Genomic DNA, 69,003 nt, shown 5'->3' with positions numbered 1-69,003 from the left:
GGCTGTTGTTCCCAACAGCCAAGTGTCTGCTATGTCTCCTCTTTGGGGAGCAAGACGACCAGCCCCCACAGAGATGCAGAAGGTACAAGAGGCAGCTGTGTTTAAGAACTGCAAAACGCCAACGCTGTATTGCCCCAAGCAGCGCCTGCTCTCTCTCTGCTTGACACCAGCACTCTTGTCCCTGTCCCATCCCCTCAGCTGATTCTGCTCAAGGTGTGAGCCTTACCAACAATGTCTGACTTTGTGGTCTCTTGTTCCTCTGTCCAAGTGAGGTTGCTACTGTTGCTCGCAGCTCAGTTGTCTGTAAAGTCTGCAGTTGCACTGTCTTCTTCTCCTGTGCATGTGCTCATTTTGCTTTCGTCTGGTTGTGGGGTGTTTTCTCCTTGTTTAATTGTCTGAGATGTACTAGTGTTGACTTGTTTGTTGTTCCCTTGCCTCTGAGCCAGTTTTCACACACAAAAACAAACAAACAAAGCAACCCCACAGATTGAAACAACAGCAACAAAACCAAAACCCAGCAACAACCCCCAAACAAAAGGGTTCGGCTGGCAGAAAGTGACTTTGGCATCAGGGAGATGACACAACACGATCAGGGCTGGGCAAGATACTGGACAGAACCTGTGGAAGAGAAAAGGTGGGGTTGCAAAGCCCACAGCTGGCAGCTGTGCCTGTAACGGCAGCGCTGTGGGGACAAGGGAGTGGGAAGTGTGCACCATGCCTTAGCACTCATCCGCCAGATGCTCTGAGGGAGGCTTCTGCGGAATTAGATAGTGGGGGGAATTTTGTGCCGCCTCAGGAGGGGCTATTTTTAGAGCAGACACAGAGCTTAAAACTGTATGTGCCAATTCTGCATTCTCTGGAAACGTTCTCCGGTGTTCTTGGTGTCATTTTGCGTGCCTGCACACCGAATGGGTGCGTGCTGGTGGCTGGGATCTGTTGGAAAGGAGATGTGTGGAAAGACAGGTGGAGAAAAGCAGAGGCTTGTGAAATCCATTGCATCAACCAGTAGCTCCTTTTTAAATTTAAGCAGCCACTTACCAGCACTGCTGGATAAATGCCTGCCCCTCAGTGAGATCCCTGAAGGTAGCGTACAGCTAAACCCATTCCATACCAGCCTTCTTTCCGTTCTTACCACCATCTTCCTTCTCAAGAGAGCAGCACGTCAAAGAGCTGGTTGTCTCCTCCAGTTTGCTTCCTATCTGGCATCTGTCATTCCACCACATTCAGTGGTCCACAATGGGACGGGTGTGGGGAAGGAAGAAGTGACAGGAGGCCAAATTCACCGTAGGTATAAGAAGAGCTGTGCCAGGGAAATGTTAGCAGAGCTATACGCTGCTTCAGGAACAAGAGGAAAAGGAGAACCCAAAGCCACCACAGATGGGATTTCAGGTGTAGCCCAGAGCAGACCCATTGCCTTCTTTGGCCTGCTGCTCTAACACAACGTGAAGGACCCTTCCCCTTTGAGGAACAGTTTGGGAAGGCAGCTCCTGTGATACCATCCATCCATCCACCATGCCCTCTCACTGCTCAGCTAGCCCTTGAGTCAGCCAGGGACACGCCAACTGGCCCATCCTGGCTGAAGTATCTGGCAGCACCTATCAATAAACAGTAAAAGACCAGAAGAGAGCCCAGAATGCACGTCCCAGGCATTCACAGCATGGTGGGGCGGTTTTACTCTCTACCTCATTTTCCAGTCTCACTCAGCTGGGAGAAGAGACTCCCTGATAAAAAGGGATACTAAAAGGAACCACTAAGATGATTAAGGGCCTGGAGCATCTCTCCTATGAGGAAAGGCTGAGAGAGCTTGGACTATTCAGCCTAGAGAAGAGAAAGCTCAGCATACATATATGCAAACATACATATTTATGTATATAAATACTTGAAGGAATGGTGCAAAGAAGATGGAGCTAGCTTTTCAGTGGTGTCCAGTGACAGGACCAGAGGCAATGGGCACAAACTGAAACACAGGAGGCTATCTGAAGTTATGGAGTCTCCATCCTCAGAGACAGTCAAAAGCCAACGGGAAATGGTCTTGGGCAGCCTGCTCTAGGTGGCCCTGCTTGAGCAAGAGACCTCCAGAGACCCCTTCCAATCTCAACCATTCTGTGGAGGAAAAAAAAAAACAAAACAAAAACCAAAACAAAACAAACACCCCACCATGCAAATGGTGTCAGGTGAGCTGAAGCCCACTGACTTTGCAAGAGACCAAGAGTTGATACTTCAAGACTACAGCAGGCAGTGCAAACACAGACATCAATAGCCTCTGCTTACCTTGGATAAAGTCTAGGTGAGCCTAGGCAGGAGAAAGCCCTGGGCAAGGCAGCCAGGGAAGTCCTGATCCAAGGTCATTCCCCAGCTTGAGAGAAAGCACATTGTGAAGGAAATATTTCACATGCACTGGCTCCCCTGGAAAAGGGAGGGCAACATTCACCCTTCACCTTCCCTTGTATGAAGGCTAGAGGCTTGCAGGCCATAAACAACACAGGGAGCCTCAGTCTCCCCTCAAATTTCACTTCCAGACAGCTTCACAGCAGCAGTTTAACATTCAGCGTGGCATTGATGGAGAGTGTGTGCGTAAATGAAGGTCTCCTCTGCATTCAGGGGGCTTTGAAGGTAGAAATAGCCAACAGAAGCTCCCAGAGAACCTCTGGATGTGAAATAATAGAACTTCTATTACTAGGGCATACAGTACAACTAGACAGACATTTAGATCAAATGCTTTGCAACCTGGATACACTGGTGAAACAGGTGTGTGTTCCAGTGGCAGGCAAGGGGATGCAGAGTAGGGGACAGACGGGGCATTAGCTGTTAGGCAGAGACACAGGACTGCTGGTTCTACCTTAGGATGGAGCGAAGATGAACTGTCCTCTTAGACCAGCCTGGCTCACTGAAGTGCCCAGAAGACCATGAAGAAGCAAGTGAACTTAGTGAAAAAAAAAAAGGGAAAAAAAAAATATGCCGGGCCTGCAACCTCCATGCATGTAGGCTGTTGGAGCAAAAGAGAAGGAAGCAGAGGAGTAGGAAAATGGGGACAGCTGTAAAGAGGAGCTCTACAGCGAGTCTGGCTGCCAGTTTGCTGCATCCTGATGAAGCTCTCAGGATACTGTTCTGGTTTTGTGTGTGTGTCAGTGCACGTCTGTGTGTTTATGTGTGTGTATCATCCTGCGTTCACTGCATGAAGCCTGTTCCTCTTCTCTAGTAGCTCCCATTCATTTGCACTGGTTTATTTTCCAATGGGGTTGCTAGTTCTAGTCCCCTCTTCAAGCTGAGCCCTGGGATTTCCACAGGAGGGTGACACCAGGAGGATGGCTCAATCCTGTGAGGTGCTAAGCACCCTCAGCTCACAATGACTAAAGCAGTGGAAAAAGCACTATTTTTTCAATAGCGCTCTGCAGTGAGAACACAAGAACAAAATTTGGGAGTGCTGTTTTCCTTGATTGTTAATCCTTCTTTTCTTTTTTCTGCACTCAAACCAATTTTGCATGCATCAGACAGGAAGAGGTACAACACACATTGATACTACCAGGGAGAGAGATTATACTCTGCTCTGAGTCTAATCAGAATAATCTCTACTGTGGTTGAAAAGCAATAATGGCTAATTTTTTTATTAAATACACTTGCACAGGCAAACGTAACCGAGTTTGTGTTCTCCAGCAGCCATGCTGGGAGTGGTGACAATGCTGTGCTGAAGCTAAGGGGAGCAGCTGAAGGCCACGGAGAGCTTAGGGGTGGGGGAGGCAATAGAAAAAGCACACTGTGATTTTATTTGGGTCAATGAGTGAGTGTATTTCGGCCATTCCTTCCCTTTCAATAAGATGTTTGTATAATAGATAACCAGTTCAGCTCCTGAAACTAAGCCCGTCCTTTGCTGTTTGTCAGTAAAATAGTTTTTTGCATGTTTTGCATCCGAGTGGTTTTTTCCAACCTTTGAACCAAACGCTACTCCTGGGGTCGGCGCCTGCTAGGGGCACTGCAGACCAGCAGGTCACCAGTTTAAGGGCAGAGGTTTAAGACAAGAGGTGGTACAAACCTGGCTTGAATGGTGTGGGGAAAAGCTGTGCCCAGCCTCAAGCTATGAAGAAGGGCTGTGCAATTTCCCCCAGATTATGTGACATCATAGGATACTGTCCCAGATTTTAGCCTGCTTGTCTCCCACTCACTTGGAACACAGGGAAGCTCTAAGGTCCAAAACTGATTTAAAGATAAATATTTCACTGTTAAAACCAAATACTGAGTGCAAGCTACCTCCAGAGAGGAGTGTGGGCCTTTCTTGCCTATTGCCTGCAAGAGCAAGCAAGAAAGGCAGGCTGCTGGAAACCTAGGGCTTTAGCATGGACAAGAGGAGCTGTGCTCGTTTCCCATTCTAGCAGAACCGTAATCTGCCACCATGAACCAGTCCTTTTATATTCTTTATTCTGCTCTTTTCTCTCCTGGAACAGGACCACACATATACAAACAGAGCAATTCTGACACTGAGTGAGACTGCAGTACTTATGTGCAAAGATGCTCATGCATAAGGTGTTCTACTCAGTTTGGGCGAATCTGTGCACATCTCAGGCTTGGTGGAGACACTACATGAAAGCAGAGCAGCAATTAGAAGTCCAACATCCATGCAAAGAAACCCCCACAACAAGAATAAAACAGCCCACAGCAGCAGGAGAGAGAGGAAAAAAACACCCAGGCAGCAAGGCAGGGAGCTGTTGTCATGGAACTGACTGGTAGTTGCAGGCACTGGCATCTCAAATTACGTCTTGGGGTAAAAAACGGCCAGAAAGAGACAAATGATCTGACTTCTCTCGAGCTGAGAACAATTAGAGATAGGGCAAGAGCTGGACAACTGCCTGGGGATGTCTCAGAGCTACCCATGCGGTGCTCCCCTTTTCACATCTTATAAAATAAAATAATAATGTCATGTAGCTTGATAATGCTGCTAGAGCTTCATTCCAGGAGATGCCATATATCAGAAGATATTACCAAGATTTGGTAAGGCTGTGCTACCTCAAGGGATCAGAGGAAAGAGAAGGAAAGCCAGCCAGCAAGGATACACTGTCCCAGGTCATTCAAAGCAAGATTTGACCCATACCTGTCCTTCACCAGGCACCCATTCTCTGCTGTCAGTGCTTGGTAGGAAGAGATGATGAGTAACACAGCCTGGTGACACTTACTGAGTATCCAGTTGACTGAAGTCCTTTGGTTCCTCTTGTACTGCAGCTCAGATGGGTAAACTCTGCCTTAACCCAGTGCCTGAGTGGTTGATGCCTGTGGGAGAGGTGCTGGCTGAATCACAAGGTCCAGCAGAGCACCAGGAGCCTATGGAAGCAAACTCAGCGATGCACTTCATGAATGGCCTGGAGGTTGCAAGAGAAGCAGCGTGGAGAGGTAACCATTGGAGAAAGGCTTTTTCTATTGTAATTTTCGGCTTATGAAATTCTTGCAGGACAACTGACCTACAATTAACCCTCAAACTTGATCCTAGCTTCTTGCTCCCCAAGTCCTACAGCATGGGACACAGACTGGTGAGAAAGTGAGTGGCGTTTGCATCCTTGTACTTGCACAATGGAACTTTCCTCCCAGTGTATCACACTTGAAACTAAATGCTTCAATGGATGGCAACTGAGAATAGATAGATGACCATGTCATAAATCTGTCTCCCAGCTGCAACGCTGAAGCACAGAGAAGGCGTTTCAGCTGGCAGTGGCAAAGATGGGGAGTGATGGATCGCTTGCTAATCCATCTGCTCTTAGATTTGCTCTCCAATAGAAAATACTATTTTAATAAAGTGCTATTAGCTCATAACTCAGCGTTGTGGAGAGGAGAGAACCTCAGCCTGAGGTTGCCATCCTATACCCTGCACTGAGTGTTAACAAATAGCTAGCTGGGTGCCACCTCCACAGGGACATCATTCATCCTGCGAGTTGACAGCAAACCAAACTCAGTGATGAGGCTGGCAGAGGTGACAAACGCCCTGCATTTAAATCTTTGATGAGGCAGTAGTTGAACAACAGGTGGCCTTTTTTTCCTCCTTTCCTGTTGCATTCCACATGAACAGCAGCAGTGACATTAACTGGCACAGCTATTCAGCAGGCAGAAGGGCATGAAATCACCTAGCTGGTGGCTAGGAGCAACGTGCATAGCAAGAGGGACAAGGAATCTCTCTTCAAAAGTAGGATTTCGAGAGCTGGTACCAAAAGTGCCTCGGACACATATCAAGAGAGCTGGCTTCATCAGTCCAACACCCCATGGCACGTGATGTGAAGGAAGGAAGAGCAGTGTGCAACCATGAGAGAATGGATGAAGAACTTTATTTCCACAGGAAATAAAAAATGAAGTGTCAACACTGAGAAAAGCAGCACTTTCAAGCCTGACAGCTACAGTTGTCCCAGGCTGCACTAAAGAGTGACCAGGTGCAGAACTGCAGAGTGTATCAGCTACCCATGTTCCCAGCATTTCCCATGCCACTAACCAGAACACAAGGATGTTGAGCACAAACAATGGGATTAAAGAGTGGTCTTTAAAAGCCCTTAAAAACTCACTGAGAAAGTACTTCTGTACTCGGGCAAACCTAAGAACCCGTAGGTCAGCCTATGCTTCCTGCTGTCTTCCCTGCTACAGCAAGAGGTTACTTTAGCTAATTGTTCTCCTGAACCTGCAGTTAATCACTGCTGCACAGCGCAGAAGCAGGGATCATAGCTGCATCACAAGCACTGTGCTCCCTCTGCTTCCATGTAGGGATTTGATGCAATCTGAAGGAGGAATTGCGTGAAATAGCTGAGACAGCAACTGCTGTGCCTCTCACACAGCTTTACAGCAGGATTCTCTTCCTGGCTATTGGTATCAGCAAAAGCACAGTCAGACAGCATAAGGACAAGACAGGGTACCTTTCCCCTCCTCCTCCAGCTCCTTTTGTGCTTCATGGAGATGATTATGGAAGTGAGAGCTGAAGTACTGAAGGTGTATGTCACAATCAGATTTTAATCACACAACATTAGACTGCTCGCTCGCATAATTCATTAGCAAGGGCTTTTTAGCAGTGGCTCTGCTTAGTTTTATTCCATCTCTTAGGGCTTAACAGAAATAGAATTCTAGTAAAATCTTAATACGAAGGGGAAAGCCTAGACTAGCTAATCCTCTAGTAAATCAATGGACTAAAAGGACAACTACACCTAGGCTGAAGGGGAGAGGCAAAAACAGCATTCAAGTTTATTGCAGTCAGTCAGAACATAAAGTATGCAGTTTCAGTTTATGCAGTGATTCATCCCTTTCCTCTACAGCATGCTTCCACAGCAATGTACCTTGCAACCAGAAACGTTAGCGGGGCATGCAAGTCTGGGCACACACTACTGCTGTAGGACACCTGTCCTTAACAAAGGAGCAGCTTCTAAAATGCATCTTCAAATTCTGCCTTGGCATCCAGGGCAGATGGTGTCTGCCCTGTAGATAGCATCTAGAGAACTAGTATCAGAGAACTATTTTGAGATAAGATGGCAGCCCAAAACAGTGAAGGTTTGCAGCCTCGAGAACTATTTCTTTCCTGGTGTCCCACAAGGCTTCTATTTTGAGGACCCTGGTGACCAGCCCTGTTCCACTGCCACGCTCACAAGCTCTTGTCAGGGTGCATCTCTCAAAGCTCAGCAACAACCGCCAGAGAAATGGACAAAGCAGGGATTGCTGTCAGTTCCTGTTGGAGAAGAACATCTCAGCAAGGTACTCAAGGGCACAGATTTAGGTCAGGCAAATTTGCTTGCACAGTGTTGTTACAGAAGGGGATTCAGAGCAAAGCAGAGAGTTCAAATTCAGTTCAAAGTCAGAAAAAAGCGTAACAAAACCAAAAAAAACATGAGATTCCCTGACCTGTCTCTTATATGCACGCAGACGGAACAAATATCATCTGATCGAGACAGGCTCGTGTTCATGACCTGACAATAGCACCTTTCTCCGTTGTTCCTGAAGCGCAGCAAAAGACTCAAGTAGCAAGAGCAGCTCGGTGGCAGCCACCAGTAGCAAACAAGCCCCACTCATCTCTCTCTTCAGACCATGCTGGACACCTGTGTGCCACACAGTCTTACTGAGCCTTGCCCACTTATCTCCTTAGGGAGAAAGCTGATAAGCTTCAGGCAAAAATGTATCTAGGGCTGCTCTCAGACTAGCTGTAGAAGCAAGTACCCAGCTGGAGAAAGCAACCAAAGCATTGTGGGCTATCTTGTCAGGACAGACACATCAGAACCTGAGAAGCAGCAGTTCCTGCTGTAGCTCAGCAGTGTCTGAAGGGCTACCTAGCATCCTGAACAGTGCTTTCAAGACTGCACTATGGGAACTGCCAGTTGCTCCACTGAGTTCAAATAACCTTTTGTGCTCCAGAGAGTGTGTGCTGTTATCCTACAATGCTACACTGGCAGAGCATAAAAGCTCTCAGGCTTGGACCACTTACCACTTCAGCACCAAGGAGTCATGCTCCAGAGCTTTTAGTCCCTTGCAGTGTGGCACTGCAGGCTGGCTCTGCAGCCATCCTCCCAGAGACTCATGCACAGAGAAGACAAAAGGCAGCAGCCAAGCATCAGCAAGTGTAGCCACACCACAAGGAGTCCCAATGCTTCTCAGCCAGCCCACTGAACAGCTGTAGTTTCTCCTAAGAGTTGACTCCAAGATAACCAGGTGCAGCTGTGAACCACACCAGATACACCTCTAACACAAAGTCTACCCTGAGTCTGTGAAAGGGTGACAACAAGAGAGTAAGAAGTGATGCCATACAGAGGTGTGAGCAAGGAAGTATGTCATGGGCAGGATTTGTGGAAAAAAGATAAGAAATACCTCTGCTGGAGCATAAACCCTACAAAGTTAAACATATGAGAATAGCAGGCTTGGACAGGGCCTGGGTTCCCACAGGCCCATGTCACTGGGAGACCCCAAAATACTGTCAAATGGCTGCAAAGGACTTGGAGTTTGAGCTTCTCTAGCAGGACGGGCCATACAGACTAACACAGTCAATGGTGTTTCAGCAAGAGGGTCCTTTAATACAGTTGCTTCTGCCTTATTTAAACCATGTTGTTCTCTGGTGCACTTTAAAAACACAAAATCAAAGGCAGACTGAGGCAGTACCCCCTCCCCTGCACCAACGGACACATTTCTCTCGACACATGACTCCATCAAACATTTGCCCAAAAGACCCTCCCAGCATTTTCCCATGCCCACTTCTGCACACATGGTGGTCTGAAGCCTGCAGACTTCTCACACTGGTGTTCCTTTGGGGAAAGGCAGGAGTGGATTTCCACCAGTCCCTTTGCTTGCTTCAGCACCCTCTGTTTTCAGCCACTCCATCTTCTGTTTGTGTTGCTGCACAGCATCAGCTACTCTGGCATCGATCATGGCCTCTGTAAGAACACCGTCCTCTGATGCATAAGCTGCAGCCTGGAGAGGCAAAGGCAGAACAGACATGAGTCAGTGATGGCAATTCCTAGGATCAGTGAAGATCTGAGACTGGTCCCTCTCTTTTGTTTTCTTCTCCATGTATGTTTGCCCCACACTACCTAGCACAACATCCAGTCTTGTTCTAAGTCAACGGTGGTACCCAGAGCAATCTGGCACATCGCCATTGGAAAGGATTTCCTTGATGCAGCTGTACCAGGGACTGAACTACATGGACTGCCCAAGCACAGAGAAATATTCATAGCTACACTAAAGACTTTGTCTGTGAGCTAGTTACAAGCACCTTTGCCTACGTGCCTCTGGAATTCCTAGGAGACAAGTTCTTTGCATTGGAAGAGGCAAGGCCACAGGTCCACAATGCTGAACACAGCCAGTATGGTTAGGCTGCAGTCATGCTTGGCTTGTTTAAAGCTTCCTCTCCTGCTTTAAAAGCACTGCACATAGGAAGCCAATAAGGTAAAGCATAATGGGTGCATATGGTGACTGAATGACTCCATCCAAGACAACAGAAAATGTTTTAAACATTTACATAGGAAAACTAACATCAGTGGTAGGGTGAATATGGGGAACGTGGCACCTCTAAAATGATGTCTGATGTGCACTAATCTTGCTTTCCTCACGTATTCTGCTAGGAATCTCTCCTGCATCACTTCGGTGTTGTGTCAGCTCCCACCCCATACTCATCTGCCTGCGGGACCCTTCCTTTGCCCCCCCTCCATTCACACCCCAACTCCTGTCTCTCCAAGTCTGCCTGGTAAATTAACACTTGGTTTTGTTGCTGCTTCGATAAGCAGTACAAATTTGATCCCAGCTCCTTGCAGAAAAGGCTGAAAACTACTGATGTCCTTGCCAAACAGCCCACAATATTTCCAGTGGCAGCTTCGGGAGAACAGGACTGCGTGCCATTTCCCTTCAGCTGCAGCAAAAGGATTGTCACTTTTGTCCAAAATGCAGGACAGCTAGGACTCCACTGACGGACATTTTGCAGGTAACACCACAAGCAGCCATACCTTCCAAGGAAGGCAAAGATGCTGATGCTATTAGCTGTACCCATCTCCAAGGTAACAAAGCAACTCCAAGCTACAGATTTCTAAATCTGGTTGCTGCCTGTGCAAGTGCTCCTGCAAGCAACTCAGTACTGTGGCTCCTTGTAGCGCTACGCTAGAGAGGGAGCGTGACACTAACCAGGGTGGGACCCCCTCCAGCTTCTCACATCCATGCTTCCTGCCCCAAACTTCTGTCCACATCTCTCCTTCCACAGAGCTACCACATCATGGATTGTCACGTGCTGATGCTCCTGTCTGCAGGACGTTCCCCACGATCCCAGTCAGGGATATAAACTTTGGCTTTCATGACAGGCTGAAGTGTGTTTCTGAGGTATTACGTACAGGCTCCATAAATCATTACCGGTGCAAAACATCAACTGTACCAAGCAATGAGGTTTACTGCAAAAGCACCACAGAAAGAAAGTACAGAGTGACCGTTTTATGCACCCACTGTCTGATGCTGTAGATGGGAGAAGAGACAAACCCCAGAGTCAGCTGTTGCACTGGTCAGTATCATCACAGAACCGACTAGCCCAGCACAGTATATTATACCTGCCTGTTCGATTACTGCTACCTCACTGCAGGAGGTATGATTATTTCAAGAAATAAGCAAAAGGTTACCCAAGTTGGTTTTCACCCTCCTCTAGCCTACTTGCCAGCACGCACTTGGTAGCCCTTTTTGGAGGACTAGCTCACAAGAGGTCTCACTGCACAAACCACATGTAACCACAGAGCTGGCAGGCACTGGTTTTTACTGCAAGAAGCATCAAAACAGATCCTTCCCTGTGCAAAACCTTTGCAATCCTTCCTCAAGGCAGAAGTGACAAGTTAGGCTAATGCTCACACTTCAAGTTAGGAGTAAACACGGGCCGCAAGCAAGGAGAGCGGAGAAATCGAAGGTCTGCAAACAGAGGATTCACTTTGCATAAAGGCACTTGTCTGTATTCCATGACAGAGCAGGAGGCATCCTGAACACAGGGCAGTTACTTTCCACAAACCCCAGAAAAGCACTGGTTCCATAACCTGCCTGCTGCCACAAAGATTTATACAACACGTATCCCAACATGACCGGTCCCCTCTCACCACTGTGGAAGGCGCATGGTGAAAAGGTTCTGGTTAGTAGAAACATCCTCTCGCTCACCCCGTAACACCCTCACCACCCCTTTCTTTTTTTAATTTTTTTTTTACAGGACATGACTGTGGACTTAAAGCTAAAAAGAGCCAGCATCCTTTTGTCAATGCAGTCCTCCAGCCAGGAGGATTTGGTGTTTTAACATGGAGTAAGTGCTTTCCTGGGATGTGCGTTATGAGCCTCCATGGAATAGAGAGGATGTCTCCCCTTCCCCCCCGCCGCTGCACAGCCCATAAATTCAACTGTGGAAACTCCTGCAAAGCTGTGCAGTTCACGCTCTGTTGATTTTCTCAATGACTTGCTATTTTTAGAAAGCCTCAGGCCCTAGCTGTCAAGAAAGCAAATGGGAGAAGCAGCTGTCCCTTCTGGGAGTAGCTTGCACACACACGAAAATGCTACTGAGCTTCATTTATATTCATATCTCTGCCTTCTGCATGGACAATTTTTAACCCTTTTTCTCCATTGCAACTATTCATGGTTCATAACTCAAATCTAATTATGAAATAATCTGAAAACAAGGTATTTGGAGGGGAGCAGAGGGATGGAGCACAGATGACAAGTCCAGTCTAAATGACCTAATGTTCCATTTTGGCCAAGAACCGTGGTTTATTTCAACTTGGCCAAACTAATCTGTATCCTTTGAATCACATTTATAATGAAAACAGCCTGCTCAAAAAAAACCCCAACAAACAACAAAACAAAACCCAAGCACTCCCTCACCCCCCTCTGCTTACTTATAATGTCCTTCAGCTCAGACCACTAGAGAAACATTAAATTCTTCCCATAACTTGGTCAAGCAGACAATTTTTTAATTTATTTTTTAAATACAAACAAGGTTCAGGGAGCAAAAAGGCTTATGTCAGTGGCCCAAAAGGCAAAGAAATGACAGCAAGCTCACCTCTATCATGAACACTGGGACATAAACCTGGGAATTCTCTTGAAGTGTTGCCAAAACAATTTTCCAGAGGTTACAGCTTGGAATAGTGAAAGGTTGCCTTTTTGACATTTTATCTAAAGCATACCAATGGGTTCAAGCTCAGGGTGTAGAACTAGAAAGTCTGCACATTATTATAAACAGATCCAAAGGGAATTTTTAAGTGTGTAAATGCATCTAATCCATGCTATATTCATAAAGGATTAGATATGGGGAACGGAAAAGCACAAGGACAAAAGGGAATGCTCAGTCTTCCGCAGAAGAGATTAAAATGGATTTCTAGCATCCAGACTATTAGCTGTGCCAGACAGTAATATTTTTCCCAGCGCTAGAGGTTACATCCTCTGCTTTTCTGCATCTTATTTTCTTCTGTTTGGTAAATTCAGGACAAACTGAGTGAGACTGAAACAACAGTGAACTAGAACTTCATGTAAATGACAGCCAATCAACATCGAGCCCATCTTGCAGTGGAATTAAGCCTACGAAAGCTGCAGCTATTGCTCAAGCTTCTAGTTTAACTGTTTTTGTTAAAAGCCATATTGGCAGAGCACTGCAAAAACATCTTCATGGGAAACAACTGTGAGGCCACGGGACAGCAGCGTGGTTGTACATTGCCGTTCTAGGTTACTCTCAGTAAGGGCCAACAGCTGTGACGGTTTCTACTCCTCCTGCTTCAGAACTTTTCCCCAAACCCTCTTTCAGGTTCAGTTCTGGCCATAAAAGATGACTCCAGGCAAGCTAAGTAGAGCTGATGAGGATCCGAGCATCTCAAAACTCCATCAAGTCCATGATAAATACCCTCCTGTGCTCCCTGTCCACTTCCTCCAGCACTTCTGCAGATTCAGGAATTTGGCTTATGTTTCTTCACGCAGAGGCTAGGACTAGAATTGCAAGCAAGAAGGCTTCAGTCAGCTTGAAGGAGCAGGACAGACCCTGTGGAACAAAGCAATGCTTCACCATAGATTAAGCCTGCCATTCTGCTCCCTCTGCTTTTGTCTCTATTGTCCAGACACTGGTTGAAGTTTTGTTCCAAGACATGTCTTCAGAGGTATAATGCACACAGACAGCAACACTGCAAATGATTGCTGGAGGAATAAACTAATTAAGAAAATATATATACAAAGCTGAGGTGAATTAAGTGACAAGCATGTTGCAATTAAGCCTACACTTCGAGGATTAGCTCCAAGTCACATCAGGGCACCATGCAAAATAGATGAAAACAAAAGGCAAACAAAACACTCCCATCCAGCTCCCTGCTCCAGCATTCACAACCAGCAGTTTTCACTAGGGCTTTTTGCTGCCATCTTCCCCAGAATGGGTCAACTGAATTTATTTATTAAACAGAGACCTCAGGCATATTGCATTTCAGCAGCTGTTGTGACGAGCCTATCTAGGGAGTGTTGGAAGTTTAAATGTCTTGAGACATAGTTGTTTCAAGTCTGCTTTGAGGACTTCTAATGAGCACTAGGCTCACGACATCTGCTGTTTACCAGCTCTGTAAGGTGTTACTAAGATCAGAAACAGAACTGTTAAGAGAGATGCCTTCTTTTTCCCTTTTCTTGGCTCTTCCTGCTCCTCATCTTCTCAACTCGTATATAATCTCAAACTCTTTCTGCTTGTGTTGTTAACTTGACATAATGCTTTGGGTGGAGAGAGGGGAAAAAAAAAGCAACTGCAAGCAGGGAACTGAGTAGGAAGTCCAGACATTCACCTCAACTTATGGCCACAGAAAAGGCTCCCTAAATCCTCGAATTAAGCTGTTTTCTAGCTTCCTTATAGCTTCCAAGGCAGACAAAATTGTAGCTTGCAAACTGATTAAAATGAAAGTGTGTGTTCATAGAGGTGCTGCTCACATCAGGTAACTTCCCACATCAGCCATCTTCGGCATGCAGCATCTTGAATCAAAAGTTCAGTCATTCAAGAGTTTAAAAGACCAAGAGTTCAAGAGTTAACAGGTCTATCTGTAGTATATAACTACCCTACAGCTGCTGCATCCAGTTGAGAAAAGTCCGATAAGCATCTTCTTGAGCCAGTTATAAGACCCTACCTACCCTGATCCTATCACTACATCCCTTCAGATGTGCCAGGACAATAGTGTAGCTATGCAGTTAACTTGTCCTGCCAAGCTATTTTTAATTCTGATCAGCTCCCTGACCCAGTTCATCACACAGCCATACAAAGAGGCACACCAGCACAATGGAAAAGATAGCAGAAAGGCAGGAATATGAGGCAGGACTAATGCTGACAGAAGTGCTTGTCAAACTGCAGCCTTAATCCTTCCCTGACAGGAGAGAGCATGGCATCGGCTACAAAGCTACCTACAACAAGCTATCTGTCAGCACGGACCCAGGCCCCAAAATACTGATACCATTCAAGAGATCACCTCGGGTTAAGAGTACATAAACCACCTGCTTAGAGAGAGGCTTTTAGCCACAGCTACTGAGGTGCCATACCCTTCATACTCTACACAGCCAAGAACAAAGGCAGGCATTAACGAGGCTTGCCACAGTCCGAAGTCAGTGGGCCAAACCTGGCATAAATGCAGCCTTCTGTAAAGCTCTAGTCAAGCTCCAGTCAGTTACAGCTCCAAATTCCTTGACCCAAGGAAAGAGAACCCTACGGTAGCACTTAGGATCAAGAGTTCTAGCAGGCAGCTCCCAGGGCAGTGTTCAATGCAGAAATCTGATCCCTTTTCGGATGCTCTCACAAACCCATCAGTAGACTCTATCCACCCAGTCATCTCCTGAGGAAAGAGGTCCACGTGTCTAGCCACTAGATGCAAAAAGCCTGTGCTATTTTAACACTGACCTATGACACATCACACTTCTTTTCTCGATCAATAAGGCATGATATGAAGTCCCTTGTTCCAGAACACCAACAACTTTGATTTTGACACAAATGAAGCTTCTTGCAGCTTCTACATCAAAACAATTAATATCTTTTTTGCTCACCCTCTCCTACTTTTTTTTTTGTAAGCCCTTTGACTGTTTTATGACAGCAGAGAGGAACATAACCTCCTGCTGCAATTTTACATAGAACCTTGTTAATAGTGCTGGCACTACGAGGTACATTTTAAAAAGTGATCAGGGCAACAGCACTAAGGAATTAGTGACCCCACCTTCCCCTTCCTTCAAGATCACTTAAAGGACAAATGATAAAAGCTGAGGTCATACCCAGGGAGTAACGACAAGCTAGGAGATAAGGGGTGATAAGAAGAAAACCTGATAAAAAGCAGAGAATCATTTATCACTATTTTTATTACAGGAAATAGCTGGCAGCAAAGCCTTTCACATACATGGGTAAGGAGGTTTTCTTCTAAACAAAGAGAAATAAATTCTACAACAACTAGTGGTTTGCTTTCTCTCCCACATCACCATTGCTTCAGTTTAAGACAAACATCCTAGGTCTGTATCCTGGGTTTCAAAATCAAAAGCCCTCAAAAAGCATAGCTTCACTTGGAGAAAGCAAAGCCATGATCTGTGGGTTCCGTGAAAGGCAGAATGGCCCAAAATTCTGGTCTTTCCATCAACCTGTCAGCTCTCTAGAACTGTGCCTGAACACATGCTAATTGGCCACCATGGCAGTCCATCTAACACCCATCAATATGCACCACCTCTCTCTGGATCTCAAATACTTGTCCAGCATCTTGCTAAGCTTCTTGACTGAACTGGTAACAATGCTAATCTGCTATGTTTTCAGGCAGTTAGAGAGCAGAAATAAATTAAAAATAAATAAAGCTTTATATACGTTTTCAGATGACAGCACACATTTTGAAATATGTTTCGATAATACACAATTCACATAGTAAAATTAACCAGCTGTGTGTTAACATACACAGAATAAAATAAAGGCTAACAGCACTCAAATGGCTGCTTTGGACCTCAGCTCATGACTGCAGCAGTTAAATGGACTAGAAAGGATAAATACTTCCTGTACCTTAAAAGATGGGAAAACAGTAGGAGGAGGAATGAAATGCACAAACTTTGTAAACTGCTAAACTAAATTAAAACAACTTTGTTTTTACAACACCTGAAAGGAAGCTGACATTAGTAAGTTACATGACATACAATTTGGAGTGTATTTCTTAAATCAATATTACTAGGTTAGTTTATAAAAATACACAATCCAGTAAGAAACTGGCAGCTGTGACAAAAGAATGTGAAAGTCTGATTAAAAAAAAGTGCTTAAGGTTGTTGAGCATGTGAACAATTGCACTCAAAGTGATTGTATTTCTTACTTCTATATGGATACCATGCATGTAGAAGCACCTAGTCTTTTCAGCTCCATTTTCCACTTAGTTTCATTCCTTCAATTACTCAAGTTGCACTAAAAATGTGTTTAGAACAAAGTAGGCCAGAAGGATGTTTCAGTGTCCTAATACTATCACACCAACAGGCAACAGCATTAGGCACTTCTGCTATTGAGCTGGAACACCAGTAACAGCCAGCATGATTTGCCCAAACTCATTCCTAACTCACTTGCTTTACTTAAATTCAGTAATTTCCCATTAGTCATTATTAAAACTGTTCCTATTTACAAAATGAGGAATTATGTTGATAGAACCCAGCATTCTAGTACTACTGTATGGACACAATGACACTTCCCAAGTGAGACAGTATCTGAGACTCCAACATCAAACACTCAAACCTTTCAGGAAGGGAAAACAAACCAAGAAGCTCAGTGATAAAAGCCCTACTTACCTGCCATGCCACAGCAAGCTGAGAGATCTCTCGGCCAGACATGCCCTCTGTCAACCTGGCAATCTCTGAGCACTTTTTCCCATAGTCAAACTGGGCCAGCTTCAAACGCCTAAAAAGCAGAAGAACAAGGATTAGTTTACGTGTAGCCACAGGACAGGACAGGAAGGTGAGGGAATCAGAGGGAGGCTTTGTGAAGAGCAACACTTACAACGAAATCAAAGATCAGATTGGATCAATCTCTACAGAAAGATCCAGCCTGAGTACAGAAGTAGTTCTCCCGGGCCTAGAAAGCCCAATTTTGTGGTACTAAGAAAGGTGCATACCTGGATTAAGACCAAAGAAGTGCAAGACTGCACAGCACACAAGGAAACGAGTCACTTGGTCTGATTTTTCTCTGTTAAGCCAAGCAAAGACACGTGCTTGGATATGAGGAGTTCCAACAGTGTTCCTACTTGGATTATGGCCTCAATGCAGTAACTGGTCTCCTAACTTTTGAGGGCACAACAAACCACGGCACGGAATTCTAGGATGGCATTTCATCCTGTAACAGGATAGCAAGATGCATCTCTCCGACTCTTATCTGTACTACTTGTTTAAAGTGAGTTTATAGACAGTGGGACAGAATATACAGAAAAGGAGATGAAGAAAAACAGTAAAAGAAAGAGAACCCTATGGGGTGGGAGAGTTCTGCAGGGATACTCACTGTTTACCCTCTGTGGCTGGCTTCAAGACATGCCTATCAAAATACATCCTCACAAGCCGCTCCCGTTCTTCTAGCTGGGGCAGATCGAAGTTCACCATTTCGTCTATTCGGTCATTGATAGCCCAATCGAATTGCTCAGGCTGGTTACTTGCTAAAACAAGCATAAACCTGCAAGTACGAAACAAGAGAGGAAAGCCTGAAAAACCCATAAAAATAAAAATCAATGAACCGTTCTGAACACTGGGGCCTGCCATGGTCAGCATCAAAGACATTTCCTCACCCAACATGTCTGAAGATTCCTCAGAAACAGCTTTGTAACAGCATCTCGAGCGACATACTAAAAGGCAGTGCAGTTTAAGCTATTTAGAGCCAAAATACGTTTAGCTTAGTATTTAGCCTCCCAATATCAGCCTTCCCCAGTTTGTCCTTGCCATAGAAGCCCCATTTATCACTTTACCCACAATCTCCCTCAAGCTAGGAATATCACAAACATTTAGCAAGAGTACAACCTCCCAGAGACCTCTAAGTCTGAAACCTTGGAAGAAGGCTGGACAACATGGAGAGATATTCTATGGCACATATACATCTCCAGTTTAAATCCCAGTTTGGGGAACTGACTTCAAGCTGCTAACTGCACAGCACACTAGAATCGTGAGGGGCTTAGTCCTGCTCTGGAGGTATGAATGGCTGCCAAACTGAAAGTCAACAGCATTACTGAAACCTCTGACAGCTCAAGGAGCTGCAGAGCATTTAATGGACTCATCCTGGCATAAGAATAAGGGGAGCGTACCACTGCTGGGTCTGTGTGTGGGAAGGTCATTCTTCAGCAGCTGGTAAAAGTGGACTTGTTTCCTTCAAGCAAGCCTGACAACACATTCCTGCTACCAAGTCTAATGTGTGCAAAAAGACAAGCATTCACAATGGGTACCCATCAAACAAAGGTGGCTTGTTTTACCAAGCTTTGCTTCATGGTACAGACATGCCAGCTTCCAGGTCCTGCTCTCTCCTGCTGCATTTTGAAGCCAGAAGCCCTTTCTTTTGCTTTGCAATGACATTTCTTCCTCATGTCAATTCTACTTTAATGCTTTAATTGATGTTACCAGCTTAATAGTGCATTATAATTTGAAACGGGCTTTTGACCACAGATATTGGAATATTGACTTTCTTGCAGTCTGTTTAAATCCTAACCTGCAGGGGGTTGTGTTCTTTGCTGTCATTTCTGAAGATATCTTCACCAACCCAAGAGCTACGCAGGCATGAAACTGTTCCTTTTCTACTAACAAGGACTTGCCCCAAACCCCTGCAGAAATACTGCTTGGATAAAGGACTGACATGCAACTTGATATTCAGGCCTTGCTCACTTCTATCATCAAAATGATACAAACAAGCAAGAGCAAGAGACACAGGCAGAGTCAGCTATCCAGCAAGAAGATGCTGAAAGTTCTTTGGGAAGTTTAAGCCAGCAATTCACAGTACTTAGTTATGCTGGTGACAATTCACTGGTAAAGTAAGAGCAGTCCTCAGCGTCTCAGCAAAACAGCTAGATTTACATGCACTATTAGACTTATTCAAGTCAACTCCCATTCATGGATACAGGACTCCTTATTGCCCAAAGCAGCAAGAAGGCTGTTCAGAAGTAAAAAGCAGTGCATGAATCACAAGGACATGTCCAGCCTTCTAGAATGGCTCACAGTTTAAATTCAACATCTGATAAAACGACATCCCAACTGTTTTGAGTGGAGGCACGGCACCCAGCAGCACCAAAACAAGCATGCCCAGAGCTCTGCTAAGGCAATTTAACATCAGGGGAAAGAATCATCCCTTACCACCTCCTGCTAGTCACTGGCCTGCAGTGCAATTACAAATCTGGTCAAACAGACAACTTTGCTAGATTCACAGCAATTAGACATTACAAGTCTGAAAAGGCCTATTTCACAGAAAAAGGGGGGAATTAGCTAAAACAGACATTCTGTTATTCTTAAAAGTTCTGCAGTTCCATCTAAACATCTTTACCATCTTTGCAGGTACAGAGCATAAGACATTATTAGAGATCACCTAAGAGCTAAGGATATCTACAGTTTTCACCTTGGAAAACTGTATTTCTATCTTAAGCACCATTTGCTCTGGGTCCTACAGAACATATGTATTTTGCCAATATATATTTATTATATTTATTCTGCAAACAGCAGGTACAGCATCATTTAATAACAATTATACTCAACTCAGCACTTACAGAGCAATTCTATACATCATTTCAGAAGAGGCTTGCTATCCTCCCAAAGAGAAAACCAAGGACCTTACAAGGTTCTTGCAGGTTCAACGTCTTGCTTTCTAGCAATCTACTAATTTTGGAAAGGCACACCGTCCGAGGCATCTCACTGTGACAGAGAAGCTACATACAAGCACTTATCAGTTAGAACTGATTTGTTTTTAACAAGTTCAAGAGAGAACTCAAGGACAGAAAATGCCTTGCTGTTGTCCCGAAACAATGACCTTCTAGAATATTTATTTCAATGTAATGAGGTTACTATAACATGTTCCACTACAACCTAAGGGAGCGGTTCATCACTGAGAAACTCAACTTCCCACATACAGACAGACAGCTTTTGTTGGTGGCTCAATTTCTTTGTAAAAAGAGAAGTTTAATAACTAAGTAAAAGTTCACACACACATATCAAATCAAAGATGATTTGAAAAAGGTTGAGGAAAGATCGTCTGTCTTTATTATGGTAGCCAGGAAATGGCTCTAACTAGTGCTCTGGAGGAAGTTAGTGTTAATGTGACAAAGTGAGCGTGGATGGACTGGCAATAAATGCACACACGTATGCATCTGTCAAGTCAGCCCTGCAATCATCTGTGTTTAGCAAATCTATTAGTAACCACGAAGGAAACAGCTCTGTGATTCCTACGTTGATGTGCAATGATGCACGCAGACGTACCGAGCAGACAGCTCATGCGAAAGACACGGGGTCAGATTTAAACTCTTTCGCCTCAAAATTTCAAATCCATCCCCCACTATACACACATGGACAGCATGGAAAGAGGCCACCAAAGCACTGGAGAGGAAGAGCAACTCAAAAAAGCACCAGCTGAGGCATTTTTTAAGAGATTACGAAACATCCAGCCAGTACCACCCCTGCATTCTCTTTTGATTATTGATTTTGTGACATTGATTTTCATGAGCCCAATACTGTCCTTGTTTAAACAACAGTAACTGACCAAGAAAGAGAACGTGCTCATTAAGGCAATCAAGATGTTCAAATCTCACCCGTTTCAGGAAAGAATTTCCCTACAGTGCTGGAAGGGAGCCATGCACAGTATGGGTGACCTATGAAAGGGAACTGCTCACCACCACACACCATACACAGGTGAAGTTTTGTCCAGAAAGGCAGTTCAAGATCCCTTTTACACACCTGCTAACGCAGGCCAAACACACACCCTTTTCACAAGCACTGATCTCTACCTTGTGTCCAGCCCTTCGGAGTTCTAATCTCCTAGGTCATGGGAAAAGATCAAGGAGGAGCAAGCTACACTCAGCATATGAACTAAAAAGGGGATATTCTATGCAGATTCTTTTCAAGCCCTTAGTAGCATTTCCAACTTTCATTTGCACACTACAGACCTCTAACAGCCTTTCCTCAATTCAGGGGAGTATCAACTGCTGTAAGGGCTGAAACTGGATACTTACTTGTTGCTGTGCTGCCCTGTTCTGTGAAGAAATGCATTTAAAGTTGCTCTGAGATCTTCACTGATTTTCTCCTGCAAAGATGAAATCCAAAGGAAGATCAATTGCTTGGGGACCTAAGACAGGTCACAGCTTTAAGCAGCACTATTGACAAAGTGAGTTCTGTTATTGTCAAACGTTTGCATCACAGCAGAATCCAAAGCACCGTAATATCTTGAAAAAAAAGGATCACTTTATATATCCAGGAAAAGGTTAGGAATTAAAGCTTCCAGCAGAGAGATTAAATATTTACTCTCAGTCACTCAGTGATTCTCTTGATTTTAAATCCAAGGCTCTACCCATTGGCCCAGGTGGCTTTCCGGGCTGAACATTATTTCAGCTGGGAGGTCCAATAAGATACTTACAGAAGAATAAGCCACAGCAAAGAATTCACACAAAGTAATCTTCTAGGGATAGCTCTTTCAATAGACCATTGGGGTTCAAGTAGCAGATCCAGATTCCATGTACAGTATGGTTGTTTACTTTGAAAACATAAATCATTTGTACAGGGGGAAGAGGCTAGTGTAGCTTTGATAACGTAGTAAAAAGCAGTTCTGTTATGAAAATCTCCCCAAATAAATATCTGTTGGGACAAAGAACAAACCCTGCAGGGTACCATCTCTGCACTGTGAACAATCTCCTCTTATTTTCAAGATACACCTCCTCCTTTCCTACTGCCCAGTCAACTGCAAAACCTCCAAGAAGATGATGTCACCCATCTTTTGCAGGGAGGAATTCTCAAGTCAGTCTTGAGATGCTCATTCCGTTCAGCTGGAAGACACTAATTCCTTGTCTCTGCATCACTTAATTAGGTGAGTAGTAGGGCACCTGCCAGTTTTAATCTTTTGCCTGTTGAAGGTAGCTAATCAGGTTAAAGAAGGCTGTTTGCTGACTAACTCTGCTGCATGCACAGATAACAGACAAAGTACTTACTGTTGCCCTCTTCCGCAGAAATGCATCCGCTTCATCCACAAACAGCAAGAGGCTGTAAAAGGAAAGTGCTACACAGTAACAGGAGACAGGTAAGTGAGGCTCAAAGGGCTCAAGGCTTCTCCTGTCCCACTACCAGGCACCAAAAACTGTGCCCAGCTGTAAGCCTGAGGATCACACAAGCAAAGACATTTCTTAAGGCAACATTTCTCAGCTAAGCTACGGCAATGCTTCCATTGCAGACACTTGGCCCATCCCAACGGTCAAGAAAAGGCATTAGCTTAAGACACCTTAGGCCATAAACCTGACTCCAGGCCTCTGGAGTTTTGTTTCCCGCTGTTCAGAAGCAGGCTGAACAGAAACAGTTCCAGGGCACACCACCTTAACCTCCTCAAGATTTAAAAACGTAGATCTGAGTTTTGCATGGTTTGCCAATGGGATGTATCTAGCAGTGCTGTTATGTTACTGCCAAGTTGGAGTAGATCTTTGAACTTTAGACCTGGCTCCCCAAGTGCTTGTCAGAAGTACTTATTTTACCATTCCCTCCTATTCAGAGGAATGTGTGCAAGGGTGCAAGACAGGGACACAAGCATGCAAGAAATCCTGGTGACAATGACATCTTCCTGCCATTTTTCTTCCTTATACCATTCTGAAAACCTGAAGCCAGAGTCCTCCCCTGCAACTTGCTTTGTTATCTTGTTGGGTTTTTCCTTTCCAAACCACACTAGCAATAATATAATGGTGTTACTACCTGTGGAGAAGTGAATTAATAAAGTCAATGAATAATTCACAAAAATAAATTCACTTATAACCCAAGGGTAGTGCTCTTCCCAAGAGACAAAGTGTATAAAGATGTTTATCAATAACAGAACCAAGGTGCTCATAAAGCTGTCACAGCTTGTATTACCTTCTTGCCTAGCTTCAAAACCAGCTTGCTTTCAAGGGATTTCAGGGCCTATTAACATCTGTTACTCAACTCCATTTTTTCTGAAAATACACTGAGCTACAGTCTTTGCAGAGAAGTGTCTTCTATCACAACAGCTTTCAGCTAATAACAGCAATACAGTACTAACAGTTAACACTGTTGGAGATGCAGAACAAAATCTGCTTAAATACTTGAATGTTACTGGAAGTTAGAATATTGATGTATATGGACACACGTAACCTTCGATCACGACTTTCATAAGATGGCTATCTGAAACGTATGAAGTTCAAATGCATTGAAGGTGTTATCAGCACAGAATAAATTCAGACCCAGGCAGTGCTGTGAAAGAAAATTCTTTAGTGGAAGCATCCAGCAGTCTTCATCCAGTTGAGCATTCTCACATCTCTGCCAACTTCTTTTTCTAAGCTCATTTAAATTCTTACACCTTTCATTCCATAGCTCCTCAGGGTAGGAGAAGCTTAAAGAGTTAATATCCTTAGGACATTTTCTCTGCAACTTTTAGGGGTTTTTTAAAGGAGAAATAGAAACATTTAGATGATGAATGCAGAAAGGATTAAAACAGACGCTGCAAGATAATATCCATCTAAAGCAATCAGAGAACATATAAATCACTGGTTACCACATTTACAGAAGATGTGCAATCAAAACAGCACAAAAAACCAAAACTGACACCCACTGCAAGTTCTCTATCAAATTTTAATATCTTGGCTGGACAAGCAGCTTCTTAGCTACCTCTGGACTGCAAAAATCCATTTACATTAGTATGAGCAAATTAACTACATACTCTTAAAAAATCAGGGAGTTGAGATTTAGCCTCAACATGAATGCTTTTCTGCAGATAAAAGTTTGCTTTTAAAGGTGACTGAAAAGCACAGCAGCTTGTGACTTTTACACCTAGCCAATGTCAATGCCTTTAGCATCTGTCTCCCCCTTATCCTCTTTTATTTCTTATAATTCACTAATTCTGCTTGAGACTCACAAATAAACAAAAAGTCAGATCCAAACATTATCAGAATCTAAAATCTGAGCAATTGCAACAGGGAACATAATATCCAGAAAGTGTAAACACCTGATTGCACCTCCGTTTGTGCTAAATTTTCTAGCTACTGTCAGAATACTATCACTGAAAGACATGTGTCCCAGCCTTCAAGTGGGCAATATCTCTCCATCTGCCTGGTGAGATCAGCAGAGTTAAGCTATAACTGATCTGGAAAACCTGAAGTACACAAGAAGGATTTGAGGGAGCAGAAAAGCAAAAGCTTTCAGCCTTCTAAATATTACTAAGCAGCAAGAATTCATCCATTCTAGGAAAACTTTAGAAGATGTTACACCTGGTCAGCGTCACCTCATCCATGCAAGAGTACAATTTAACAGCAGAGATTAGAGGTTTGAACTACATCGCTGCAGGGCACTACTTGGAGCAAGAAATCAAACTCGGGATGCAGAGAAACCTCTACTTACCCTCTCCTACTGGTGTTTGCCCAGTCGAAGAGTTTGTGCATGGCAGTAACTCCTTCCCGCCCCATGGGGGCAACATCACCACCGGTCATAATAGCATAATCCATGCCGGAGTGCACAGCTAATTTCTGGAAGGAAACAAAAACAGTGAGTTAAGCACTCTCTTTCACTGCAAGACCACAGAAGATGAGGAGGGAAATAAAATAGTTTAGTCCCATCACAGCATGCTTATATGCAGAGCCATTAGCTGACCCAGACCTGGCTACCCAGGTCTGCTGAGTAAAGGAAAGTCATCCAAAGGCTAAAACGAACAAGTCAACCCAAGTAGATCAGCAACAGCCCCAACAGAACATGCTTAGCTGAATCCAACCAATTATCTGCTGTGCAGTAGAAGGCTGGAAAAAGCTCTGCTCTGCCCATTAAAACCAGCCAGTTCCTGTTACTAACATTTAGTGTTTTGTATCAGTCCAACAAAGCTGGAAGCGTTGACAGCTGCATCCAAGCGTGTTTACATCTGTCTCAAGAATCCTGTTACACAGCATTACTGCTTACCACCACAGACTCATAGATGCCTTTGCCCTGTAGGAGTCAGAAAAGACCACCACACTAGGGCATATTACCTTTCTGAAACAGCAGTAATTGCAGCCTGTATTGTCACTACCATTAACTCAAGTACAAAAGTCACAGCTCAGAAAAAAGTCATCTTCCCAGGGTAGTATTCTCTCATCTCTACAGCATACAGGTCTCACTTTTACATCCATCTTCCTTCTGACCCCTCCAATCTTTTACAGCTACCACCACCATCCCCTTGGAGTTTCTATACTATGGGGGAAAAGTGTTAAGAGAGAACTTCTGGACTACTTAATAAACTCCTCCTCCTTAGTTCACTGACAACCACTTCTCTCAGCTCTTACACTTCTCCCTTCTTCTTCTTATGCTGCTGTTGCCATTTCCCAGACCTGTCCCTCCCTACTGGCTTTAGAAATCCAAACTAGGTGGCATACTGTCAGAGCAGGCAGCAAAAAACTATCAGGATATGGGTTTAATGTAGCGATAGAGAAAAAAATTCAACTTGCATCAGCATGTCAGATTTTCCACTATTAAACAAGTATATGAAACCCCAGATCTAGCAGAGAAGCACTGAAGAGCAAGTCAAAAATCAAATCCTGACTCAAATTCATGCAAAAACCATCCTGGCAGTGCATATGCATAGTGAAGCCATACCTATCTCTTCTCTGCTCTGCGATTAGTAAGCGACAGCAACAGCAGGAAAGACCCTATTTAGACAAGTACATGAAATTAAGAGAGGTGGAAATGAGACGGCAGGCTGGTGTTGCGATTTCACAAGTCACAGTTGTCAAGTGCCTTTTCCAGATGGAAGGGCTCTTCTGCCTACGCTCATCACTAGAATCCAAGTGACTGTACTAATTTAGAGTTGAAGCAGGCTGGATGCCCTTCCCTCCCTTCCCAACAGAGACACAGGAACACAAAGTTTATGCAATACTACAGCAATAGGTTTCAGACTAGAGACGGTGCTTATAGCCTGAAGTTTTCAGTGCACCCTGCAATGTGCAGGTTGTCAGAATCTTGGCAGGGTTTTACCTTGGCAAAGAGTGTCTTTCCTGTGCCAGGGGGACCGTACATAAGGATATTCCTGTACAGGCTTTTGTTCTTTTTTGTGTTTCTCGTTGCTATGGCAATGTCTCTCACACGTGCTTCTAACTGTGGCTGCAAGAAAAGGGTTAAACTTCAGGAACAGAAAGTACCAAGAGATCCTATCTATCAGCTTCACAGATCAGTACCAGCAAGACGTAGGCAGCACTCCTACAGTCTCAAGCTTTTAAGCCTTAACTTCGGCTGCTTATTACTTCAAATCAGGGTCATTTCCCCTTCTATGTCAGGATTTACTTAATTTAAAGTTCTGTCCACTTGGCTACAATTCTTTAATAAGAAAAAGCAGCAGTGCAGGAGGCAGTGCAGTAAATACTACAAGAACTGATAACGCCTAAATATCCACTTTCTATCAGATACCTAGAGAGGGATATATCAAAACATAAGCAACTCTTTGCAGTACTAATTCTTTCATATAAGTCAAACACTTGTGTTCATACTCATTACTGTATTTGTAGAGATACTGGGAGAAAGCTATTCCTGCAGGAGTATTTTCTCTCAGCAGCCTCAAGAAGCACTTAAATTTGCTTGATATCCAAGAAACAAATTCAGAAGCACATATACAGAAGCAGCCCTAATTACCAAGTTAAGAACCATTTACAAGATGAGCAAATGCATATGTTTCTTCAGTTTTTTGGCCTACAAGCAGATCTAGGTTCAGTAATCCATAACAGATTAGATGAGACAACTGGACCTCTGTATAGTAACATGCTGAATACAGGGAAAAACTGCAGCAGGGCAAGCACTGAACTAAGACTTCCAATTGCTTTGCACAGAAGAGAAAAGGTTAACAGCGTGTCACACTGAACACAGAAGTGTATTTACAGTCTCGGTGCCCAAGGGTGCTATGTCTCCAGAATTACTGGAATTACAGCTTCTGAAGTGAGTGTAAGGAAACAGCCCTGCTTATTTAGATTCTGAAGTCATCCTTCACAGACCAAGATAGCAAAACAGTACTCACACTGAGAACGACTCCTTCAAGGGCATCCTGAGCCTTGCTGGTAAGCCGCTTGCCAACCTAAAGAGGACAAAGTCAATAACTGACATGTAGACATGAACCATAGTTTTGACAACTCACCTGGACGAGAAGGTAATATAAAATGACAATGAGCTCAGCCCACCTATGCTATTTCTAGTAGTATGTTTACTCAGACCCACGGACTGCTCTCTGCCTGACACAGAGCTACAAAAGGAGTTTTGCATCCTCATGGCCAAGTGCAACACAAAAAAACAAAGCTAAACTTTACCTTGACAGGATGCTTCAGTGCCTCCAGCACAGTAATGCGCGAGGTTTCTCTCACCAGGGAAGGTTTGCCCAAACGTGCTTCTATGTATCGCCCTGCTACTGCTGTGGCATTCTTGGCAGAGTAAACACCCACTGCCAGCAGGGTTAGGCCTGCCACCTAAAAAGAAAAGAAGGAAGGATTACGAAAAACACTTGGCAAGGTAATGCTATTGTGTGTAGCATGCCCTGTGGTTGGGAATTAAGATTCAGGACAAACACTGACCAATAGGGGTTTACTTTTGGTAAGATGTTTTACCCCTGTTCAGACAGTCACGCTCTCACACTTACTAAGAAGGCATTTAGTGCTATTAAGAAGGCATTTAGTGCTCTTGCATCTTGCAGCGTGAAACGCAGAGGAAGCACAGAAAATGCACACAGTCAGGGACCCAGAAGTATGTACTCCCTGCTCAAAATGCGTGTGGCTTTTGACACTTCACCAAGTACAGTATGCATTAAGACAAACAGCCTTCAGGACAGGATTTGAAAGCAAGACTTTACAGAAATCTTTAGCATGTATGGGTTTCCTTAATTCTCAGACACTGAGAGCACTGATAACTTCTATAAAACTTTACTTCAGGTGCACAAACATAAGCCTCCATTTCCATCTCTGTGTACATATGAAAGGGAGTCAGTTGATTTACCAAAAGTCCTATTCACCTGAAAACACAAAGGAACAAGGGGCATTACTTTTAAACTGAGAGGTGTTTGCAAAGAGGCCAACTGTTCCACACAGTAATCAGTTGTGTTCAGCTTACAGGTAGATGCCAATAATTCATATCAGAGCAAGCCTAGATAGACAAAAGAGCAGGCTGTAGCAATTGCTTTTAAAGGAAGCAGACTTACTACAAGTACAGAACAAGGTCAAAAGCCTCAAGGACGACAAGCACAGCATTGTTGATTAAGCCATGAGACACCATCTGTTAAGTTTCGCTCTGCTTAAATGAGTGACATCACCTTTGCTTTGGATAGAAAGATAAACGATTCAGTACCCTAAGTTCTAAGAAGCAAAGATGATCTCCACACCCAATTCATCTCATTTTACAGGGAATTTAGAACGCAAAAGAGACTCCACCTTTTTAAGCAGCCTCTCTAAAAACAAGGTACCATGACACATGATCTCATGCACTCTTACACCACCTGCTTTAGCAACATTCAGTACTAAGCAAAGTTACAGGTTGATACATCAGACCCATCCAGGCAGAGATAAGCATTTCAGACTTTTGGACTTCACTGATGTTCATGTTACAAGATACAGAGAAATACAGCTTTAAGATTGACAGCTATGTATCAAAACAGGAAAATTACTCAACTCTCACACTCGCAGAAGAACCTAATTACTATGCCAACTCCATAAATCAGTCTGATTACAGTGCCTATCTGTTTATCATGAAGTATCTAGCAAAGGAATGAACCTCTGACTGATAAGCAAAGTGAATTCCACTAAAAAAAAAAAAAATCACTAAAAAACCCAACAAACCCAAAAAACTTTGAGCAGGACCTTTGGGGTTGCATGGATAGGAAGAGGTAGGAAAAGAATATGCCTTACAGTAGGCAGGAAAAGCTGAAAATCCAGGGCTAATTTAGAATAACTCTAAAATAACCAGCTAATTTTTACCTTATAGTCGTTTTCCAAAGCAACAGAAAACATGAGATCCAGCTGTGTTATCTCCTTTCCAAAAATATATGTACTTTTTTTTTTTTTTAAGCTAAATGTCCCAAATTCACATGACAAGAGCTCGTCAGAAGTAAAAATGACCATAATGCAGGAAGCTGGTATCTGGGTCAAGAGAATATGCAGCTAAAAGCACTAAGCACTGCTCTGCGAAAGGCTCTGAATCCCGCAGGCATTCCAGGTACAGCCTACGGATCACAAAAGGATCCACTAAAGCATGTCTTGTTCCCCTCAGCGCACTCAGGCAAAGTGTCTTTTCTATCAGCCTGTGTGTACAAAACAGTGGGTGGCACAGATGGTGGTGACTGACTTAAAGCAAAATGTCCATTTTAACAAGCCGTGCCACTAAAAATATATTTCCACCGTTAAGTTTTGTTGTAAGTAGTACACTGAGGAACAACTTTATTTCCATAGAAGCCACTGCCATGCTGTCTTGTCCTGTGAAAAGATGTTGGTCCAGCTTTGAATCAACGTATTTAGCACACACAACAGTTCTCTAAGTGCTCTCTGAGCTACATAAAAATGACATACAAAGTTGTGAGAGAAGCAGCAAAGCGAGTTTTAGATCACATCCTCCAAAGTCTTGAAGTTCAGGAGACTAGGAGGGCTCCTTTGTAGATGCAAACAGTACCCTCAGACTCCCTGATCACAGAGAGCTGGCAGTCTGCTGTCCACCTGGGAGGAGAGTAGCAGGCAAGTTCTTGACAGCTAACTTGGTGGGAAGAAATGGCAGCTCAGAGACAGAATGCATGCAATAGGAGAACACCAAGGAATTTCTCTGTGGCCTTAAAATCATGCATCTGAATACTATAATTTAAAAACAAAACTAAACAAACTTTCATGATGCATCTCTTATTTTCTGCAGGAGTGTTCTCAGAAATTTTTTACTATAAGGGGTATGCAATTGAAAAGTTTTCGAGGGTTTAGAGGAAACAAATCCCTTTTGTGTCCACCAGATCAACTATGGCATCTCCAGTACACTTTCCCCAATATCCCTGAAGAGACATTTCCAGTTTGCAGTTTAACTGCGAATGTATGCATGTGTGCAAACATGTATGTATGCAAACATACAAAAGTCATTGGGGGTGGGGAGAAAACCAGGATTAGATCTCTGTTGTTGAAAGCCACCACTGGCAAAGAAGTCCTGTAACAACAGTGTTAAACATTTCATAACACTCTGTTTACCTATAAACATTTACAGTATGTTCATGCATCATGAAAGGACAATGAACATCAACCATTAAAAAGCTGAATGAAAACTTGCCAGCTCAGAGCCTAGCCAAACACAAAAATTGCTTTCAAGATCTCAAAGAAAAGATCTGCAGTTATCTCTAACTGGCTATTAGATAAAACCCCTACTCCCCTACATACCATAGGAAACAGCAAATTCTAGAACAATCTTTGAAAAAAAAAAACAAACAACCAACAATCTGTGAAAAAGACTCATCTACTCTTTTTCACAGAACCTGCATGTATTACTTGTAATAGCTGGCAAACTTTCAGACATGTTTGTAAAGGTGATGGTGCCTCCAAAGACAAGACAATTATATGCTGTTGATCAATCAAAGCCAAAAACTTTTATGTGACTGATGAGAAACGGATTATCTATATGGAGAAGATGACAATTAATTTGAATAAAAATCTGAAGCACAGTATCTCCTTAAATGAGGACTGCAGAGAGCACTAAGTGAGCAGCAAATCCCACCATGGTTTACTCAGCATAAAGTCTATAAACTGAGCAAGGAGTTTAACACACACTTACAGACAGACTTTTCTGGAAGATACTGATACACATCACAATCTTACCGTGGCTGTAACTTTATCCCAGTCTGTTACGAAAGCACGGAATCCTTCCCCAAAGAGCATCCCAGCTGTCCTATGGTAAGCAAACAGCAAGGCAAGAAGGAGAGGAGAAAGGAATTTCAAAGACTGAATTAAAACAATTCACAAGCAACTTTATAATGATCATCTTCAGAAACAGTCCAAGCTAGTTGAGGGCTCACCTGGGAAGTAAAACATGAACAAGCATGGCAAATACATTTAGAACCATCTGATGTCTACACTTGATCTGCCATTAAAGCCAGAAGAGCATTTGGCATTACGATGATATCAATTTCTTTCTTTAATACATTATTAATACTGAACTATAAGAAAAGGTATTTAGAAAGATTGTTTTATTCAAAATCTCAAAGGACTCAAAAAACAGACTACAAATCTAAATGCCACCCCTTTGGAGAGACTGCTTTATACCGTTATGGCATATGTTCAGAAACTGAAAGAACTCAGAGCTTTCAGAGTAATTTAGTTTCAATCTTAGTGCATAAGGCTTGAAGTAATCTGTTAGGAAAATTATATAAAATTCACAACTCTATAAACAGTCTCTTTGGTTTACATTCAGCTCACAATGTAGCAACACAAGTGAAAGAGAGTTCTCTTTAATATAATTCCTATTGTTCAGACTAAAAGAACGTACAAACTAACTTTTGATATTCCTCAGAGCTCAGAGGAATAAACATCAAGGTTTCCTACATGACAGGAGAAATCTGTAAAAGCAGCAAGGCAACCCATGCCCTTCTCCTGGTCTGCACGTACTTGAGGGACTCCAGCACTGTTTGGCGATGCTCAGCAGCTTTTAAGCGGATCTGCTCCCGAATGATGTCCGCGTTCTCCCGCTCAGCCTTGGCACGGGCTCGGGCCTCTGCCTCGACACGCAGCATTTCATTCTTATGCCGCAGCTCCATCTCTCGCTCTACAGTAGCTTTAAAAAAAAACACACAAAAAAAAAGACAGAAGAGGACAATCTTTCAGGCTGGCTTAATCCCAGGTAGCAGGCAGGTGAAAGAGATGCATTGCTTCATCCTGGCTTCGCAACAGCTGTGTGTGGTCACATAGCAGCAGACTTCAATATATTAATTCCTTCCCACCCTCCCCAAAAGGCAGCCAACGGGTACAGTATTACAGAAGACAGACAAGGAATTTCCCCTGGCCTTCTCCGGATAGCACAAAGCAATACAATAATCACCCTCCAGTTCTAGAAGTTCATCGCCAGAAAAATTGCTCAGGGCAAACTTTAGTCACAGATGAGCTTGACAACAAGGGATAAAGCAACAGCGAGGGAAAAACCACAGTGCTAGGTGCTGCTGCTGCTCATCAGCATCGTTTCAGAGAGGAAGGGTGACACGCTACAGACAATGAAGGACAACCCTGGGCAAGTAACTACACACAGTGTAACATGCACTACTTTAAGAAAGAGAAGCAAAACTAAGTTGCCTGTAAAATGCTGTCCCAAACAGCATTTTGGCAGCTCTGTTATTTCAGACACACAGAACTGCAAGACACATCAAGACTGATGTGAATGGAGAACGAATGGGAAACCCAAAAACAACCCAGGAGGTGAGATGAGGACTTCGTAGCAAGCATCCTCTATCTTCAGTGTCACTGCAAGAAATCCTGACTGGACCCCCCCCAGCTACCTGATATCTAATACCCATCTTGACACTTGAATGCTGGACAACCTACCTTGGCATCTATATCTTGATGCCCATGAGTAGGTGGATACTACAGGATTCCACCAGTGAGCTTTGTTATATGGTTGCTACAATACTTCCTTCAAAGACACCGACAGACAGAGTACACTAGATGGCAGCAAGGAGAGGACAGCATAGCAGTCCACTTCTGTGTGCAGAGCAAACCAGCCTTCCCATCAATCCCATTTGGTCACACACGAATTGTCTTACATTTCTAAGACTTGTGCACTAGTGGAGGCCCACCGGAGTTCTGCAGACTCAGTGATTGCGGCAATTCCACAGCAACGAAAAGAAACAAAGCAAGTTTCAGACTAAAATGTCATTACTCAGCTTTTATTTTCTACAGGAAACAGTGAACAGAGACTAGGTGACACAGATTCAACTGTTCCTCCCAGGCACCATTTTGTTTCTCTTCCCTCCTCATAACTGGTTCTATTTTAGATTGTCCCAGTGTAAAACCAGAATTTCAGCTGCTATATCAGGAGATGCTGATAGTTCATTGGGAAATCCAGGTACCACAGAGCAGACATTGAGGAGTGCAGCCACTCAAAAAATGCATTTTAGAAGCAACTGGTAGTTCTAGTACTACTGGAATTTACCCGTTACTTGCCGATATGACATTAACACATCACTCTGATGGAACATCAAGCGACATGGACAAGGAGTCAAAGAATTCACCTGTCCACCCATCCTGTCAGTAGCTAAAGAAAACTCACTAGCTTACCACGCCTCATGGCTTCCTGCTTCTGTACAGATTCTTCCTGCTTCCTTAGATTCTCTTCATTAGCAAGTTGCTACAGGCAGAGACAGCAGAAGATGCGTTAAAGTTGTAAGAACTCAGCCAAACAGGCATTTATGTAAGCTTAAGTACTATAAATGTTTTCAAGAAGCTAGTGCTTAGGTTGAAGTGCATTCTTCCTCTCCACATCTCTCAGATTCATACTCTTAACCGCATTGCTCCTAGCCGCTTGTCCCATTTCCTGACCTTTGATTTGCCTGGCCAGCACTGTTGATTGATGCCAAGCAAATAGTACAGATGAAAGCAACAGTACCTAGCACCAGCCATCTGGCCAACAGGGTAGGGCACAGTTCTAGATCATCACTTTGACTTAAGAAAGCTACTACACAGTTCCCAGTTGGGTTAGAGAAGGAAGCTGTCATACCTGCTGTCGCATCTGTTCATCATAGCGCTGCCTTGCCAATTTGTCCTGGTATTGGGCTCGCTTCGGGAAAGAAAAAAAAAAATTAGGCATTTAAGAGAGAACCTAGTCCTGGGCAATAAGGTTTGTAACATACAGGGGGAAAACAAAACAAAACAAAACACACAAACCAAAAAATAATCCTGGGTTTGAACGTGAACAGGGTAAAGTTTGGGTCAAAACATCCTCAACCAGCATCAAAAACTCCTCTATGCTGAGAAGTCTGTATAGTCTGACTTCATTTTAAGGTATCACAGATGTTAAAACAAAGAACAAGTGTCCTTCGGCCCAGAAAAGCAGACTTTCCTTTACGGAGAAAAACATGCTTTTCATGTTCTAAAACACATTACCTGGACTGGCAATTGCAAGCAACACAACTGTCACGATACACTGCCTGTCAGATGAGCTCTGTTTCTGATTTGACTTTCATGTTCTTCACTATTTTCTCTCATCAATTTTCCACGGCAACTGGCACATAAACCCAAGTTATATACACTCAACTGAAAGTGGTCTGAGGGCCCACATCCCTCAGCAAGGAGGACTCTGTACAAGGGATGATATTACTCTCTTTTCCAAACACACAGTCAGCAGAACAGCTTGCGAGTCATCTCCTCAACAACTGAAAACCATGGCATTTCAGAAGGCTGCTTTGATTTCAAACGATGCCCTGGAACTGCAAGAGTTCAAGAGCTAACTCATGAACAGAGCAGACGACTGGGAAGCCTGCTTCCTGAGCCAGCCCCGTTCAAAGTTCAAACTCCGATGGGATAAAAAGCAGCATGTGCCAAATAAGCAGCTTTAGCTATCTCCCCAAGCTAGATAATCAATTAATATTAATTAATCCCCTAATTTCCTGTGCTCTCAAAGTAAAAAGTCACCATATGTGAGCTATTAGCATAAAAGCTAGCTTACATTTCCCCGATTTCAGTGTTATTGCCACTTCAGTAACTTGGCTAAAACATACTAGAAAGCACGAACATTGCTCACAACACAGCCTCTGATAACTCAGATTTGCATCACTTCTCCTCTTAAGGCATTTTTTCCTGTCTAGAAGATCAAACTTGGAAGAAATAGTGTTGCAGGCTACTTAAGACTGAACTCCAAATAACTTAAGAGACTTTTCATTGTCCAGGCTAACACACATACTTGATAAGCCAGTAGTCTTCAACCTTTTAACACCACCAGCTGTCAGATACAAACAAGTGTATCTCAGTATGTTCAAGAGCACTTCCCTCAAGTTCCTTCACGAAAATTTCAAAGAGCACACAAGAAGAGCAACCACTACTACAAATCCCTTTGGATGGTCAAGAATTCGGCAACAAAAGTTCAAGATGACCAAGCTGCATACAGCTACAAATCAAGTTCAACATCACAAAGCCAGGGTAGAAGACATGCTCAGTCTGTGCATTGCCTCACATCTATGGTTGACTGTGACCCTCTTTCCTGCACTCCCCAAAAGGGGAAACTAATGCATTGCTGCCTTTCCCATTAAAGGACAAAAACGAGGTCTCCCATCACTTGGCTTCCCCCTCATTTCCTTACTGCTTGATGCTGTTTTGTTTCTTCACTAAGTGTTTTTCGTCTCTCTTCTGCTTGTACCCGTATCTGGTCATTCTTCAGTTGTTCTATGGCAGCTTCATACTCCTATCAAGGCAAAAAGACAATAATCACAAATCAGCTCAATATGCTACCCTACAGAGTGCTAGTGACAATTATGTTTCAAGAAATCCATCTGTAATCAGAGCAGTACTCTCAAAGCTGACCTATGATTCAAGAAAACTAAAATATGAAGTTTTTACAATCATATTTTATTATTATAGTTAGCCATTTCAGGATTAAATACAATTCATTTAAAAAAAAAAAACAAAACAACAAATCAACACTCAAACAATCCCCAAATTCCTTTATAAAAGGAACAGAAGTCTGTCCTCCACCCAACTACTCTACCGTTCCCTGCAGAAAACCCTTGTCATTCCCTAAAAACGGTGGTGATATTCCAGCATTTACAAAACCACTCTGGACATGCAAGTTGGAAATAAAGCCACAAAAGATGTCTGAAAATGGGCCAAATCACCTGTACCTCACCTGCCAGAATTGCTTTAAAAAGGCAAATCACTACAATTCGCTAAAGCCGAACAGCAGCAGGGAAAGCTTGGCACCCTCTGCACACTGCGAGAAAATGAGACTTCGACATCCGCCCCCCACACAGGGGGGCCTGACACGGGCCAGCTGTGCAACGAGCGACGAGTTCCAGCTCACCTTGAGCTTTGTTTGCTGTTCCAGCTGCAAGGTCTGCTCTTGCATCTGGGCAAGACTAAGAGCATCTTTCGCATGGCCTGAAACGGACAGTGGGAAGAGGTTATCGACAGCACCAAGCTCCTTTCTCAAGTAAGAAGCGCTCAGTCTCTTCGACCCAAGCTGTCGCGGCCTGAGAGCGCCCGGCGCACAGCTCCGAGGCCGGACACCCCACCCACCCTGCCGGCAGCCGCTCGGCAGTTATCGCGCTACACCCGTGGCCTTAGCTCGACTGTTTACCCACAGACAAGGTGCTCCAGCACCTTCCTCTCCCTCCACAGCCCCGGAGGAAGCCGGTCACCCGGAGGACCGACCCCAGGGCCCAGGCACGGAGCCGCGACCCCGGGCGATGGCCGCACAGCCCGGGGCTGCCCCAGCCTAGCCCGGCGGGCGCGCACGGTCGGTGGACGGCGGGACCTGACAGCACCCGAGGTATCGACTACCGGCCGCGACTCCCGCCCCGGCCCCGACCCCTCACGCACGGGACGCGTCCAGCTCCCGCGCCGCCTTGGCCGCCCGCTCCAGGCCCGTGGGGTCGAAGTTGCTCCATTTGTCCTTGGGCAGCTGCCGGTCCCCGGCGCCGCCGCCCCCCGCCGCGCCGCCGCCCCCGGGAGCGGGCGGCAGGGAGAGCCCGGCCGCGCCCGCCGCCGCATCGCCGCCGCCCGCGGGGGCCGCACCGCGGTTCAGCCCGAAGAGCCACGACATGGCGCGGCCGGCGGCGCACCCGCACGCGGAGGACGCGCCGCTCCCCGCGCGCCTGCGCGGCGGCCTCCCATTGGGCCCGGCGCCGTCGCGCGAAGCGCGTCACCCGCGGGACGCCCCGCCTCTGGCTCGGCAAGCAAGGCGCGTCTTCTGATTGGCAGAACGGCGTGAAGGGCGGGGCCGGTCGCTAGAATTCGATTGGCTACGGGGTGGGGGAGTGGGCGGGGCCGGCGACGGAGCGCGGAGAAGGACAAACTCGGGCGGAGGCGCGCTTCCGTAGCAACGGGAGCGGAGCGGCGTTGCTAAGGGGAGCGCAGGGACAAACGACTCTGTGTGCTCGCGCTGGGTGCAGAGGCGCGTTTCACGTCGAACCTGCCCCAGTCAAAGTGCTCGTGGCGTGGGAGGCGGCGCGAAAGCAGCTGGAGGGGGGCAGGAGGGGAAAAGGAAGGAAAGGAGCTGGGAAAATCCAACCTGAAGCTCCCGTGTAAAATCCTGCAGCCTGAAACGGTGTGAAACGTGTGATAGAGCCTGGAGCAGCTGCAGGATCCAGAAGCACGCCAGCGGCAACCGTTCAGGTGTCCTTAACTGTTTGTTTCATGAGGAAGTCTCTCAAAAAATGACAAAATTCCTTTCAAATGCTTGATTTTTCTATCAGATTAACCTTTTTTTTTTTTTTCTCCTCCTGTTGGAGACTTAGCAGATTCATTGATTGCTCTAAAAATAACTGTTGGCTCTGCTGTGCGATTCCACAGTGCCATGCAGAGATAGTTATTACCTTGTAACAGGTATTATCCCAAGCACTCCATCCCTATTCCTCAAAATAATCAATCATGTTTTATCTTCAGTTTTCTAACTTACTTTTTTAGTCAGATAGATAAGCACGTTCCTGGCAGGTTGTGTTCAGAAAACCCATGGTGTCTTGCTACAGGACTGTAGGCGCCTTTGTACCACTGAAGAACACGGGAGCTCTCTCAGCAGATCGCAGGAGCAACTCCAAGTGAAATCTTCAATAACAGCCAAACCACGTGCATCAGAAGGTGCAAGGAGCCTAAGGAAAACGTGGGAATAGCTCATCTACAAACGAAGCTCTTTACTGTCCCCACGCAGAGAACTTTGCTCCCACTGTGAGCACTCACGGTTTGTGCTCCCATCCTGTATAGGTGTTCGGGTGTAACACCCGTTGTAGCCGTACAGGTGAGGTGCTTAAATAGCCCTAGAAATCATCAGGCTTTAGTTAAAAAAAAAAAAAAAAGTTCAGTTTAACTTACCTGTCCAACTTAGAATCGTGTTCATGAGTGCTACCAGTTCTGCCAAGATTTAAAGGACATTTACTTTTTGGCTCCTTATAAAACAATTCTGACTGAAGCTGAGACGTTATTTAGACCCATATATTTCTACTTACATGTTTCTGACACATTTTTTTAAGGGGTGGGGGTAAAGTTCCATGTAAACCAGACTATGAAGTCATTGTGGAATGCTTACTTTCCAGTCACTTAAAACTGAGACAAATACCAGCTTTTCAACCCATACCTCTCTCTACAACAAAAGCTACACTTAACAGATCTGCCCTTACTGCCATCAAGAACGAAATAATCATTCAACAGCTCTCGTATTGTATATTTAATTGTCTTCAAAAGGATGCATTACAATTGGGGTGATGACACATTAACGTATTAGTAAACTATGCAGGGAATTGTGCAAAATTAGTTTGCCCTACAGCAAGAATGAACAAGATTATCTTATTGCATGAGAGATTCCAGAGGCTTTATCTTCCCCTCAGCACAGAGTCTCCATTAAGATTAAGCAGTCACAAATGCACATTCCAAAGGAGAATAGAAATCATATGAAATCTTCTTATCAAGTTAATGAATGACTCATCTCCTCCCTATCCCTTCCTCCTGTACAAGACCACAGCCCAAGGCAAATGCTCCAAAAACCTAGACATGATGAATTCAGCACTCAGGAGAAAAGGTCAGTGACAAAGTTCCTCCCCGCTCCAAAAGGAGCTGTTTTAAGAAGTCCATAAGCAGAGCTAATAGAGGGTTTTCAGGATGGAGTGACACTGCATGGGGACTCTCCAACATACACTACAGCTTTTAAAAAAAGTTCCACATGTAGGACCAAAGCAATGAATTTAAAATAGAGCAAGCATTACTGAGGGAAGGTGTTCCCACTGGTGCTGGGTTTTGTTACCAGAGAAATATATACATCTCTTTACAGCCCTAAGCCCTGAATTTTGAAGCTAAGCTGCTCCAATGGTTTTGTCACTAGGTATTAAAACTGTCATTTTTTTTCTAGCTCCCCTTTTGAAGAGTAGCTTAGTGACAGCAAATTCATGCCTGGGGCCAAAGGGAAAGAATCACATTTACTATTCTCTCCTAAAAACCTGATTTTTAAGTGTAGCTCAAGCTTGTCCTGGGCTTCCACCCTGTGCTAAGACGCTAAAGATGTGCTAGGTGTTTTCAGAGTGCAGAGGATGGAGCCTGGAATGATAGTACTGGAGACTTACTGTCCACAATTAGTCTAATCGTTCCATTTCTCAGAGATCACTGACCAAGCTCTGCCATGAACCAAAGACCACCTGAGAACACTAAACTGTCCATGCACTTAATAAAAGGCAGGATGTCTTTTATAAAGTGTCTCCATGTCCTGGCTGAAAACCAAGTGGGTTGACAACCTCTTTTCTTTCTCTTCTCCGAAATCCTGGTGGCTTCGACCCCATCTGCTCTGCATACTGTACATGTTTGTATTATGCTATTCTTCTTTCTCCTAATGCTTTTTCCTTCTACCTCTGAGATGCTATACTTTTGGGATGCCTAATTTGAGCTACCTGTTGAGTACATCGAGTGAGTTGGAGGAAAGCTGCTCTTTGCCAAGTGTGCCAGTTTCAATGGCTGTTGACAGCAAGAATGGATTTGGCTGCATGTAGTCGTTCTCTGAGTGCAGGTGCCCAGAATGAAAGGCCAGTGCAGTAAACAGCTGAGTCTTTGACATGCTCGCAAGCTGCAAAAATAAAACTGTTATCAACATTTAATAAATAGAGAACAGGCAGTAAGCAAGCAATAGTGAGGATTCATCACTTTGCCTTTTGTTTGTTATTTGCCAGGCATATTTATATAAAAGACGGTACAGATTTGGGATCTCTTAGTCAGATTGGTTGTTCCATCCAGCCAAGTCAAACCTTTAAGCTTTGGGAGAACTTGGCTGAGCACAGCATTTAGGTTTGACAACAAGGACACCTCAACAGACAGTGCAGGCTAGGAGACGATCTGTGAGCTTTCCAGTTTCCTCCCCTGATCCCTCCTCTTTGTCCAAGTCTTTGTCCAAGCAAGATTCCTTGCTCTGTGGGGAATCAGTTCACTCCAGTCTGTCATGCTCTCTGTCTGTGCTTATATCCTTGGGCCTCTGTAGCTGGGAAGAACACAAAAAGTATAATGTCAGCTTTATCCACCCATTCTCCAAATTGGACTGAGTCAGAGATCTCATCCCTGTGGTCATCTTCACTATCACTCTGGCCTCTTGCTGGGAAAAAGGCTGTGCTTCTGCACTCTCACGTAGCTGCTTTCTAGCTCTTACTTCACTTCAGCCTACCAAGAATCCCTTTGTGTTTCATGACAGTAAGTGGCTTCCGGGCAGTGGAAGGAGGAAAGCAGATGTGTTGTGCTGTGTTTAATAGCTAGCTTGTCCCTGCCACGTTGAAAGGTGAGACGTAGCCAAGAGCTCAAAGTACTTTTACACAGCACTTCCAATGCCCATGCCAGCTTTTAGCAGTCTTCCTGCCCTTGTTATCCCAAAGTAGTTGCAGCACTGTCTCCACGCTACACTTTTTCTCCTGCCTGCAAACATAACGCCACTAGGAGGAGTATTGCTCCTAAAAACGGGGAAAGGAACCCATCTTCGGACAGTACCTGTTGGGCTGGTAGCTGTGATGAAGCCCTATTGGCAAGCTAGCTGACGAGCACAGAATATTTCAGCCATGAGGGCTCCCCTCTGTTGGACTCCAGCCCCTTAGTGGCCTTCAGGACACTTGCCCTTGGCTAAAGTGCCCCAGGGCTCTGCCTGGCACCCCAGCTCACCTGGCTGCATGCGCACCATGCGGCACAGCCCTTTGCCTGAATGGTCCTTGTAGACGGGCTTCACGCACACTTTGTTCGTGGTGCCTGACGCCAGGTCTGTGAGCAGAACGCTGTGGATCTGCGGCGACACGCTAAGGACAGACGAGGGGCCAGTTTGCCGGCGGCACCTGACTCTGTAACCAAGGACTTTCCCATCGGCGGCATCCCAGGAGGCTTTCAGGGTGTTGGGGCCCATGTGTTCAAAGCGAAGGTGCCTCACTTTGGAGCCTTCTAGAGAAAGAAGTCACGTTATGGTGGACCATTAGTATGGAGTCACCCTTACCACCGAGCTCCTTGTTCCCCTGAGACCATTGCTGAGAAGGGGTTGCAAGCCAGCCTGGTCTTTCTCTGTTGTAGAGATGCAACAGCCCATCAGCCTGCAACTCTGTATTGAAGGATCTCAGCCTAATTAGTCCTTAAATTTACCCTGGTACCAGCACAAAATACTTTTGTTGGCACTGTTCAGTAGTGGCTGCCCACCTCCCACACCCTCAGCTGCTGTCTTTCTCTGAGCTCCTCACTCCTGAGTCCTGATAAGAGCTAGATTTTGCCTCCTGCAGTATCTTCACAGGTACCTCTTCAGAGCAGAAGCTTCTGCTGATGAAATTTCCACCCCTCTGATGCTAAAATCACACCAAAGAACAGACACTGAGGAGAAAGGAGGGAAAGGCAGTTTCCTCTCATCTTTAGGGAGATTCGGGGATCTCCAAGCCCATTCTGCTTGTGACTGCACTAGCAGTTTAGCAGTACATGCCCATAATAGTAGTCATACTAGGGCGTGTCTGATTTTCTTTCACTTCTATGCCTTATACATCTGCCATATCCTAATGGCATATCATGTGCTGTTCATCAGAAGCTGCAGCTTTCCCCTTCTCTCATCCCTCCCCAGCAACTCGGCTGACTGCGCTCTCTGGCTTCACTGAGACAGATGATCTGTGCAAAAAACCCAGGCACACTTCAGAGACCCTTGTGGCCACACAGTTTCCCATCAGCAGAGTGCCGCTCACTCACCTTCCTGGGTGCATGCTTTAGCTGACAGGGATTTCTCCTTTCCTGATTTGTAGATTGCAGTCACTGTCACTAGATAGGTTGTATTGGGTGCCAGGTTCTCCACCACAGTGCTGTTATGCTTGCCATCCACCTCCAGCAGCTTCACTGAGTTCCCAGGGAGCGGTCCGTACAGGATCTGATAGCTGATCACACTGTCCAGTGTAGGAGCCCAACTAACATGGAAGCTGTGTGGCCCAGACTCTGAGATGAGAACCTGAGCTGGGCTTATTTCCTCTGAAAACAATGTAAAAAGATGTGAATAAGTATGTAATTCAAGGTGTAAGAATGCTGTCAGAGGAGCATAATTGACCTGCACTGAATTTGGCTTCCAGGACGTAGAAGAAAATCCAGCCAGCAAGTGGGTGTTGATAGTCAGTCATCCAAGTCAGCACAACCCAGCTCAGCCCTAAGAAAATGGTTTCTCTACCTGTGCATCATAGAGTGGGCGAAACTACTCAGCCAAAACTGTTCTTGCATGATGCAGAAAATTAGTATTGGATGCAAGTTAATATCAACTTCATCACCTCTGCTCAGATTCTCAAATTCCCCTTTGGCAGTAACCCACACAAGGCAGCACTGCTTCTGCCTGACCATCATACTGGGATAGCAAGCAAGTGCGTGCAGCAGCCTGGGCTTTATCCCCAGTGGGCTCTATGCCTCTGCACTGGCACAGGTTGCCCAGAGAAGTTGTAGATGCCCCATCCCTGGAAGTGTTCAAGGCCAGGTTGGATGGGGCTTTGGGCAACCTGGTATAGGTGGAGGGTGTCCCTGACCATGGCAGGGGGTTGGAACTAGATGATCTGTGAGGTCCCTTCCAACCCAAACCATTTTATGATTCTATGAAATACTTGTAAGCTGCAGCTCCTGCCTTCTTCGCCCAGGGCAGTGGACTCTGCTTTCCTCCAGATTCATAAAATTTTAATGTTGGAAGGGCATCTTATGGCCATCAGACCTGACTCCCTGTTCCAGGCAGCCCAGAATATCTAAGGAAAGAGCTGCCAGCTCAGTGCCAGCGTAAGGAAGCCATCTCCTCATTATGTTCTGTCCTGACCACAGCCATCTGCCTCCTCCCATCAGACCACGAGGCCGCAGGATGCAGACCAAGTGCTGTCCTGTTTGCTTTCTATATGTGAGGCTCAGCACAGTGGAGACTTCCCCCTTGGTCACAGTTGTGCACGTTTTACCTGCCAGTGTAGTAACCCTTGTTGTCTGGGGAGGGAAGTAGTGGACGTTGGATTCGGGAATGAGTGCCACCTCATAAGTAGTTTCCGGTGCAAGGTTGCTTAGCATGAGGCTAGTGTGAGCCCCAGATACTTGCTTTGTCCTCTTCCTTGCTATGTCATCTGTTGGGGCATACTCGAGGGTGTAGTAGCCAGTTTCTTGGGAGAGGAGTTTGGGCCACACCAGACGGAAGCTGCTTGAGGTGATATCCACTGCATGGAGCCGATTTGCTTGGATAACGTCTGGAAGAGAAACAGTAGCAAGAAATTGCTCCTGACATTAACAGACAGAACATGGCACAACTGAAATACAGGCCCTTCTGGGTGGGAGATGTTTCCTACAGCAGCACTGGATGACCACTGAAGTCACCTAGTGCAGCTGAGCCCCTTCATAGCAATTCAGTGAACCAGACCCTCTTTGAAAAATTTAGGCTGCCTTGAAGCCAAACAAAGTTTAAAAAAAAAAGTAAACCATTTTTCAACTGAAGCAGCAATGCTTGGGTTTTCACATCACTCCTACCTCTCCGACAAGACCTTTTCACTGAAGATAGCTTGCAAAGGAAACACGTATGTCTCCAACTGCCATGAGGTGGCATTTTGGCTAAAGCAATTGCTCAGGTGTGTCTGTGCACAGCAGGCTTCAGCTTAACAATACTACTACACCCTACCTCCTAGGCATGTCCAGCCTCAGACCAGTTTGTCACAAGCATCTGGGCTGCCCTACAAAGCCTCAGCTTTCCCTCTCCCTTCTCTCTGCCTTATCCTCTGTGCTAAGGCCAAATGGCGCTGGTGATTTGCTGTGACAGAGAGGCCTGGCATAGCAGGAACCATGCCCCTGCCCATCCAAGCCTGCCTTGTACTACCAAGAATTAATCTGGAGCCGTCCATCAAGTTCTGGGCGGCTGCTACTGCCCAACAGATGTGTGGGAGTTACTGTGCCTGGCCAAACAGGCAGCTTCCCACACTCAGCAAGACATCACCACGTACCCAACATGGCAAGCAGCACTGGCACTGCCTGTGGCAACGCTGGAGACAGTTTGGGCATCCAGGTTCAAAAACACCTGCGGTCTGCTCATCCCAAGCTCCCTGTGGAAATCACCTACTAGCGAAACCAAACCACTAAATTTTGTCATGTATGTGAAGCAGCTCAGAGTGTGAAGAAATAACATTTCTCCCTGCTCTCTGCCTGTATACAGTGGCCAGGAAGAATGGGCAGCAACTGGGGACTGTCCGGCACTTGCTGAGCCGGCTGCATTCATCCCAGCTGAAGTCACTCCCCGCAGCATTTCACAGAGCTCCATTGTTTCGTGACATTCAGCATTCAGAGCCACTCTTGTGCTATCTTGCCTCTCTCTCCCCTGCACAGAGGCTTCTCTTCAAGGCTCGTGCTACCTTTGAGTTCTAGACCTCAGATGTCAGACACAAATACCTCTGCTGACACTCTGCAGTTCCCCCAGCTTCCTCTGCTAGAGGTCCACTGTTCTCTGGTCTTCCAGAGGGGCAGAAACACACAGGACTTTGTTTCTAGCTGCAGGGAAATAGCATAGGAAGACATAAAGATGCTCTCTTTAAAAAAAAAAAAAAAAAAAAAAAAATTTAAAAGCACTCTGAGCCTTAAAGAGGTGCATTTGCTCTGAGAAGCATTACTCCTGAAACCTTAGGATAGCACCCTCCAGCTCAAGCTTAAATACTTCAGAGTGCTGTAAGTAGCTCTCACTGGCTGCCCATTACACAGAGGTAAAGGGAGGCACAAATTCTGCCCAGACTTGCAAGAGAATAGAGGGTAGCCTTGCACTCTCATGCCTATCCTTTAAATGGGAGAAGATTAGCTCTTCTCCTCTGAGCTTCTCCGAGTCCCTGTCAGCTTCCCTGTACCAAATAAAGCAGCCTCAGTTTTTCCTCTGAGCTGTTCTTTGGCTCTCCGAGGCAGGCAGGAACACTTCCCTTCTCCGTGCCCTGCCCGCTCCCATGCACACGCGCTGCCAGCCAGCATCACTCCACCCAGTAGGAGCTTGGAGGAGGCAGAGGGTGGGAGGCAGCACTGCACCCTTCTGTGAGCCCCGCAACTACTAGTGGCCAAGCCACGAAGGAACAGAGAACAGAGGAAAGGATTCAGTGCCAAAAGCCCGGCCAAAAGCTCAGGGAATGGAAATAAGTGAGCTTGGAGGCAGGGCCCAGGGACACTGTGAATAAATCAGGCAGATTAAAGTGACGGGGTACAACACCCAAGGGACGTGCTGCAGGAAGCCCGCAACAAATGGCTCTGCTTCTTGTTGCCAAATTACAGGTGCCTCGAGCATATAAAGGTGGCAATAAATCCCAGAAAAGAGATACCCATGGTATGCTTCACAGCCCCTCCTTGTTCCCAGAGAGACTTCAAACACCGTTTCAGTCACAAGTCTGCTGGCATCTTGTGAGCGCTGGTGAGGTCAAGATTAGACTCGCAGGAATGCTGCTACTCTCAAGAAACGTGTAAGAAACACAGTCAGGCAGCAGATGGACCTGTTCTAGCCCCAAGTACATAATCTCCAATCTGCAGAAGCTTCAGCTAGGACTTGGGACAAATCACTTGTGCTTTGAGGCTCTATTTCCCTACTTTGATGCGGATGGGAGGAGGGTTCTGATTCTAGCAGGGGGCAACATACTTCACCATTACCAGGGTGGGCATTCAAGGTCCGAAATCACTCCCTCTGGTTGCCTGCTATAGTCAGTGCTAAGCGAGATGGTCAGAGGACTCTAGGCTCTAAGCCTTCGCTGCAGAAGTCATCTAGGACCTTGTTTCAGATTGGAAATGCGTTGCCCTGAATATGCATGGAAAGTGGCTGATGTTCTGTGACTGCTGGGCAGGTGGGATCCTGCAGAACTTGGCTCATAATATGGTGCCAAAGGATGAAACAAGTCAGCAGTTGTCAGTTCAACTGGCTGAGTGAAGAGCAAGCGGATGCTAGCACAGAACCTGATGTCATCTCAAAGGAATGCCTTGGTTTTACAATATTTGAAGGTCTTTCCCCAGAAGGAGAGCACCAAATGCCATATTGGGTACATAACATATAAGATGCAACAGAAGAAGCCTGAGCTGGAGTCCCCTTTCCTTCACACTAGGAATGGCAGAGGTATTTGCCAGAAGCCAGCTACGGCTGTGGCCATAACCAGGCTGGCTGGGCACTGTTGCCTGCAGCATTCTGCAGATTGATTTTGTCAGGATCATGTGCCAAGGAAAGAGAGAGGGAGCGAACATACACATCCATCCCCAGTCCCTGTCTTGCACCCTTCTGCATAGTAGCATTAATGGAACTATTTCAGGTCTGTCATGCCTAAGCAGCAGCTCGTCTTCTCTGCTCTGTGCTGTGACACAGCCAGGTTTTTCAAAGAGGCAACTGAGGCAGAGCCATCGCATCCCTTGGCCTAAACAGAGCCTGTAGTGGGACAGAAATATCGTTTGGAAGAGTAAGGCACCTTCTTTTTGTCTCTCTGTCCAAGTAGTGGCTGTCTTGGACTGAAAACACTTGGTATTGGCAACTCCAGATTCAGCCCTAATGGTTTGTTACGTTATTCGTCTGATCAGATCACTTATCAAATTTCTGAAGGCAAAGAAGATGATTCTCAGCTGAGCAACCCCTTCATAAAGGTACAACTACAGAGACTGAACTTTTCCATGGGGGGTTCTCAGCCTACTAGATACAATAGCAACTTGGCAGCCAGGGACCTTTGTGTTGAAGTATCTATGGAGCAGGCATGAAACACTCCATTTGTCCATTCCTGGGTAGGAGGTGGAGGGAGGTGAGAAACTCTTGATGAAGCCTGTTTGTGCACCTCCAAAAGGCTTTTAAAAAACAGCAGCAAGAGATGAATATAAGATAGCAGTGATAGTGAAACCAGTCTGGGCCATTACAGAGTTGGAAAGGCTTAATTTCTGCCTGCCAAGGATTCTGTCTGTCCCTGCTATCCCAGGGGCCAAGAGCAAGGAGGGTGGTGATGAGGGCTGCCTCCTCCAGGCAGGGAAGAGTGGGCATATGTGGCTTTATTAAGGCTAACTTAGGTGATGATACCAATGTCTGGAATTTGCTTAAAGCCCCAGCCCCTGAATTCATGTGAGAATCTTACCTTCCACTAAAATCCCAGACTAGTAACTTTTAGACCTGGTGCATGCACAGAATACTGCCCCCAGGCACAGCAGAGTATTTATTACCTTTGCAGATCTTATGATCTTCAAGACAATCTCGTACTACAAGGATATGCAGGTGATTTCTCATTTAGGGATGCTATTTTGTACTATCTAGATTCAGGATGTGCTAGAGACTGAAACAGCCACTTGAAATGAAACATCTGAGGGTCTGCGTGGCATCTGGTACTGCCCCATACTCATGCAGGAGAGAGGTGGATGACTGGAAGAGAACATAGTCCCTGTGTGATTTGTTAAATGATCATGGTTGGAATAGGAAGAAATTACTACATACAGAGGATTCTGTGGAAAGGGTTACTTGGATGCTCCAAATCTGGCTCTAACCAACGAGCATAGCAGAAGCCAAACGGAGAACTAAAACAGGATTTCCAATGGAGAGAGAACCATCAGAAAGTGAGTGGAAAGTCTGCAAAGTCATAGTAACTCACTCAGCTTTCCAAACAAATCCAGAGGCATCTGGGAGGCTGAGGCAAAACCCCTGCTTTGTGACATCACTTGCACTGTGATGGCATTCAAGAGCTGCAAAAAGAACATGCATTGTGCAGTGCATCATGCAGATTATCATAAGACATTCCTCTTGGTTTCCAAATGCCTGTCTCATGGCTTTGGGTCTCCTTGGCCTCTTTCCTGAATGCTTTAAAGAACAGAACCGCTGAAAAATCAAATCTGCTGTCTGTTCCTGCTCTCTGCAGAGCAACTGCCACAACCATGCTAGCAGCAAAGAGGTAGTAGTTGGCCTACTAAGCCTAACAAGTTAGGGCTGGGATTTTCTTCCAAGGGCTGTGCTAGCCAAGTTGGGCTATTGATCTGGTGAATGCAAAACATGTTACAACAGGGGATTTATGGAACAAAAACCTTCTTCTCCTACAGTCTTAATGCTGATAGCAACCACCATCCTTAATTGCTCTTTGTAAGAGAACAATTGCCAGCCACTCGTATGCAGGAGTTAGATAACTCAGTGTGTGCCAGCACACAATGGTGTATATAGGAAGAGTTTAAGGGAGCTAACAGGACCAAACCCTTCCCAGGCATACACATCCCATTTCACGTATTCTGTGTGTTTAACGCATTTGTGTCCTCTGCCTCCATCAGATGGCACATAGCCAGACAGCATTTTAGAGAAAACAATTCACCCTGAACGTGAAAATCAAATTCAAGGGGTTTAGGCACCTTGTTCCCACAGTCAGTAGCTTCTTACTGTAGTTAAATCACTGCCTGTTTGGGAAACCTTGGGTTAACCATTAACCTGTGCAGGTGGGAGCATTTTCATGCCACGCTTGATTTGTATGGATGTCTGACCTACATGATTCATTTCAAAGTCTTGTGGGTTTTTAAGGAATCGAGATAGTGTGCTGCCTGAGCCTCCTTCCTTCATTCACAACTGAACAACTCATGACAAACACAAGTTCAGTTCACTAACAGGTTTGCAGAAGGGAATTTGTCCCAGTCAGTTATGTCACTTTCCAAGGGGAAGAGAGGTATTTGTCCCAGGTCTCCTAAGAGCCTTGGTTTATACTTGGACCTATAGCATTGTGGTCAAAGCACCTCAGTTTGCAAGAGCAGCCAACTGTGAGTCAGGAGGACCATTGGTTTTAGGGGATTCTCACACTACCTGCCCTGCAGAGCCAGGCACTAACTCATATTCAGCCCTGTTGCAAACTCTCAGCGATCACAACCCAGCCCTGCTGTACCTAGGATAGCATCTCGAAGCTCCTTTGTGATGATGGGTAGGTCATCGACATCCACAAAGTGCAGGTGCTTCTCAGGAGGCTGGCTGGCAGCAGCAGAGAGTTGCAGGTAATTCCCCCGCCCAGTGCTGACAATGAAGACTGTTACTCCCATGTCCTTCAGGAGCTGCATGGGTTCAGAGATGTCATCAGTGGAGAAACCATCTGTCACCCAAACCAGCACCTTGGGCACATCTGGCCGGGCACCAGCTTCGTCACTGAAGAACTTTTCCTTGGCATAAGAGAGTGCTTTGCCCGTGTTAGTGTCGCCCATGAGCTGTTTAGTGTCCCGAATGGCTTGTCGCAAAGTCCCACTAGACAGGTACCGGTCAAAAGGGAACTCCATGGTGGGTGTAGTGCTGATGTGGATGATGCTGGTCTGGACATCTTTGGGGCCAAAGGTGAAAGGCTGTAGAAGGTCCCACATGAACTCCTTGACCCTGGAAAACTCATAGTAGGAGACGCTGCCAGAGCTGTCCAGCAAGAAGAGGAGGTCCCCCTCTGAATTGGAAATAGATGGCTGGGGACCTAGCAGGGGAAGAGAGAGAGAAGTACGTTAGTGAAATGGTGTGAACCCATCCCTGCACAGGCATCTGCTAGGAAAGCTTGGTGTTCTTGTGCCAAATCTCAGAATTTAGCAAGAATTTTGCAACGTAGAGACCCAGCTGAATAGCAGGATTGTGACCTGTGTCAGACTATTTGTCTCCCACTACTTTCTCTAGGTTCAGTCTCACTTTGGGACATGACAGCTGCTCAGCCTGCTCTAGGCCCTGCCCAAAGGGTCACTGTAAGGAGAGAAGCCAGAGCCCTGCAGTGGAGCTGGAAGAAGCTCTTGGAGGCATTGCAGGACAGCAGCCTAGTGCTGACCTGACCAGCCATGGGACCCTCTCAGCTGCACGCTTCAAACGCACTACTTATCCCACAGTTTCATGTTGGCCAAGAGGGTAAGAGACGGGCAAAGGAACAGTTGGGAGCATGTCAATGATACAGCAGTAGCAGTCCTGAGCACTGGTGGTGTGCTTGGTGCATCACTGTGAACAATGGCACAATATCCAAGCACTGAAGTGTTGCCGCTGCCATACTCCACGTACTTCGGTTGCCCGAGACAGACAACAGACTCACAACAGAGTCAGCGCGTCTCAGCCCTGCTGTGTCCAGTTTGCCCTCTGGCTCTTGGCAAAAGCCAATGCTGCAGACAAGTTTGGCCTTTTGGAGCTTGCTCCTTTCACATGTCCTGCACCTCACCTAGATCAATTGTCATCCAACAGAGGTAAGGCTGAAGAGGCATCTCACCTAGCTGCTACGGTGAGCTCTCCAGGAGCAGGGAGAGGAGCTCCCTCTACCTGCATTGGCTTCATTCTCTCCAGGCTCTGTTGCAAAATTTGTTTTAAAGTCATGTTTTACACCTTTGCAAAGATAAAGACAATGAAGAGGAACAATAGTTACTTTTTTCCCCCCTCTTTCCATTCACATGCGTGATCCCTACTGTCCAAGGAGCTACTTGGATGGTCAGAACAGACCTTGTGTCTCAGAGGAAAAAGGCCAGTCATGGGAGAGGAGAGGCAGCCAAAAGACTGAAAAACTGGGATGAGACATGCCTGAATTCAGCCTAGTGTCTGACTCCTGAGAAAATAACAGCTTCTCATGCAATGAGGGCAGGATGAATGCCTGATATTCCTCTGGTCCAAATTCAGTCAAGATACATAACAGGTGGGAGCAGAAAATGCCATTGCAGCAGTGATTTCCCAGGACACTAATCTCACCTCCTCTTTCTTAGGTCTTGTACAAGGACAGGGGGCTGGAACCGAGCAGGGAGCCGACACAAGCGGAGTAGGAGAGATGCCCTGGACCTGACACTGCAGGAGCAATGGGAGCTCTGGCTCCTCAGCGCTTCCACGCTACACTCACGCAGGATCTGCAGGCACTGCACAGACTTACAAAACCTTAGGTCAGTCTTTCCAGGCACATGTAATTAACCCATGACAGATAAACTGAAAGGCCTGGGCAGTGGAAAGAGGCAGGAGCTCAGGCACAGGAATCAGGGTAGAGCCAAAAGTACAACCTGCGAGTCCTGGATCCTGCTTTCACTGCCGCAGACAAAAATGCCTCTGAGCTTCATCAGCTTGCACTGACACCTCTTGTTACACAACACCAGGCTGATCCCGAGTACTTTCTGCTGCAAGCTGGAGGTGGACATGTTCCAGGAGCTGGGAACACTCCTCACCAGCCTGAGCCAGCAGGTCAGTCATGCCCTGTGCCAGGGAGTAGCCTCTGCCATCCAGAGCTTCTGCTCTGGGCTAATGCGCAGCAGCTCCAGAGAAAGAAGCAAACTGCTGATGGCAAGACAGAGCGACTGCTGAGGTCAGGAGCAACTTTTGGGCCTAACACAACTTACAGGTTTATCCCATCTTATGATAATGGCAGTACCTGGAAGAAAAAATGAGCTGCACTTGGAGAAGAAACAAATAATAAAGAAACTTGATGAGGAAAAACTGCTGGCTCTGCTCTCCCGGGAGAAGGTGGCTGATTCTCAGAACTGGCTGCCTCTTGGTTCAAAGGCTACAGCCCACACAAGGCTGGCAGAAAGCTCCCTGATTTATATCACTGTTGGCAGGAAAGCCCAAACTGCAGGGATTCGTCCCTAGATCACTTTTGAAGAGCTAGGCTAATCTGATGTTTTCTTGCACTCCAGAATACATATTGACCTCCTTTCCCAGGCAGTCTCAGGAGCAGCACCTCAAAGGGCTCTGGGACAAGATGTCTGGGAAAGGGCTGCACAGACACATGTGTGCAGAAGAACGCAGTATGTTGGGAAGAGCATGCTTATGGAAGTGTAGCCTGGAGTCCCACTCCATTTGACCCATTTTCTTACCATTTCAATTACACTACTGTGTGGGAAGCACAAACATGTAGGGGACGACTCCTTCTACCACTGTTAGAGCTTGGGAAATTTACACTAGCTGGAATATCAGTACTGAATTTGGAATTCTTTTAAGCACTATTCTGCTTTCTCACAGCTTTTGAGGTGCAAGAAGGGAGAAAAAGCCTTGGATCAGAGATTCCTGCCAGCCTGTTTGGACTCCTTTATCAGTGAAGGAATCAGGAATATAGGGCAGCCAAGCAATGTGGGCTCTGGAGCACAATGGACTTGGTGCAACACACAGTGGTTGAGTGCTGGAGCCATGTATGTGAGCCAAAACCACAAGGCAGCAGACAGATGAATAGTAAGACTCCTGTAAAATTAATTGTTCCAAGGAGACAGCTCATGCAAACAGTTCTGCCCCTGCAGAAAGCCATGTCAAGGCAGGCCCAGAGAGAGCAACAAGCCTGGCAGAGATGAGCAGGGGGTTGTTAAGCTCCTGCTGGGGCACTACTCCAAGAGCCAGATGGGAGATGGCGAAACCAAGAGGAGGGAATGGACCAGGGCAAGGGAACAGTGAATAGGTAGAAGGGATCTGTTACATGTCCCGGCAGTGAAACCTAATGTCCTAAGCACGGAAAGGATTGTGAACCAGCAAGAGCACAGCCATTCAGGGTTCAGCACAAGGGTTTCAAGAGGGAAAACAGAAGGGGGAGAAGTGGTTCAGGCTTGAGCCACAGGGGACTTGATCCTCCTGCCCAGTCTTCATCTGGACAGTCTTTACCTTGCGATTTATTTCCCTCACTGGGCACCGTTCAGATGCCTGCCTGTGCAGCTAGGGCGTGGGTGTCTGGGTTTACCCCATGACAGGAGCGTTCATGTCAGTGTGCTCAGGAATGTTGGCAGGAGGTACATTGGAGAAAGGGCCAGGTGTGTTGGGAATGCCCACAGGACAGGGGACAGAAGTGACATGTGTGAGTCAGGGTCACACGTACTGCATGTGTACAGTATAGGTGTGCACTGGAGGAAAGCCAGCGTGCTTGCACATACGGTCTGTAAACATGCAAATAAAACTTGCTGCCCACAAGTCACTGTGCTGCTACAGGGACCAAAGCAGCACTGGAACCACTCTTCTGTAGTAGGTGCTGGCTGAGATGGCAGAGGCATGGCAGATCTCCTGAAACAACAGGAGAAATCAGGTGGAGCTTTCAGAAATGGAGAACATCAAAGTTACTTGGAGGTGACTAAGCAGGAGATGCTAGGAGGTGGCAAGAATGGAACCTGTGATCTATATGGACTACAGCCAATTCTGCATCACCCAGCGTAACTCAGCCCTGTGTTGCAGACGTACACACCCAGCAACTCGGCATTCAGACCTGAGCAGCAAATAAAAAATGAAGTCCAGTGAGCTTTCCTGCATGCCCATCGCAACATGCAGTAGAACTGAATCTGTGACCTACAGGTCCCTGCCACCGGTTCCTAGAGCTCCCTTCCTCCTAACGGCGTTCCAGCCGGGCAGAGCAACAAGGGCTTTGTTTACAGCTTCTGGCTGCATGAAGCCTGTCAAACACATGCAGCCACAGCTCTGTGCTTTCCCCACTACTGGAAGAAGTACAAGCCACTTACTTGGCTGACAAGCCACAGCAGGAGATCTTGGCAATGTGATTGCCTCCCCCCAGGAGGAAACAATTATTTCTCTTTCTCTCCTCTGCTCCTCACCATTTTGAGTAGTGTCACTCATTTCCTGAATGTTGCAACAAACAGCTGTGAAAGCTTCTGACCCTGGCAGATCAATGGCCAAAGGACATTGCTCACAAGTGGTGAGCAAGGTCACGTGCACTAGCACTCTATAAGGGCAATTCAGCATGCAGCACGAGAAGATGTAAGCAAAATCCAGTACCACCAGAACTACCTGCATGGGGGAACACATGGGTGAAAACCAGCATGGAACACCTGCTCAAAAGAGAAGAACATCAAAGGAGAATGAAGAGCCAAGCCTCTGTCAAATTGCACTCTTGGCTGTACCCTGCAGCTCTGGGGCACCAAGAGAGCTGGGCATAACCTTAACATCCTTTAAACACTGGTTTGACCCATCATACGTTGCTGGAAGTAGCTCAATAGGCTCTGCAGGAAGAGCTACATCTTCACACCACAATATTCTGCCTGGAGGGTAGAAAGCATTGGTTAACAACAATTGGTCAACAACAATTGGTCAACAACAATTGGTCAACAACAATTGGTCAACAAAAGCAACAGTTACACTGTGGGCAAGCATGTATTTCGGAGCTAGAGGGATTGTCTGTGGGTGGAGCAGAAGGCTCATCCTTCATACAGGCAAATACCATCACAGTTACTTCTGCTTAACACTCAGCCCTGCGTAAGATGGAAACAAATTCCTCCCATTTAGATTGTCAGCAGAAAGGATCCATAAAAAAAAGGTCTAGACAAAGGATCTCCCTACATCAGGAGTGTGGCAACATGTGTACAGTGATTGGACACTCCATTGTCTTTCCCCTCAGGTTTAGGTTTTCAGTTCCCTCATCTTTCTTCCTGTTCTTTGTCCTTCATCCAATATAAACATGCCATCCGTGCCAGAGGTGGGGCTGTGGAGGTTGTTACCAGTAAATCCCTGCATTACGCAAGCAGTTGCTGTTTTCAAGCAGTTTCTCTGCTTTATGCAAAAGATCGTCTGTTTGGCAAGATGCCAAATGAAGATTTTTTTTTCACTTTCGGCAGGATTTTGAGAAAAGGGCCATCAATTAGCACCTCCCTGCCCTCCTGAACTGTCAGGCCTTTGCTCCTGAGGAGCTAAGGAATAACTCTGCAGACCTCATGCCATTGCTCATCCTGTGCTCAAGTCCAGGGAGCTACAGAGAACACATGGCAGTATCCTGTTGTCATCCTCTAGCTGATATGTGGTCGGTAGACAGTCATGCAAAGAGGTGTTTTGAAGGGATCAGTATGGGAGGAAAATGTCTCCATGGAGTCACAGCACTGCCTATTTAAATGCTTGGCTTTTCCAGGACAAAAGCAGCTGGTCAGACTTCCCTGTCTTACAGTGAGATGCTGACAGAAAACATCCGTTTCAAGAGTTCCCTGAACACATGCCCCACGCCTGATTTACATGGGACTTGGAACTTGGGGAGCATAAAGGATTTAACAGCCAAAAAAGATCATGTCTTGTCTCGGTTAACTATATTTGAAATTCCATGTTTGTCTTCCCTTCCCACTGTTTGGCCATGCAAGGAAAAAAGTTCTACTAAGACTGAAGCCAGGTTTGGAGGTTGAAGAACGCAGCCTGTGCTTCCCTGTGGCCCCTTGAGATCAGAGTGAGAGGCAGGAGGAGAAAGGCACCACCTCTCCCAGAAAGAGAGGTATTCCACCAAGCCAGTCAGGAGGTGTTCTACACTTAATACCATGTCAAAGAGAGGCCTGTGTCATGGAGAATGGCCAGATCACCTGCCTATTTAAGGAGCTGAGCCCCACTGAGGAAAATATACTGCGACTAAGAGTCCAAACTGCCTATGCAGGTTCCAGCTTGTCCATACCATAGATTACAGGCTGTAGGTTGAGAAACGGCCCTTCAGACAAATTCCTCTGGCAGGAAGGAAGCTGGGTTGCTGTTTCTTATGATCTTTTCAGGAGTTTCACTACCTCTGTTGTTTTACTTAAAGCCTCAGGAGTCCTGAAATCATGGAATTATGCCAGGTACTGAGCTGAGTTTCAGAGATTAGTAAGCGCAGGGCCCTCTACATAGTGCACATGGATGGGCCACGTCTTTATTCCTCACTTGCTGTACCCACAGGGACGGCAATATCTCCATCATTTTCTGCTGATGCTAGTCCAGGGTAACGAGGTGACAATAACCTAAGTTTCATTTATCAAAGCCCAAACTATCAAATGGCCATACTTTACACTGATGCGACAGAGATCTGAATCTGGACCCAAAGAAGAAAGCGGTGGAATCGGTCATGCGATGCTCTGCCTTGACTTTGTGCCTTGGTGTGCTAAGTCAATAGCCATTGCCCTGAAAAAGCTAATCATTCCTGAGCCTGTAGAAGCACCACTGGCCACCCAGTAGCTTCCTCACTTTGTCCACTGCAGTAGAGAATAAAGCCACAATCATTCACATTCAGTCAAGTCCCTGGGAAACAGACTTATAAACGTGCACCCCTATCTCTCAAACCATTCCTCTCATTGTGTGACCATGGCACACCACAGTAGCATCTCTAGACAAGAGCTAGTCCATGCCCAGGAGCCCTGCCAGACTGGCTGTTTGCTCAAGGTTGCTTCAGGGAGCACCTGGGAGGAGCCTAGGAGGCCCCCACATCAAAGCTGCTGGGGAATGGGCACCTTGCCGACCAGCAGGTTCATTTCCTCTCAGGGTGCTCGGCAGTGTGCAAGCCAAAGCCAGCATGTCAATAACACAACACGCACACTTTTGCCTCTGGAGCAATGCACAAGCCTTCCAGAAAGCCGTGGCTTGCTTTTTCACATACTCTGAAAGTCTGAGCATTGTTTTTAGCCCGGGCTGGGGAAGTGCCCCATACAGTCGCGCGGCAGCAGAAATGCGTGACACCAGCATATATAACTGCTGCCTGTGTGGCCATCGAGCATTGTGACAGTGTCACAGGAGCAGTATCATTCCTGAAACGGCCTGTGTCACTGAGGGACAGAGTCCAGTACCCTGTAAGGGAATATGAGCAATAAACATAGTCTGCTCTGCATACCAGAAGCAGAATCACACCTTAGCAGTCTGGGCTGCTGCCTGAACCTGACAACCTCCTGTCCGGATAGACAAGAGGTTCACTTCTCCTTTCACACTGGATTACATTTCACAGATGCAGTGAAAATCAGATGCAGCCAGCAGTAGCCCTGCAGCCAAAGAACGGAACCTTTTCCTACTTGCTAAAACAAGGCAGAACAAAAGTAATTGCATCAGCTTAGCCATCATGATGTGGGCTAAGTCTTCTGCCCAGCACTACAGTGCAGGAACCAGAAACGAGATAGGCATCTCCTCTGTGTCCCCTTCTCCACTGTCAGTTCTACGAGACTGACCCGTACTTGTTTTCCCTGAAGAGTATCCATGAGAAAATGTAATGATCGAATCAGACATTAACAAGAGAACAACAAGACAGGTATTGGTATCAATCACTGGTCTTACTCCTCTTTACCAATGTGCCTCAGTACATAGGTAGCAGTGAGGAGCCAGGACTTTTTCCATATAATTGCACTAAACTCTGCAAGTTTCTGAAAGAGTTTTCTTACAGCTACTGGAAACAAGCAAAATGAGATTTCTTTCTTTAGAAAGGTTTTTTGTCTGTTTTGTCTTTGTGCCAGCAAAGTAACATACAAGCATTAACTACACACCTAAAGCAGCAATATAACTTCAGCTTTTATTCTGAAAAGGATTTATGAGAAGCTCTAAGGACCAGGAGGTATTAAACAGGGGAAAGTCGTAAGGGAACGCCTTGCCTTTTCAGGCACTCACCTCTCTCAGGTGTGTTCTGTCCCGCAGCAAACCGCAGCCACAGACCAAGAGAAAGCACTGTCTTGGCCAACATAGCAAAGTCTGGTCCTGGGCAAACTACCTTAAATCCAAAAGCTCGGCTCTGTGAAGGCAGATGAAAGGCTTAAGATCAGTCATATTACGTGCAAGGATCCACCAGATCCCAGGGTGCTACTTTTATGCTGCTCATGCCTTGAGATCCGACTGCTTCTTTATGTGTATTTTGCCGGGCTGTGGTGTAAGCTCTGGCTCCTGAAGGCAATTTTCCTTTCCTCCCCCTGACTCCTTTTGAAGTCATAAATCCATCTTGACAGGAATAGCTGGAGCAGAGGCACAAACAGCACCCCTGCTGCTGTTCCTCTCCAGAGTTAAACTTGCCCCAGCAGCGTGGATTCAATTGCAGGCAGTCTGCGTGCAGCTGGGCTGGTTTGAAAAATATATCCCTATAGATAAAACTTTGGCCCTGCAAGATACTGGCAGCAGTCCAACTACAGGGAGGAGAGGAAAAAAAAAAAAAAGCTCAGAGAAATCCAAAGCTGCTCTGCTCTGGAATGAACTAGAAGAAGGAAAGACACGTATATAGAGGAAAGAAAAAGTAGAAAGGCTGGGGAGGGAGCGTGCCCTGCCCTGGGAATATTGGCTAATCTTCTGGGAGGAGGCAGGCTGAGCATTCCCCCAGGTCCTAGCGCTGCCCAGCCTACCTCCCTTCCCCAGTGCTGCCCCACGGCCCCTGGTGCGGACACAAGCCGTGCCTTACTGGTGCACCCTGGAGAAGAGCTGGTGTGGGAGTCCCCGAGAAACACAGAGCCCGCGGGGAGCGCCAGCCGTGCGGAAAAGGGCACCAGCAATATTCTCTGGTGCAGCTGGTGCGTCCAGCAGCCTGCTACATGCCCACTGGTTATCTCCCTTCATTGTGCCGTTAAATACACCCTCAAGTCTGTGACTTCTCAGTCAAAGGGGACTCACATGCCTAAAGATAAACCTGTGACAAGTATTTTACTGGATGGAGGGGCAGAAGAGTTTGGCAGAGAGCTTATACTGAAGACCCCAGGTTCGACCTTCACCAGCACGCAGCCTCTCTATTTCCCCTGTATGCAGGAGTCTTGCCAGAACAAAAAAACAACCAAACTTAGTTTGCCTTCTCATGGCTGTCCCACTGTCCATGTATCTGCTTCTCGCACCTACCCGTCAGATGGAGGTGGCAATAGTCCCTTCCCCTTTTTCACTTTAGATTTTAACATGTGCTACTTCTGGACAGATCCAAGATGTTACTAATAGAAAAAAGCTGGAAAGTTACACCCAATTATGAAGAGATCAATCAATTGTCATCTCCCTTAACATGAGAAGTGACCAATAAGACAGGCTAAAAAGCAGCAAAGGAGGAACGTTTAGAAGCCTGTGGGATTTCTTAAACTGGTGAGCAATATTTCCTCCAATTTGATTTTCTCTCCCCTGAGAACTGTAAAAAAAAAATTAACAAGAGTTAGGAGCCAAGGAGCTATATACAGGGTGGAAAAAAAAATTGTGTCCAAACTCATCAACCAAATGGAAAGTCAGAACAGGCTGAAGAAATCAGATCCAATTGAGAAAACAGATTCAATCACCTAGTTAAACTTCCTGGGTACTGTTTGTGTTCCCCCCTGTCTGGTACCCAGCTGCATCACGAAAGAGCTTCGCAATATCAGGTTGTATGATATTCTGAGTTATGACACATGGGATTGAGGTGACAGTCTCACTTGCCAATTCATGCAAGCTGGAATAAGTGTTATCTCAGGTACTCAAGAGAATTAGGTACCCTTGCTCACATACCCAGAGCATTTAACTTGTGAGATCCCCTCAAAGATGGCATCTGGATCCTGGTGTGATGGCTGCAGTAACCAGATACTGTTGTTAGCTGGTTTGCCCTGACTCAGAGACCACGGTTTCTTAATGCTACAGCATACTGAAATAAGTCTGGATATTAGCTGCTGAGCTATGCCTGAACGTGGGCACACTGGGCTTGATCATTGCCTCTTGGAATCAAGAGCAGACTTTTTCTCCTCTGACTCAGTGTGGTTTGGGCTTGCCCTGTCAGAGTTGTGCTTATTGAACAGCACTCACGGTGAGGTCAGTGGGAAGCACAGGTACTCTAGCAGTGAAGCTGCCAGCCTGTAGTCTCATTTGGCAAGCAAACTTCCAGGGAAAAATTAAACACCGAAGCAAACCACACCGTGGCCTAATTCAGCAATGTGAGCAAATTCATTCATTCTCATTGCACAGAAGATTCACATTGGACTCAGTTGCTGATGTATTGACTGCGATGGCAGCCAAGAAGGTAAAAGGCTTTCCAAACCACTGGTAGTGAAGGACTTGTTCAGTCACATCCTTGTCCTCTGCTGGTGAGTATATCCTCCTTGCCATTCTCACATTGGCAGTATTCTGGACCTGGGACATGGAAGGGATGGGATGAAAGAAGCAAGTGATGCCCTATTGCAAGCCACCTGCTTCTCATCAACTAACCTAGACATCTATCTGCTCCAGTCCTATCCTCCTTCTGCCCCATTGCCCAATGACCTGTTCAGAGAAAATAACTGCAAGGATAGTGGGCTAGAAATGCTACAGGTCTGGTTCCCATGGCTCATGGTTGCGTGTTCAGAACCCCTTCACTATGGCTAGGGGTGGATATGGAGATGATTTCCTTCCAATTACTCACTTCCTAAGAAAGTCTTTCCACAGAAGAGTTGCTTATCTTAGAATAATTCCCTTTTTTGTCAGTTTATCAATGTAAATGCCATTCAATCTCACACCCTGCAGCCTGGAGAGTTTTCAGCCTTTTATGTCTCTGCAAGTCCTGCTGGGATAGGCGGAAGCAGGAAAAAACAGCCTGGAAAATAATTAGATCTTACACAATTTGGTTTTATTTTTAAACTTTACTGTAATTGACAGAATCTGTTTTCAGTAAAACCGGTGCATTTTCATGCTGATTCTTTCCTAGTCGATGCATCCTGCCTTCTGAAGCCAGCAGTATCACCTAGATCTGCTCCTGTTTAAACAGGATCAGAACCTGGCTGCAGATCTCAGCTTAGCTCCCTGTCACTGCTAAGCTCATATCCTCCACCTGTCATTGACTTGACTGAACCTCTCTAAGGGTGATCATTTTCTTACCATGCCAAGTTATAGAACAGCTCAGGAAAAACTAACAATTATAAAAAGAAAACCCCCAAAAAACCACAAATGAAAATCACCACCAACCAATTTACTGTATTTTGATTGTGATATTGCCGAGTGCTAGCACATAGTGGCCAGGAACGTCTGTGCTTCAGTATGCCATGAGACAATTCCTCAACACAGGACGCAGACATGTGCACACATAAATTGTACAGCACAAACCCTCAGTACTATGCTTCAGTGTTCTGCACATGGGAAGGCTTTGGTGGCATGCTGCAGCTGCCGTGACATTCTGGGGATGTAAACAATACACGGTTTCTGAAAAGATGCAATATCCTCTCTGAGACAAATTACCGCAGCTGGAACAAACAGGCTTTTGGGAACACAGCCTTTTTTCAGCTCTACATAAAAGTTTTTGTTTGGAGGGGCTATCTATATATGGCAATTTGGAAATTCCCTGTTTGGAAAGGAAGCAAAGCAGCTCTGCAGCACCAGAAGAGCTATGCGGGTAAAAGCTCCCCCTTGAACTCCAGGGAAGGCTCGTGCAGCCCAGCGCAGGTGGGCAGTTGCCCAAGTGTCAGTAATCCAACCTGACTGTGTGTGCCAGGCTCTTGAGCTGGAAGGCAAGACCTCTGCTAGCTCATGCTGGGACACCAGCTCGCTTCTGACACAGAGGATGCAGATAGCAACTGAATCACCAGCAACATTCACAGCAGACTCCAGGTTTTCCTCCGAACACTGACCACACATGGCTCACCTGACTGCCCCACTATGTCACGCTTAACTTTGAAACTGCTTCACACTGCTCAGCTGGAGGGCATGAACTTGAACTCCACTAACTCCAGAAATGCCATTCTGACTTACAGCTGAGAGGATCGGGCCCCATGTTGCCAGTTAGCAGTGTGTCATGCAGTCTCCAGTCTCAAGTCAGCTCTTATTTTTGTTTGACTTGGAAGACAAACTACAAAAATAGACTTGTTTACTCCCTGCATTCACCAGTTTTATTTTTCTCAAAAGTTGCTCAGTGACTAGGAATGACTCCACAGTGAGGTAAGGTCTAGCTTATAGATGATCTCTTTCATCCCAAAGCATCCTAAAAAGTCACCCAGTACAAAAATGCAGCCACTTCTTGGGTGAAGTGCAGTAGCTTTTCAAATACTTGCAGCAGTATTACACTGAAGCTTAAGATATGTGAAAAAGTTTGCAAGACAGCTCTGCTCTGGAAGAATGCAACGACCCAAATTAGCATAGTGTCAGTGTACTAGGAAAGACCGCTTCCCATCCTAGTGTTAAAGAACTGGCTGTAGAGTTATCAGGACTCTCTTAAAAATAGCCTGGTAACATCCAGCAGTTTTAAAATACTTCTTCAGAAACAGCGTCACGGATGAGGATTCTTGCTATTTCCCCTCCAGCATGGTGTCATGCCAGGACACAGTGTCCTAGTTTTCTCTCATACACATTTGCAGCAGCCTATTTCAAAATGAAAGAATTTATGGAAATAACACACAGGTAAACACAAGCATGTTAGATGTCTAACACAGAGGGATGAGGCTGTCTAAGCAATCACCTGCTCATGCTAGGTGTTTCAGTTCCCTCTGGCTCCCAGGCAGCATAAAATTTGCTCCTTGGATTTTATGAAATCTGGACAATGTGTGCTTCAGGGAGCTCTGAAGGAGTCAGCTTGTCACAAAGCATCAGCTCTCAGACACCGAAGTGACTTACAGCCCCAGTATCCTTCTGAGCTGCAATGGGATGGACCAACAGCCTGAGTTCTTCTTCAGCTCCACATCCTGGACATCTCCTGGTCTCTCCACACAAGCCTGCCTTGAGGAATTCCAGACAGTATCAGCACTAGACAAGGGGTAGTGGAAGCTGGACATCTGCCCGGATGGAAGGGAACCCAGTCCTTCTGATAGGCCACAAGACAGCTTCGGCTCCTTTGAACTCCAGCTTCCCAGATGAGTTCCTGGAGCAAACCAGTCACAGCACACAATGCCTCCATACCTGCTGTCTCTTGTGATTTCAAACCTGCATTGAATCTGCGAGTGATTTTATTGCAGAGAAATAAAATCAGAGCAAAAGGAAATGGTAATTAATGCTGTTGCAAATTTATCCTGAGAATTAGCATCATTTAGATAAACTAAATGGGGAGGGAGCTGTTTGCTGAGCAGGATGCTAGAGTTAGAATCATGAGGACAGAGCAGAGGTAAATAGTGTCTCCTCACTGCAGCTTATTGGTGCCAGGTTGCACCAGCTGTGCTGTTGGCATTTCCCTTGGGACCTAATCCAATTTGCCTGGCCCTTTTCTTGCACACATTATCATCCATGGTTTGTTTCTGCTAGTATTCCAGACAACTGTAGCAGCTCACTAGTTCTCCGCAGTGGTATTTAGAAAGAGCATCACAGAATGACTGAAGAGGCACACATTTATTTGAGTCATACCACAGTATTTTGGGAATGGAGGAACATTTTAAAGTGAAATACTTTATTTCCAAAGGGCCATTTTCTCCACTTTTCAGTGAAATGATGTAATGGCTGTCAATGCTAGAACATGTGAGCAAGCCGCTGAAGAACATCTTGATGAAAAGAACATCTCGACTGCAAGCAGGTTTTATGGCTAAGTGGGGGAGTTGACCCCAGCCAGCAGCTAAGCATCCACCAGCAGCAAGAAACTCATGGGTCAAAGTAAGGACAGTTTAATAAGTGAAGCAAAGCCACACACACAAGCAAAGAAAAATAAGGAACTTATTCACTATTTCCCATCAGTAGACAGATGTTTAACTACTTCCTGGAAAGCAGACCCTACCACATATAAAATTTACTTGGGAAGATAAGTGCTGTAATCCCAGAAGTCCCCACTTCCCTGTTTTTCCTGAGCTTTTATTGCTGAGCACATCCTATGTTAAGGTATATCCCTGTTGTCACAGCTTGTGAAGCAAAGCTGCTGATATCAAGCCAGCTTATCCACAAGCCAGCTCCCATCACCAGTCAGTAAAATTGTCCCAGGCCTGAGAAAGCCTGCTTTAAATGAGCAGACCATTCCAAAATTCATTGCTGCATCCAATGTAGTCTATACATCAGGGCAAGAGATCACAATTATACTGCAGAGTGTACAGGAACCATGTTTTAATGAGATAATGCTCCTATTGTCTTCAGGACAACTGGCCTAGAGCTAACAGCTGCTGCTGCTTTCACATTTGTGAAGGCATTTACAGTCCTTTAAGTAGAAACTGCAGTGATGGACTTGTATGGGGCTTTGCACTGTTATTTTTGAGCCAGCCATGAAAACAGACTTGGCTGTTGTAAAGAGCTAATACATGCAGTTTCATTATGGGCTGAAAGGCACAGTACTAGGGCATACAGAAGCCTGCTTTCAGCAGCACTTTGAGTCAGCCACGTTTATGACATAGATGTGTAGGAGCCTGACTTTCTGGACTGCAGCTGGGCCCATTTTGTTTACAAGCTCACAAAATTACGTAGAGTTCAACCAGCTACTTGCTTTCACCTTGCCTCTGGGATCTAAAGTGTTTTGAATTTGTAGGAACAAGTGAGATCATTTGCAGAGTTCCAGGGTCAGGTCAAAGAGCAACCTGATACAGAGGGGGAAAAAAGCAGGAAGGTTGAATGCCAGCAGTGCAAAGCAGAGCTGAAGCACTCAGCCCTGACTAGTCTGCGACAGTCCAGGCTCACTCATCCATCTGAACTCAGGATAGCTCAGGCCCAGAGATTTCTTTTTTCTGCTTGCTCCTGCCTGGAACTGTTGTAATGTCTTTGACCTGTCATAACTGCTCATAGGTAGGGTAGGCTACCCCACTGAGATAAGGGGAAGTGAAGGGGTAAAACAGGAGAAATAGCAAGAGACAGGCTTCTGGATTTCTCCTTTTGTCAGGTAGGTCAGAAATAGCTAACATCTCCGTCCCTGTCTCTCCCAGTTGCTGTAGATGCCCCTCTCTTGTGCACAGCAGGCTGATTTAATAACTGTTGGGTTGTCATAACGCATCCTCCACCCCACTGCCAGAGATGCCAGTGACTGTCCACATGCATCAACTTCCCTGTCAAGGAAGAGCTGTCAGAGTGAGCTCTTTGCTTCACTGCTTCAGCCCTGTGCTCTGAGCTCAGCCCAGGACTAGAAAGAAGAGCAGGACAGGAAACACTAACCCTCCAAATAAATAGGCAGCACACAGGCTCAGCCATCCTTGTGTGTGCAAAAGCCACAGACTCCCCCAAAATACACACTGTCTGTGCAGTGATCACAACCCCAACATTAATACTAGCAGAGGAGGGCATAGACATGCAAAACCAATTGATTTCTGGAATTTGAGTCTTTATAAGAATCATGTTCTCAATCTCTGCTTTGCAATCACAGTGCTGCTGTAATTAAGCAGGTAAAAGTTACACGTAAAGAACTAAGTCCACAGTGTCAAGAACTGCAAAGGAGTGAGAGTACAGACCTGGGTGGACCCGTGACAGTCTGTAGCAGAGACCCACTGGGTCCTTCAGAAAGAGATTCTGGCCCTAAGACTAGAAAACTTGTGGTATAAGCTTCAGAGCTGCCTGGTCACACAGAGGACTTGGAGGATGAGTGGCTAATTCAGACCACAGAGATTCCTATATCCTTGCTGAACCAGCTTCTCCGTGCAGCTCATAATACTTCCTTGGACTTAGCTGGGCATATGAGCTTAATGGTTCTGAAGAGAGGGAAACCTTTCATGTTTATCCCTGAGAAACCGTGGGCATTTACAGACAAAAAGGGGCAAACTCCTGAAGGAGAAGTTATTGATTTCCCTCCTGAGCTGCACAGTCTGGCAGGAAAGTGCAATGTCAGCCTAATATCGGAGTGCAGAGCAACAGCCAAGCTACATCTTAACCAGAATATTGCTCTGCAGTGAACACCAATCTCACTGCAGGCCCTGCTCCAAAACACTCGTAACACCTGGATTCAGCAGGGAGGAAAACATCAAAAGGTTTTCCCTGGAAGTGCCTTTCATTCCAGATCTAATATTTCCAGTAAGTGGAGAATACAGCACCCTTCATATTATTGTGAAATGTGTTCTTTCCCCAAAGTCAAACTGCACTGCAGCCCTTCGGTCAAGTCCAAACCAGCATCCTTACCAGTGGGACGCGCTGGAGAGAGAATTGACTGAAGTGCAAACCAGACTTGCGGTTTGTTGTACAGGACTGTTACCAGCATACTGGGTCAGACTCTGCTTTGCATGTGGAATTAGAACCTGGGAGTATCTGGCAGACATTCTCCAAGACTTCAGATTCCTGCCTCATTTCCCTCACAAGACAGGATTTTACTGTATTTTTCCCAGCTGGACCCAGACTGTAGAGTCTTTGCTTGCCAGGAATCAGATTAGCTCTGACCCACTTCTAAGCAGTACAAGTAAGGTCTGGATGCAGCAGACAATTTTCAACCAAAGGCTATTCTTTGGAGTAGATAATTTTCCTTATTGCTTATCCCCTATCTCTATCCTGTTAGGAAAGCCCTGACAATTGGGAAAAAACAAATTTAAGGGAACCTCTTCAGAATCATATTTCCTGAGGAACTTCCAGCAACGCAATAAGCTGCAATTTCCCGTTGAACAGCAAGTTCTCAGCCTTGAGAACTCTCAGCCTCTCTCAATAATTGTGGTCTCTTAACATGTCAGCCTGGGAGAGAGAAGAGGATTTGGAGCAGCCTACAGACACACACAAGAGCAAAGCCTAGCCCAGAAAGCGTTCTGCATGCATGCAAAGGAGACTCATGCATTTGGATAGTCTTCCTGGGGTCATTTGTCTTTGGGGTGTCTAAGGGGGGAGCCAGTAAAGAAACAGCCAAGCCAAAGGATATCAGCTTCTCTCCCTCAGGAGGCTGGATTGTCATCTCTTTTGCTTGCTTCAGCTTCTGTATCCAATTTCTTTGAATTGTACCAGCAATTGTTTAGACAGCATTACAGCCTAATACCCCACGCAGCTCTGCAGGCTCTGACAGACTGCTGCGTGTGTTTTTGAATGTCTGAGTTAACTCTATCTTGACTTATAGTAGCTTACTTGGGTAAGAGAGGACCATTCCATCCATCTCTGGCTCACGTTTTGGACAGTGGCTAGTAGTGGTTGCATAAGGAGGGGCTATGAGGGTGTAGCCCTTCCCTCACAAGCTCATGCTCTGGTGCTGCAACCCATCCATGGTAGAGAATAGACCAAAACAGCAGCGCAGGATAGTTTCTGTCCCTATCAGCAAAACGGCTGTATTTCAGGTGCTCTATTTTTAGAGGCTTGTCTAAATCTTGCCATGCTCCGCTGAGTTCTTAGCCTGGGGGGGGAAGCAGGCAAAGACATCAGACCTGCATCCAGTCACAACAGGAAAGGGAAGCAGTACGTGGCTTGTAAGTTCCTATCAGGAGGGGCTGCCTGGCCCCTACTTCAAGCACAGCTGCATGAGTGCTGGCCAAGCTATGCTCTCTGCTCACAGCTTGGAATTCAGAAGGGAATGAGGCTGTTTTTCCATCAGCCTCAATACCCAGGTGACAGTTAGAGCCTCTCCAGTCCCAGCTCTACAGGCCTCCTTCTCTGACAGGGGCAGTCTTTTTATTTTTGCCCTCATGCCAGCAGCCTTTGAGACTAGAGCAGCTTAGTTTCAGAACAAGTATAGTCTGAAAACTGGTATGCTGGGATGGAACAGGTTCAGTGCTTCTGTGGCTACAGCAGAGGAGCACAACTGGACCAGTCTGGGACAGGGATTTCCAGTCTGGCTGTAGAGGTCGTTTCTCTGGTCCAGGCTGCCAGAAAGGAACTGACCTTCAGTTTTAGAGTTTAGAGCTAGACTGCATCTAAGGTAGGTTTCGCTGAAGGCTCACTTTTCATCTGAAGCTTTTCACTCCCTCTCAGTCATAAGGCTAAAAACATCTGAGCAGAAACAAGGTTTCAAGCACACAAAAAAACCCAACAATCATTCTTTTTGTCTGAACCCAGCAAGGCAGCTGGGGAGTGAGTGGGAGGAAAGGCAATGACTCCCTCCACCGTCAGCAGGGCTCCTCCAGCCCAGCTGACCTTGGCTAGCTCACTCTGTGCTCCTGTAACACTTGGAAGTTTGTCCCCCCATGCTGGTTAGTATCACAGTGAGGATTTTCTCTCCAGCCTCCACACCAGCTCCTTAAAGCCCTTGGTTCATGACTGTTCTCCTCCCATATGCCCTGCTTCTCCTTTTCACGGGGCATGGCATGAGATAAGCTCTGAGTCAGATGCAGGTTTCTCCTCCAAGGCACTGATTCTTCATCTTTTACTTGTTCAGCATGTTCTAGAGATGTAGATGCCTTGTGGATCCAGGCTTCAGTGCATACAAGCCACAGACAGGATGAAATAATCAACATGCTGCCTCACACAGCAAACGCTGGAGAAAAGTACTACCTTCTGTCACACCAAAGCCAACAGCACGCTGAGCAGGTGGACATAGCAGAGTCAAGCATAACACCACACAACATGCTACCACCTTCCCCTACCCCATCATCATCTCCCACAGTCTTTCCATGTGGGAGTCTGGCTTTCCTGGCACAAAAGGGCAGAGCCAATCAAGCTTCTGGGGCCAAGGAAGACCCTTGCAAGCGCAGAGGGAAAGCAGGCAGAGCAGCACACGCTGTCCCAGGCAAGGCTGCCGCTCCCCACACAAACCAGCTCTCGGGAGCTGACAAGAGTCTCACATGTCCTTTTTTGCCATCACAGTTTGAGGCCAGTCGTTTTGTAAATTAAAAGGGTGGAGGAAGGCTGCTGGGATTTCCAAGGACTGTAAACTTGCTGCTGGGAGTCAGGGACCAGTTCTGCCACGGGCCACCTGATGCAGGCAGAAGCCTCGCTGCGTGTGACGTG

At 45.8% G+C, this 69,003-nt stretch overlaps 2 protein-coding genes across 2 annotated transcripts; both read right to left on the bottom strand.

Moving 5' to 3' along the window:
* Nucleotides 1-9,012: 9,012 nt before the first annotated feature.
* On the bottom strand, nt 9,013-37,350 carry ATAD3A (ATPase family AAA domain containing 3A). Its single transcript, XM_086625551.1, has 16 exons — nt 37,128-37,350; nt 36,610-36,686; nt 35,893-35,994; nt 34,315-34,374; nt 33,876-33,945; nt 32,217-32,382; nt 31,431-31,500; nt 27,915-28,070; nt 27,629-27,685; nt 26,599-26,724; nt 25,000-25,124; nt 22,596-22,647; nt 21,627-21,697; nt 17,939-18,106; nt 17,236-17,344; nt 9,013-9,405 (listed from the first exon to the last, which is right to left on the bottom strand). Exons 1-16 carry the CDS (start codon nt 37,348-37,350, stop codon nt 9,226-9,228), a joined length of 1,812 nt encoding a protein of 603 aa, XP_086481677.1. The 3' UTR covers nt 9,013-9,225.
* Nucleotides 37,351-40,717: 3,367 nt separating this feature from the next.
* VWA1 (von Willebrand factor A domain containing 1) lies at nt 40,718-58,066 on the bottom strand. Its single transcript, XM_009992419.2, has 6 exons — nt 57,994-58,066; nt 49,607-50,170; nt 43,697-43,975; nt 42,474-42,746; nt 41,424-41,693; nt 40,718-40,758 (listed from the first exon to the last, which is right to left on the bottom strand). Exons 1-6 carry the CDS (start codon nt 58,064-58,066, stop codon nt 40,718-40,720), a joined length of 1,500 nt encoding a protein of 499 aa, XP_009990721.2.
* Between the last annotated feature and the right edge of the window lie 10,937 nt (nt 58,067-69,003).

Source organism: Tauraco erythrolophus, chromosome 23 (genome assembly GCF_009769465.1).
Source record: "Tauraco erythrolophus isolate bTauEry1 chromosome 23, bTauEry1.pri, whole genome shotgun sequence".
Taxonomy (NCBI): Eukaryota; Metazoa; Chordata; class Aves; order Musophagiformes; family Musophagidae; genus Tauraco; species Tauraco erythrolophus.
This window is presented reverse-complemented; position numbering and strand designations above follow the sequence as displayed.

What these genes read in the sequence shown, in the direction of transcription:
- ATAD3A (XM_086625551.1), bottom strand. Translation starts at nt 37,350, where the DNA reads ATGTCGTGGCTCTTCGGGCTGAACCGCGGTGCGGCCCCCGCGGGCGGC. An exon ending in CACTGAAGCATCCTGTCAAG is followed by an intron (nt 27,686 to 27,914) that starts GTAAAGTTTAGC and finishes TGTCCTCTTTAG; the next exon opens with GTTGGCAAGCGGCTTACCAG. An exon ending in GCAAACACCAGTAGGAGAGG is followed by an intron (nt 22,648 to 24,999) that starts GTAAGTAGAGGT and finishes TTCCTTTTACAG; the next exon opens with CCTCTTGCTGTTTGTGGATG.
- VWA1 (XM_009992419.2), bottom strand. Translation starts at nt 58,066, where the DNA reads ATGTTGGCCAAGACAGTGCTTTCTCTTGGTCTGTGGCTGCGGTTTGCT. An exon ending in AAGGGTTACTACACTGGCAG is followed by an intron (nt 42,747 to 43,696) that starts GTAAAACGTGCA and finishes CATTGTTTTCAG; the next exon opens with AGGAAATAAGCCCAGCTCAG. An exon ending in TAAAGCATGCACCCAGGAAG is followed by an intron (nt 41,694 to 42,473) that starts GTGAGTGAGCGG and finishes TTCTTTCTCTAG; the next exon opens with AAGGCTCCAAAGTGAGGCAC.